Raw genomic sequence first — 72,089 nt, forward strand, 5'->3', positions numbered from 1 at the left:
TTTTTCTGTTAATAAAGCTTAAAATTTGTTGAATTTAGCTACACTATTTATTTAATAGTTGCTTTATGGGGAATATAATAAAATATTAAGAGCATAGTATCAGTGTTTTTCATATGGTAATTCTATTGTCCTAAAACTCTAGGACAGCTATTAAAAATGTTATAGGGTTTCTCAATTTTTCTAGTCAATCAACTCTTCTGACAAAGAATATTATATTGACAAACACTGCCAAACCATCTGAGATTATAAAATAAATACAGATTTTATGTTGAAACAATGTTCAGAAAATTTCAACAAAAATAGCATTACTATTTTTAAATCTAATGTGATCTCTATAAAGAACATTGTCATGTACTTTCTTTTTTTTTTTCAAGTAAGTATAAGCTTATTTTTATTTTATTTTATATTGGTGCAATGTAGCCATACATCTTAATGGGATAAAAGACGGTAGAGTCATACATGCACACATCACCCAATTAGCCCTTATCCAATTCCCAGTCCTGAAAATAGCAAAATCATAATGAGAAAAATAAAAGCCACCTTTGTTGTTTCAGTATGTGAAAGTATCACGATTGGAGAGATTTAAAGACAAAGAAAAATGGTCCTAAAAGCCATAAGAAAGACAGCCCATGTGCCATTTCTTCACAAACTTATTATGGAACATCTACCATATACAAGATCCTTTATTATGCAAATGAAATATCCAGACTTCCTGTTCTTGTGGAGCTTTTACTGTTTTAGGAAAGGCAGGTAACAGATATGCAAATAAATTTGTGTGTGTGTGTGTGTGTGTGTGTGTGTGTGGTAGGAAATAGAGGAAGAATGGACCAGGGTGATGGGACAGAAAATAGCTACAATGGGGAGATACTGTGAAATTTACTAGGGGATTTGGATAGGCCCTACTTAGATGACATTAGACAGTTAAATAAAGTGAAGGAGCCCCGCTCTCCAGATACCCTGAGAGCATTTGTGGACCGAGAACACTGGGTCTTTTCCTCAATTTATGAATTCAGGATTGGCAGGGAAAAGAGTTTCGGCATGTGCCGTTCAGAAACATAGGATTTTATTTAAGAAAGCAGAAAATATATACTCAAGAGAGAATGCAGAACATCTCAAGAGGGAAAGAGATCTGGAAAGTGTGGAAAGTGTAGGACTCTTTTCTTATAGAGAATTTTCCTCAGGGATGATCTAGAGGAGGTATGTGAAGATGATCTCAGTCCTGCAGCTGTGAGGCAATCTCTGGTGGTCTGGTGGTCTGGTCAACCTCAGGAAGCATAATCTCAGTCCGATAGTCTCATGGCAGTTTCTGATGGTCTGGTCATCTTTAGGGTCCTCAGCCTGATCAAGGTCTTCATTATTAGATTAAGAGATAAACTGGAAAGTGTTCCGAAATTATAGGGTTTTCAATATATTGTATCTGTCTTAATAACAATGCACAGGGGAGTTATAGTTTCTTTGAGTTAAATCTAGGTTCTACAGATTTTTCCAGAAATTTGGGAGAGAAAGTCCTGGGAAACGGATCTCTTTTGGGAAGTAATGTTTCAAGCATTTTAGCACCGGGTTCTTATATTAAAGTTATATTTTAATTTTACTTTGTTTCTGTCTCCTTTCTACCTACTTATTTCTTGTATCCTTCCTCAAGGGAAGAATATTTAAAGACCCCGAGGCGAGGACATTCTCAGAACATTTGAAGTTTGTCAGGCAAGGGCCAGCATGTTCCCATCAGTCTGATCTGGGACAAATATAAACTGGGGAAAGTGGTGGGAGCTGAGATCAGAAGCTTTTGGGGAACTGCCCAGAACAGTGTCTTCAAGGACACGGTAAAAAGTTTGACTTCTTCCTGACTAGTTGGAGAAGTCAAAAATTACCTATTTTAGAAGAAATAAAACATTAGGAAACATTAGACACAAATACATTAAAAAGTTTCTGAAAGCAGCAAGTGAAGAAAAAGCATAGAATTTCTGAGATAATTGCTTTTCTATTCTCTCTCTTCTTTTTAAAATTTGCTACTTATCCAAGGAGTAACTCTATAGTGAATTCAAACCTAGGCAATTTTAGTATAATAATGTTAGTTAATGAAGAAAATTATATCCAATACACAATTTATTTATAGTTTATGTAGTCATTAGTTCATATAAATTTACAAGAGAAAACATATCTGTATAGTCCATTCCTACCCAGGGAAACTCCTTAACTGTGTTAGAAAATTGCTTCTAGGATTAGGCTCATTTTACTAATCTAGGCAATAGATTTTGTACTCACCAAGGAATCTACAAGTAAAATCTCACAGCAGGTGCAGCTGCAGGTGGTGGTGAAGCTTTCCAAATAGCCACTGGATCTGCCAGTGCAGAAGAACTTATGTCATCTGGCAAATACTTCTAATGGAAAGGAATGGCTTTGGGGCAAGAAAAAAAAGAAAAAAAGGAAAAAAAGGTTCTCTTTAATGCAGAGATAGAAAATAATGCTATTTTGTGCTATTTTTCTTTCTCAAATTCAACAAATGAAGATTTTTTTATTTGCAAAGAGAATTAGGATGTTTCATAAAAAATCGAAGTATTATTTGTTGACATGCTGAAACAGATCTGCATAGAATTTGTAATTACTGGGTAATAGATACGTTAAGTGATTGAAATAATTGCCATAAATGTAACCGCATGTCTGTTGAATGTGTGTCACCTAATCTGAGATATTATGTGCCTTGCTTTCTCCAAAGATGTTAAACATCCTTTTCTGACTGATAGTTGGAGGGATCCGGCAAAGATAAACCAAAGGAGAGAAGTTCTTCAAAGTTTCAGACATGTAGAAGAAAGAAAATGTTTATTGTTGCCACTGGAGGAAGAAAAGAAATAAAAAAGAGTATATCCCTGACCACACATTCACTTTAACCAGTGGATTTTGATGTTTGTGAATCAAGGTAGTCAGATAAAGATTATGCAGATTTTTAAAAAAGAAGTACACTTGGGAGGATGTGCTGTAAACTTTTTCTTCTGTCCATGTTTTAGAATCATACATTTGGATTGTCATGGCCATTTAAAAACTGCTGGCGCTGTTCCATCTGTTTGCTCTTGAAGTACACAGACTCCATTATTAATTCAGATTTAAGAAGGGATGAGAGAATAATAGATTCCTCATCTCCTGCTGTTCCCTTGGCTATTTTCTCTAGCTCATCAAGTTCCATGTTAATCCAGGTACTCACAGTACCACGAGTTTTTTTTTTATTATTATTTGTACAAGCTATTGATGAAGCTATATCTATCAAATGTATTATCCTAATGAACCATTCTTTACTAATGTAGAAACACAAATTCTCACTGTGCTTATTAAATCTAAGATGTTGGAACACATTTTTGTGGGTGTTAGTATGACTGTGGTAAAATGGTTAAACATATAGGAATTAAAGAGTAAAATCTTCCTACACATAGTATCTTTTTTTTTTCTTTCAGAAGATAAAAAAATGCTATAGCTTCAGAATCCTGATGAAGAATATTTTAAATAAAAGTAATCTATACTGGAAACCTAACAATGGGAACGTGTTATGGTACTGGATATTGGGTGTTGATGTTGAGTCCTAAGAATTCACCAATTTATTGATAATAAATCATGGAATTAAAAACTCCCCATTGCACTCTTTATTTACCCAAAGAATTTATAAAATAAACCCAGAATATTCCTGGGTTTCAAAATTCAAAAAGGTAGATTCTAGAAGATATTTATTATTCATATTATAAAATTTTAAAAGAAGTTCAAATTGGGTGGATCAATTTTTACATATGATAGTGTAGTGTCATTTAACATACCACCTAGGAATAATGTTAGGATAGCTTTTCAGGTCTATAACATGAGGTTTATTAAACACTGTAAATTAAAATAGAAAATTAAAACAATAGTTCAATAAAGTTTAGTGTACACTTTGGAGTAAAATCAATTTTTAGTATGATTAAAGAAGCATAAGAAAGGTATCAGAAAAGAGACAAGAGAAGTAAAATATTCTGCAAAAAGAAAGAGCTCTTCAGTTTAGAAGGATATATTTTCTATGAGCAGATATATTGCCAGCTGGAAACACACAAAAGACATTTTGAATGTTACTGCATCGCAGGTGCTAGTGATTTTCTCTCTAAAAATTACCCCATATGTGCAAAGGTTTGTGGATACTTAATGCCCAAGGACACTTCTTAGAAAAGGAAGAAATAACATGTCTTACCTAAGGTAAATGTACTTATTTATTTATTTTTTTTACTTATTTAAAATAAACTCTTTTTCTAGCATAAAGGATTTTTAATGGTTTAAATTTGCTTTTTGGAATAAAAGTTAATTATATGATAACTTACTCATAATTTTCACAATATTCTTTTTATTTAAAATGCATTTCCAACAAAGCAAAGGATTAAATCTCTTGCTTAACCCAGAATGAGAGAAAACATCTGCTAATTATATGCGCAAGGAGGATTCAAGTTAGCTTTAGACTGTGACAATTCTCTGACCTTAACATGACTAAAAATATATGTATAAGTTGACTCTTTTCATATACTTTATTATTATAATAGAATATTGCATATATACAGAAGGATATAAATATATGATATAAAATATCATAAACTGCTCAATTAAAATATTACCAAAATTTTTGCAATTGTCTAAATTCTCTTATCTTAGAATAAACTTCCATTCTAACCCATCAGTGCTTCTGCAATCATTGATGTGAAGTTCAAATAAAAAAATTATATGAACAGAATAGAGACCCCAGAAACAGACCAAAATAGAAATGGTAACCTGATTAATAACTAGGGCAAGTGAAGCTTCCATGTAGAATATTCTAAAAAAATTTTAAACTTCATTCTTTCTTTACCATTTGCTGAATAGTTATGGAAAAACCACATGTTGAATATCATGCAAAGTTAGAATTGATTTATAATTCAATAAGAGATGATAAATTTCTCCATTTGTAGTATTGACATACATTTGTATTATAATTTGCCATCGTGTTTATCTTTAGTCTCTGAGATATCTAACATTTATTTTGAATTTTAAAAATCTGAGATATTTTCATGAATGTTTTCTATTTCTCAATATTTTATGTTAAGTCTTAGAAACTAAGTTGTAAGATGTATACTCCTAGGGAGATATAAGTAAAAATTAATTTTTTTCTAAAAAATTAATAGAATAAAATGACTGACTTTCCCCATTTTTTCTTTAGATTTTGATGCCCGACATAACTGTCACTATTTCCAAGACTTGGTGAAATATATATGTAGGTATGTGTTATATATGCATAATTTAAGTAATTATTTTCTCTTTATATTTTTTCACAATTTGTTTATTTTGTTTAAATTAAATACAAAATAAATTAAGAGGTCAACTTACAGCCTACTGCATAGAAGCAATAATTATTAACATTTGTCAAGTATTATTTTAGAGGTCTTTCTAAATAACTTTTATTTATCTTTCTCTATAACTTTTTAGATAGACTAGTAGACAAAAATAACAATTTAAAACATAGTAATTTTAAGTAAAACATACTATTATAAACAGAAAATGAATTGATATAAACCTGAGGAAAAACCTAAATTTTAGACAAAATTTGCCATAGACAAGAGAGGTTACTCTATAATTTACCTAATAAAAAGAAAAGTTGTAAAAAGTGGTAAAGTTGTAGTCATTGTGTCTGTTAAGGTAAACATTTCACTATTAGAGTACATTTATTTTTACTCTGCCAAATTAAGGAATGGAGTATTTAGACTTTTTTCCCCTTTCCTCACTACTGTTCTAGTGATTTTGTATTATATTTTTTTCTAAGAAATTAGAATTATTTTTGTTCTTTCTACTTATAGATATAAACCATTTCAGGAAAGCTTTCTTCTGCTATATGTCTAAACTTTCTTTTGTTCCACTGTTCTATTCTGCTCATGAGGAAATTGAGGATTAAATCTCCTTTGTTGTTTAAAACCACTGTGGTTTTATTTATATTATTTTCAATTGAAATTTATTTATATTTAATGTATAAAATTTGATGATTTGATAAATTTACACTTTGTAAAATAGTCACTAGGTCCCTTAAAATCTTGTAGTTACTATTTCCTTTCCTTATTTCTCCTGTGGTGAGAATATTGAAGATCTACATCTTTGTAAATATCAAGTATATGATATAATACTCTTCACTGTAATTCACATTGTTGTACATTAGATCTCCAGTCGTTAATCTTATGTAACTGATTTTTTAACTTTCTATTTGATATCTCCCCATATTTTTCTCTCCCCTCCCAGTCCCTGGTAATCACAATTCTACTTTGTTTCTAAGAGTTTGCTAATCTTAGCTTTCACATTGAGTGAGATCATGAAACATTTATTTTTCTGCATTTGGCTATTTCATTTAGCATAATATTTTGTAGGCTCATCCATGTTGCAAATGGTAGAGTTTTCTTTAAAAAAAAAACAACAAATATTGAGTGTGAGTGTAGTGAGTGTGTGTGTGTGTGTGTGTGTGTGTGTGTGTGTGTGTTTCCTAATCTGAAGATCTAAAATTCAAATTCTCCAAAATCCAATTTGAAGTAGTGGTGTAGTGGTAAATGTTTAACAAATTGCTCTCATCATGGGTAGTGAGAGTGACAAAAGAGGAGAGCTTATTTGCAGCATTTGACAATTTTTATAATATAAATAATTCTATCTTCTCAATATGAAGCCACCCACATGATGTCATCAAATGAGAAATTTGGAAGAATGGCACAGTAGCATTAGACAGCATTTATACTAGATAGATGCAATAGACATGAAAGTAGTAAAATATAAAGGTATAAGGTAATGAATCAATTATTTGTTATTTTTGCCTCTAATATAGTTTATAGTTAATTTATTTATAAGCTCATATATATTTTTTTAAATTATGTGTGTTCAACAACCAAGTTCCTTAAGTTTAACAATCAGATCTCATAAATTGGTACAAACTGACTCCATACTACCACTATATTCTCTCTTCTATTTATTTAGTGGTGTGTATGTGTGTGTGTGTGTGTGTGAGAGAGAGAGAGAGAGAGAGAGAGAGAGAGAGAGAGAGAGAGAGAGAGAGAGAGAGAGAGAGAATAAACGAGAGAACGAGAAAGAGGATCTTTCTATTTGGTCCAAGCTAGTTTTATGTTTTCCTGGCTTAAGTGATCATCCTCAGCTTCCCAAGTATGAGACTACAGCCTTGTATTGCTTAAGGTCTGTTTAATGATTCCAATTTCTTCATGACACTGTACTTGGCTTTAGTATAAATGTATTGTGTTTCAGTATAATATATAGTAAAGATCCTCAGGTTAAGACATATTTAACACACCTGACTTGAACCTGGCTCTGGCACCAGTCAAATTTGTGATCAAGGATGAATAATGTCATTGCACTGGCTCCTGTTTCTATCTGTTATATATGGAAGTTGAAGTTCTTTCTTGGCTTCAAAAATTGTAGCCACGCAAAACTTCTCCTTTTACAATTATTAAAACATTTTATTTGTCTCAGCTAGGGGAACTACTCTGGTTCTAGAAGAATGTGGAAGGCCGTGGGGCTTCATCTCATGTGCTTTGTATTCCATGACCTCCTTAAAAAGTTCCAATGAACACTTAATTTATAAAAAGTTTTCCTATTATAATATTTTGAGACCAAATATATTTGGTCAAAACAGCTAAACACTCAAATCTTATACTACAAAACCAATTTGGACTACCTCAATCAGTAGTTAAATTTAAAGTACTTAGAATTCTGCTTTAGTTGTCCATGGTGGTTTATACTAAACTAAATGAATGAAAGAACATTTCAAAACACATCTCTCTCCTGATCTTCATCAGACTTACAGAACAACCCTGCAACCGTTTTTAAGGATAACAAACTTGACTCATCTGTGGTACCTGTTTGTTTGTTTTTTTTTTTTTCACAATGGACTTCCAGTTCATTAGCCAACTGTATTACTACTATCTTAAGTTTTCTCAATTGTTTGTGCAAGATAAAGTCACTGTCTAATTCTGAAGTTCCAGACACATTTAAAGGTTTTTCAAATAGATGACAAACAAAATAAAAACCTGTCTTTTAAAGAAAATTTTGGTTCTGGTATCAGTATTACTGGATGAAAAATTTTACAATTATTCTGTACAACCTCAGTCCTTGCTTTTCTGTTTAGAAGGCATTCACACAGAAAGTGCAAATAAAGACTATGGGAGTTTTATTGGAGAGATGAAGGCACCATATGATAAAGCTGTGAAGATAGAATAAAAGGGTCCTGCTCCAGGGAAAAAATATCTGCAATGGGCTTTATCCAGAAATGGAAAGGAGTGGCCTGGAGCAATGGGGTTACATTCTAGACAGAGTCTGGAGTGGCCCATTTCCAGGAAAAGAAAGTGGGATGGAGTCTCCCACATGTTGGGTTTTAAAGTCCTTTTGGGCTGCTTCTATACAGGTGTTGCATCTGGGGTGATTGGCAGCCCTTTGCATGCGCCACCTTAGTGACCCTGCATTGTTCCCTTGATTCTTTTCCAGAGGGAAGGAGGTCAAAATGAGTAAGGCTTTGCAGGTAAACTTTCAGACCATCCCAGCCAACCTCATTTGCTAATGTCTAGCTAGTTACCTAATGTGGGAGTGGGAAAGGGAGAAACATTAACAGAAACTAAATCATATACTCTTATTCATTGTGAGTCATGTGTTAATACATTCTGTAAAGAAAAGTAAAATGTGGCAAGTGGCTAGAAAATGACTAGAAGGGTGATAGTTTGGTAGAATAAGTTCTCTCTAAAGAGGTAGAATGAGAGCAGAGACCCAAATGCAAAGAGAGGGGTCTGTCATTCAGACTATCTGAAAAAATTTTGTTTTAAGAGTAATAACCATAAGCGTAAGGTGTGCCCATGCTTGGCATGTTCGGAGAGTAGCTAAGTAGCCAGTTAGCTTGGACCAAAGTCAATGCAGAGGAGCTAAGTCGAGAATAAAAGAGATATGTCACAGCAATTTAGACCATGTTAAAAATAGCTAAGAACTTTGTTTTCTGAATTTAGGTCTTAAATAGTATTGCATCTTGATTCGATTTTTATGGTGCTAGGGATTGAAGCCAGGCACAGACTACCTCTGAACTATGCCCCTATTTTATTATTTACTTTGAAACAGGGTCTCACTACATTGTAAAGGGCTTCATAAATGATTAAAATCATTTTTTGTAAAGGGTCACTCTCATTGGTTAAAAAAAGTACTTTTGAGGGGAATAAATACTTTAAAGCAATAAGTATGAAGCAATTAGAGGGTTATTAAATGATTTGGCCAAGTAAGGGTGAGATCTTGAACCTTTGTGTGGGGAAGCAGTAATGATGCTGAGAAATGATCAGTTTCTAATTATATAATTAAAAAAATACCTATATATTAGGTTGCTGGGGGTGAACTTGATATAACTCTTGTGCTTTTTTTCATCAGATTTGATCCATCCATTCTAGACACTTTGCTATTCCATGGGGTTTCCAGAGCATTTGGCTGTTTCAAGCCCAAAGAATTTGAACTCTTTCTGAAACAGTGCTCTCCTTGTGAGATACATTGCTTGCTCCTTCTTGTTATTTATATTCTTTCCTAAATCTCTCTCAGAGAAACAACTTCCTTTTTTATCCTATCTAAAATGCTAGTCATCTTCATTCTTTATCTCTCATTCCAGTTTAACTTTCCAACACAGCACTTCATATCACTACTTCAAATATGTTATTTTAAAAAAATTATATGTGGCGGGTCTCCCCAATATAATGGCAACATGGTTTGTACACTACTTTTAAAATTGAATTCAGCCACTAAAACATATTGTTATTTCCAAATTTACAAAGTTTAAGTCATTCCATATTTCCTAAAGTACTGATTGCCATATGGCACTGATAAATATAATAGCCACATCCTGGTAAATATGGCCAACTCATCACTCAGTTTTTCCTATTATACTGATTCTATGTCTCAAGGAGGAAAAAATAAATCTTACAAAACATCACATTTTTTGTATAGTGTAACATTGAGATGATATCCTTCAGGTATATGTATTTTTGTATGTAGCTTTCTGCTCTCAGCCCAATTTGCTTGGATCTCTCCTTGCTATTCTATGCATGATGATGCACGAACAACAGCAGATGGACAGGAGTTAAATTATTACAATTGGTCTTGGCCTATGCATGAAGTGTACTGAGTACACTTGAAGAGTTAATATTGAAATATGTACTCTTTCGGCTTTTACACTAAGGGGATTTGAGGTGCACTTAGCTCAGTAGATTCCACTCACATAAACAACTTCTGTTGAAAATCTGCTTCTCTCCTGCTTGTTATTATTAAACAAACAGGCTTCCCTTTTCAAAATTGTAAAGTAGTTGAGGCATAGACATTTACTATCATTTCTTCTTGGTGGATTATTCTTTTTAATAAAAGGAAGTACCCTGCTTTGTCTCTTCTGATGTGTTTTAGCTTAAAGTCTGTTTTGTTGGATATCAGTGTTACTACCCCTGCCTGTTTTTGGTCTCTATTAGCATGATATATCTTTTTGCAACCTTTCATTTTCAGTCTATGAATGTCTTTAGCTTTAAGGTGAGTTTCTTGCAAACAGTATATATTTGGATTATGTTTTTTAATCCAAATTGCCAGTCTACATCTTTTACATTCAGAGTTATTATTAAAATATGATTTTTGTTTCCTGTCATTTTGTGTTCTATCTACTCTTTGACATAATGTTATTTCTTCTTTACTTAGATTCCCCACTGATCAACTTCATCTATTCTCTGGTTCTGGTGTCTGCTTCTTTTTTCTTCTTTACGGTTTCTTTAAGTATTTTCTATTGTTGTCTCCTTTTCATTCATTGACTCTTTCATTTCATTCTGGACCTCTTTCTGAGTCTTTCTTAGTGTCACCATTTCCTCTTTCATTCCCTGTATACTTGCTTTGAGGCCTTTCATCAATATTGAAGATCAGGATTTGAAATTCTTCTTGCATTTCTTGTAGGTCAGTATTCATGATTTCTATTATTTCTTCACTGTTCCTAGTTCTCATGTTTTCAGGGTTCTCAGGCTTGTTTTTCTGATGTTTTGGCATCTTGTCTTCTGTGGATATTATGTCCGATCCAATCTTAGTAGTAGGAATTAAGAGGTATCAGCAGGTAAATAGAGGAGTTTCTGTTCTCCACAGCTGGGGCTGGACTGACTTCTTCCCATTCACAATAGGAAGGTCTGTAGTGATCTTGGAGAGCCTACTAGTTGGGTCTAGTGTTAAGCATAGGTCTCCCCCACACGTTCCATTGATCAGAGCCTGAGTCTGTCTGAGCCTCTGTTATGTCCAACAGCAGACTTTACTCCCACCTCTCTGTGTTGTAACACAAAGTCTCAGACCCAGGAAGTTTTATTGGGACTGTGGGAGTCTCTGGGGGCACCAGGCTGGATGATTTCCCACAGAACCGCGACTTCTGTTATGGTGTTATTGAGCCCTGCTCTGGATCTCTGGAGGGTGTGGTAATCTCCACCACCACTACTCTTTCACTGGGTTGTACCACAAAGTTTCAGACCATGGGAGTTAATTGGGGCTGCGTGAGTCTCTGGGGCCACTGGGCTAGGTGTTTTTCCACGGAACTATGACTTCACTTACGTTGTTATTGAGAGCCGTTCTGGATCTCTGGAGGGTGTGATAATCTCAGCTGCCACTACGCCTTCACTTGGTTGCACCACAAAATCTCAGACCCAGGGATTTTATTATGGCTGAAGGATTCTCTGGGGGAATGGGGCTGGGCATTTTCCTGTGGGAACTGTGACTTCACTTATGCTGTTATTAAGAGCCACTTTGGATCTCTGAAGAGTATGGTAATCTCAGCCACCGCTACTCCTTCACTGGGTTGAACTGCAACATCTCAGACCCAGGGAGTTTATCACAGCTGTTTGAGTCCCTGGAGACACAGGGCTGGGAGTTATCCTGTGGGGACTGCAGTTTCACTTACATTTTAGTACATACTGGTCTGGATCTCTAGCGAGTGTGGTGAGCTTGGTGGCTGCTGGCAAGATGGCACCACCATGGTGCCCTTAGCCGTGAGGGGTGTGATTTTCTTTTCTGGTGTTGAGCTCCACTCTGGATTCTTGGAGGTCATGGTGTGCTCAGCAGCTGGAAGTTGTAGCTGGTGATTGTGCAGGAAGAATTGATGACTTACAACCCGTGGATCTGCAGCGACTCACTTCAGTTCCTTGTTTTCTTTTTTCTCTCCAGAGGGCAGATCTGTGAGGCAAGATGGTGTTGCTGTGGCGCCCTCCATTGCAAGGCGGGTGTGTTTCTTTTCTGCTTTCTGGACAGTCTCCTAATTTTCTTATTCTCTGTTCCTTGTATTTATCATTTTTATTCCTCTAATGATATTATTTGCTGGCTTTGTAGAATGCTGTTTTTGAGGCAATGTTGATTGGGTGTCAGCAGGACTTGTAAGTGCTATTTCTCTCTGTTGCCATCTTTCCTTCTCTGCTAAAACTTATTTTCCTTTCCTAATAAACATAACCTCTCTTTTTTGTGGTACTGGGATGAAACTCAGTGGATTTCTACTTTCAAGATACACTCCCAGACCTATTTTATAATTTATTTGGAAACAGTCTCTAAGTTGCTGAGAGCCTCACCAAGTAGCTGAGGCTGGCTTGAAACCTGATCCTCCTGTTTCAACCTCCCAAGTACTGGGATTACAAGCATATACCATCATGCCCAGAATAACCCCTCTTCTGGACTCTCACCAATATCGTATCTCATATTACTATTATATACATTTCAGTGTTTAGTGAATTAAGCAGAAAATAATCTAAATAAATGTGTTATACTAAGTCAATTAACCAGTAATTATTTCTAACTTCAACTATGTCGTAATGAGATGTCACATTCATTTTATTGAAAGTCATTTGTTCTCTGGTTTAGCTCTGATTTCAGGCAATGTTGTTTAGTTTTATACCATATAAATTTAACCTAGGGTTCATGCTTTAATAAAGAAAGAATAAGAAAAATAGAAGAGAATCAATCTACATTCGTGTTGCCTTCATTTATTTACTAAAATAATAATATGAAGAGATCTGATCTAAGTCCCCGTTAAGATTCTCTAGTCTGTCAACTATAATCTACAGCTTTCAGCAATTTAAAGTTAGTTATTGCACATCAGGTCATCCATTTAATTGTATTTAATGTTAATGTTTTTAAATTTAAAGAATCACATGTAGCTAGGAGTTACTTTATTGGACAGCACCAAAATAACAGGCAGAGGGATTGGACTAGGGAAGCTTGGAGAAATAGTATATAATTTCCAGGCCCACTATTTTTAGGATGTATAGATGGGAAGAGTGGGCCCTGCCCTGGGATTTTGACACCAGAGCTCACCATAAACACTGCTAAGTGTATGAAGATTTAGGACACTGTAATTCACTTAGATCTGATAACCTTCAGATAATTATTGTCAAAAGGAACTATAAGGTTGCCTGGAAAATGTTTATGGTATTTTCCTTAGAAAAGATATATAAATAATTTCCTGTTTTCTTTTTCTTTACTTGATTTTCTAAGAGATGTTTGATTGAAATAACAAGCAAATAAATGAATTAATTAGTACAAAACTCAGTAGCAATGTTTGTTTGTGATTATCATCTACTTTACTGATTTTTTTTATTACAGTCCTTCACCTATATTTAGTCTAGGGAATGGACTTGATAACATGATAATAAAAGCCAATCTGACAATAGTTTTGTGCTTAAAGTGAATAGATGAAGCAGACCTTTTCTAAGCACTTTATATAAATTTTATATAAATTATTTTTGTCCAGTGGAGTAGGTATTGTTATGCTCATTGTACAGATTAGAAAATACCTTATTCTTTTACCCATGACCTACATTTCAGAAAAGATATTCTAACTATGAAAGAAAAATAACATGTTATGGGTTGGAGCTTAAATGTCTACTAAAAGTCTATGTGCTAAAGGCTTAGACCTCTGCCTGTGACTACTGGAAGGTGGCAGGACTTTTAGTAGGTGGAGCAAAGTAGAAGGAAGAAGGGACCTTCTCTGCTTACTCTTGAAAAGGATATAGGATGCCATCCACTTCCTCTTTCTTTTTTTGTTCCTCACCATATTTTGCCTTACCATAAGTAATAGCAAAATAACTGAAGCTATAAACCAAAATAAATCTTTTATTCTATGCTAAGTATCTCTGATACCTTGTCATGCCAATGAAAAGCTAACATAAATCTCTTCATTTATACAACTGTATATTTTAAATATTATAAAATGATTCACTAAGGAAAGTTACTTACCAAAAGTGACATCCAAATATAAATCTATGATTTTGATTGAAAGTCCAATTTTCTAATTTATATTATAAACTTTTGTCAGGGAAGGGATACAACAAATATTGTTAATCCTCCTAGATATTTTAGGAAATATTAAGCCTAAAAACATCCAAGGCAAACACAAAAAGGGATACCTCAGTTAATCTTAGCCTAGTTAAAAATTATTGAATAAGGATTTCTATGAACTATGTAATTTTTTACTCAACATGTTTAAAACTGACTTTTTTCTGTTGCTTTTTTTTTTATAGAGAGAGGATTAAACCTGGACCATTCCACTTCTAAACTACATTCGATTTCAGGGCGTGGTGGCACATGCTTGTAATCCCCTCGCTTGGGAGGCTGAGACAGGAGGATCACAGAGGCTCAAAGCCAGCCTCAACTACTTAGTGAGGCTCTCAGCAACTTAGTGAGACCCTGTTTCCAAATAAAAATATAAAATAGGTCTGGGATTATAGCCCTGAGGTAGAAAGCCCCTGGGTTCCACCCCCAGCACCACCAAAAATAAATAAAGAAAAATAAACTACAATCCCAGCCCTTTTGAAATTTTATTTATTTATTTATGTTTTATTGGTGCACTGTAGTCATACATCTAAATGGGGTACATGATGGTAGAGGCATACATGCACACATTACTAATTTAGTCATTCCTCACTTCCCACCCTATTCCCTCACCCCTCTCTTCTCAAATTTGGCTTAGTGATTGACATTGATATGTTTATTAATGTACAACATGTGGGTTAGGAAATTTCCCTCTTCCCCTTTACATCATCTTCAGTTATGATACCTTATCTGGTCATCTATGCCCTTTTTATTCATTTTATTTTGAAACAAGACCTAAGTTATGGTATGCTAACCTTAAACCTGCAATTTTTTGCTATTAGGAATTAAACCCAGAGACATTCTACCTCTAAGCTACACCCTCAGCCTTATTTTATTTTTTATTTGAAGCAAAGTCTCCCCAAGTTGTAGGGGCCTCACCAAGTTACTTATGCTGGCCATTAATGCATGATTCTTCTGTCTCCACCCCCCAAGGACTGGCATTGCAAGCCTGTGTCACCATGCTCATCTTGCCATTTTATTATATTGCTTCCATATTGACTTTATTCATTAAGTTCTACTTTCTTCAATTTATATATGTACATGCAGAACTGGGTGTTGAACCCTGGGCCTCACACATGCTATGCAAGCACTTTACCTCTGAGCTACATTCCAACCCCTTATATTTTCCTTAGTTTATTAGTGTTGCAATGTGTCCATTATACATTTTGTAAAGATCCCAATAACCTTTACCTAAAATAATCAGAAATACTCTTTGAATTTGTTTATAATCCAGTAGAAATAGTGAACAAACTAGAAGCTTTTCCTTAAAAAATATTTTTATATTCAACCAAAATACATTTATATGTTTAAAATACATTATTTTCAGCAACTCATAATATTCACATGATGAAATACTTTGTTATATTGCTGTGGTCAAGTATTCTAATCAATAACTTCATAGACTTAATCTTCAAGGCAAATAATCTTCTACACTCACTACACTACTTAAAAAGGATGGATTTCACAAGCAAGACTCTAATGCTCTGTGGTAGTGTTTCTCAAAATTGCTGACTGTAAATATGTGTCCTCTGGGTTTACATTAGGCAATTATCCACGGAACTCAAATATCCTCAAGTAACTGGGTGAAATTGCCTTTTGATTAAGCATTTTCTAAAAAGGCAGAACAGCAGCAGTCTATTTAATTTTTAAATTATAATTACATTTAGTTCCTCAATTCTTTCACTGCATTATAATCAAATGTCTCTTTCCTGACACCAGTTAAAAGCATTTGTATTTTGAGCCTTGCTCTCAGAGCAAGAAGGTTTGGATTTGAGTCTCAAGCTTCCAGAATTAATCATTGTAAAATCATTGACAGGACACAGTTCCTTTATGCCTATTATCTGTCAAACACCATCCTCCATAATTGTCATGTCTTATTTTATATAATACATAATTAGCCAAGGTTACATGAATAGGTAATTTGCAGAACTGATATTCAAACTCATAAATTTAATCTTCAAGCATGTATGTTAACCTCCTGCTTCTTCTCTGCTGTTTCTTTTTTTTCTTTTTCCTCCTCTTTAGTGAACATTTCTTTTGTCTATCTCTTCATCATCCTTATTGGAAGTCAAATCATAAAATAATTTTTTCAATATATTAAACTTACAGGCCAGGTAAAGGATTATACATGAATCTCACTCTCAATACTTTTGGGAGAGCACAATTTGTTGTTAGGTACACTAGTTTTGAACTCTATCCAAATAACTTTATATATTTAAGAGCCATAGAAACTAAATAAGAGCTTTTCTTTCCTCTTAAAATTATCCCTAGAAATTGCTTCCGAATTCAGCAAATACAATATAGGAAACTGAGTTAAATTTGAATATTTACCATACCCATAAAAATTAGTGTCTATTTTCTGAAATACAAATATACATCCTCTATTTTACCTGGCATTAAGAGGAAACAATCTTTCTTGCAAGACTCAAAAGATTCTAAATGTGTATTTTAAAAGAGAAAAAAATAAACAGTCAACATGACTTTTTATTATTAATCAACGGCCAAGCACTGTGCTGTCTGGACACATCAGGAGCAGCATATGACCTGATGCAGCTCAAGACCTGATGATGTCTACCATGTCTGGGAGGACTGGACGACACTGGTACTATGAGGTTAGGAGCACCCACAGTCGTACTGGGCCTGACCTATCAGATTGGCATTAATAACCCAAATGCAGTCACTCTCCCAAGAGTGCAGGTAACAGAGGAACCTGGGCCTGCAAATTTAGATCACCACTTAATAAACTCATGATTAAAGTAGTGCCAGGTGTCTATGTTGTAAATGCATTTTATAGAATTCAAAAAAATATTAATATTTTAAATAAATGTTTTCTTGAATTAAATATGCATGTTCCCATTTTTGGCTCACATCTCATCTTAATTATTTGAGTCCTTCATCCAGAGCAATGATGGAGTATCCAGGCCAGCTCCCTTTTTTTCTGGACCTTTTAAAGAACTTTCCAGTTTCTTTTCTTGTAGTCAGGTCATTTTTACTGGCTGCAAATTTATAGTGTCTCTTGCCAGTCTGAAAACTTTCTGCCTCTGTGTAATCTGCTTCCTAATTCTTTTCCTATCCCCCCAGAAGTTTTATCCTGAGGCAGACATAATTTATTCTTCAATGCTTATTCAACAAGACTTTCCACAACCTTGCCAAAAAGCAAGCTTTTGCCAAATGGAATTCCTGAGTGGAGTTCTTTCAGAATCATGTTGTCCAACCAGAGGTGCAGCCAAAGAACTAGCTGGCTGCCCACATTAGCTGTCATACTTTTCAAACTCGCTGGCAGAAAGCCTAAAGCACAGTCTGCCAAAACCTCCACTTCCATTTTAACCAGAGCACAGGTCTTCAAGGACATTCTAGCAACTCTCCCAGCCACTTAGAAATGGCTCCTGCCTCTCTGCCAGTTTCCTGACTGAATGTGAGTTCCTGCTGCTCTGAAAGTTTGCTAAAGGGAAACATCTGCTTCTCTATGGGTTTGGTTCAGTTTCCATTAAGGCAGTGAGTTTTTTTCTTTTTTTCTTTTTATGAAATGTTAGCAATTTCAGCAACCATGTTTTTAGCAGCTTCCCATATTTCAGTCTTTAAATATAAACTTGTTTCTATTTCATGGAGTTTCTTGGGAGCATTGGAGATTGATCTTTTGGGGCTGGTACCATCAGTGTGATATTTTATTAGAATCTAGTATATTTTATCTTTATTTTTCTTTTGTTTAGTTTCTCTCCTCTCTTCTGAAAATAAATGCAAAACTTCACTTATTTTTTTTCCTAATTGTTTTCTACTCTCTTTTCTGTCACTAAAAATGGGACCTCCAGCCTCTGTGGGAAGTCTTCACATAATCATTTCCTTCTTTTCCCCTTAACTCTAGTATTCATTGTGTGTTTCTCTCTGGGCCCCTCCTTGCCCTCTCTCCCCATAGATAATACTTACATTGATACAGATAACTTTATGTATGAAAAATAATTATTTGAATTATTTTCATCATCAGATCGTCTCTACCTTTCTTGTCATATCTCCTTGCCCTTTCTACTGCTGTCATTGATCTAAAATCCTCTTTATTTCCCAATTTTTTCAAGCTTTTGCATAAAAGTGAAATCATATGGCTGACCCTTCACTTTCTGAAATTGGCTAATATCACTTAGCATAATAATCTCGAGTTTCATCCATTTTGCTGTAAAGGGCATCATTGTGAATTTTTATGAATAAGTAAAATTTCATTGTGTGTATATACCAAAACTTCATAATCCATTCATCTGCTGATGGGCACTTAGCTTTACCCACTTTTTAACTGGCTCTTCAGGCTGAAGTCCTGCTCACTGTTCAACCCAGTTTTCAGTCAGCAGTTAGAATATATGTTCTATAACAAACATTATCATGATACTCCTCTGTTTGAAATTTGATATCCAATGTCATTTGTTTGATTTTAGAGAGTTTTTTAAGCTGACCTCTATTCATCTCACTAACCATATCAATTGTCATTCTCACTTGTTTGTGTCAAATATGTTGAACTTCTAGTTGTTCAGGGCGCTTTCTTTTTGTGACTCTTCCTTATGTTGTTTCTGGAATTATCATCATGCCAAATACAGAAAATTTTGTATCGTACTCTTTTGTAGCCTTCTCCCTTCTGCTTTGTGCTCCTAGAAGGGTAGTTTTGAGAGCCAAGACTCTACCTTTCCTACTTTCTAGCTTCCATAGAGTTTAGGCAAAAGCTAGAGGGAGAAGAGCGACGTCCAAGTGTGTTTTCCCTCTGCTCCCTCTCTACAGCTTCCATGGGTCAGCTGCCCACTTGCTCATGAATTGAGGTCACAGCTCCTCTACAGAAGCCTTTTCTGTCTCCAGATTCCATCATCTCCCCACTCATACCACTTCAAGTCTATCAGAGTGTCCAGCACTATCCCTTGTGGTGCCCTTTGACCTTACTCAGACCATTGTCCCTTGATTAAGCTTTCTTTAAATCATCCAATTTTAATATTCCACCAGCTGGGATCCTGACATAGGTATTTGGACACAATAGTCTGCAGCACAAAGAAAGGTGAGAACAGAGATAACACATTTTTCTATTGTTGATTATAAAACATTTCAAGCAGATTTAGTTTCATTGGATTGGATCAGATTTTTGGGGATCAGAACAAAAGGTGTCAGTAAAAAGAGTAGCCACCCAGGACTGAGCCCCAAGTCCATCTAATACTGCACTTAACCGTGGTGGCTAGATGGTGAGGAATGGAGGTGGAAGAATTAGAATAGAGAATGAGAAATAAGGTTAAGTGACAACCCATGCAAGAAAACAAGAGACCACCACTTGCAATGAAGTATTCAAAACAACAAACCAAAAAAATAGCTCTGAAGTTATAATACATCCCAAGATAGTTACTATGCTTTCCAAATTGTCAAACCAGAATATTTTTTAACCAGCATATCTTTTGTATTACTTGGGATATATTTTGCTAAAAACCCATGCAGGGTTAGATACTTCCTAGCATTTGGAAGAAATTCCAGGCCAAAAAAAAAAAAAAAAAATTATAATAAACAGCATTAAAAAGCCATACTTCCTTTCTATTGCCAATAGTAAGGTCAATGGGTTTTCTCTATTCTGTCACCTCGTCAGCCATAGAGGATGAATAAAGATCCAATAAATTCTTAATCTTGAATTTGGTGGAAGTACATATCAGTGAAATACTAATAGGCTGATTTATACTATACTAATTTATACTAATCAGCCTATACTAATAGGCTGATATTTATATTTAATTGAAAGATATTCAGGAAATTATGATTTGGAAAGTAAGAGATGCAAAAATAATTTGAAATTTAATTAATAAAAAAGCAGACAATATTTATAACTCCATTGTATTCTTAGAAAATAGATCCTGTTTATGGCAGGCCATTTAATTTTTTAATTTTTATTTATGTATTTATTTTTTGTGGGTTTGGGGATGGAACCCAGAGGCATTTGACCTCCGAGCTACACTCCCTGCCCTCTTATTTATTCTTTATTTTGAAACAGGGTCTCACTAAGTTGCGGAGAGCCTCACTAAATAGCTGAGGCTGTCCACGAACTGCGATCCTCGGGTCTCAGCCTCCCGAATGCTGGGATTACAAGCGTGCGCCATCACGCCCAGCTAGGCCATTTATTTTTGCTAAGCTGTTTGATGAATTTGGGAGCTTGGACTTTGAGGGTCTCCATAGAAATGCAAAGAGACAGAGAAACAGGGACATGCAAAAAATTCGGAGACTTTTATGTAAATTAGCGTAACCTTTCTTTCACTCAAATACCTTTAATCAACCAGAGATCATAAAGAGCATGATCCCAGTGAATGTGCTTCTTGCTATGTGTATATGAACTTGCGAAAGACAGGAGTTTTATGTCCAGGTTAAAAGAAAGACCTTGAGTGGAAAAGAATGGAAACTATGGGGGCATAAGCTTCCAACAATCCTTAAAAGGTCATGGGATATATGATTTTAAATTTCACAAGCAATAGTACCAGCAAGTTATGATCAGTGTTTCACCTAAGTTTGTCTAGATTTGCTAGTGACAAGTATACCCTAGAGAATAATGGAGTAATATGTCATAAATAAATGAAATTTATCTGTACATTAAAAATGTTGGGAGAGGATAACACTTTTCTAGAAATATAACGGCTGGTAGATCCAATTTGGTTAGTTCTACTAATTTGTACTGAACATTCTGACAGGTAGGGTGTAGTGGCTGAGAACATAAATGGTTAGGTTCATCGCTACTTTCAGCACTTTCTAGTCACATAATTTAAGGCATGCTAGATTTGGCCCTATTTTAATTTTCTTATATTTGAAATAAAGACAATAATAGTGCCTCCTCTCTGGAATTGAGGAACATATTAAAAATTATTGTGTATAAAGCACCTAAGTTAGTGCTAAATTGGTGTCAGCTTCACAGCAAGTTCATAGTAAATATTAGCTATTATTGATGGTGATAAAAGCTAATTTAAATAGCTCTTCTGCTATGTAACCTGCACTTTATTAGGATATAATGTAAGTAAAAACTGAGAAATATATTCTCAGTAGGATAAAGTGCTGATATGATTTCAATGAATTAAAGGTAGAAACTTAAATCATATCTTAAAGCATATAAAGATGCTTACCAGAGTCAAAATTATCATAACATTGGAAAATCCCATGCCTTATCATGGTTAATATTTTGTGGGGGACCAGTGGCTGTCAATAGTACTATATATTAAAATGATCTGGAGATATTTTACAAATAGGCATATTAATTAGATAATGTGGGGTGATGCCTACATATGTCTATGGTCATAGCAACCAAGATTGAGAAGCAGTGTGGTTGAGTTAATTTCTGCAGTGATTTTGTGTTTAAGTTGGATTTTTTATTAGTTTTACCATGATAAGATAAATTATTATAATACAGTTGGACAAAATAGTAGAAGGTATATTTGTATATTGTCTATATGGCTAAAAATACCTGAAAAGAACAATCTAGAGGACAAAAGATTTACTTTGAATCATGATTTCAGAGATTCCGTTCATGGTCGGATGGCTACAAACCAAAAGTATGTCAATAAGGCATGGTAAAGAAAAACTGTTTAGCTAATGGTAGTGTGGAAAGAAAGGAAAGAGAGAGAAAGGCGGGGAGATCCAGGGATAGATATATCCTCAAGGCTCTACCCCAGTGACCTACTTCCTCCAGCCATGTTCCACCTGGGACTTTGCTTCATTGGAGACCATGTTTATAACACATGAACTTTCAGAGGGACATTCCAAAACCAAACCATAACAGATAATGTAAACTTTTAACCTTGCCTTTTGATTATATTTATATTTGAAAGCTAAAATAATTACAGAAGTATCTTTAGCTTAGATAAATGTAGAACTATGGCAAAGATGTGTTGCTTTAAGCAAAATATTTTTAGAAATATTCACTTAAAACCAAGAGCTTACAAGGCTGTTTTCTTTTATTAGTCTCTTGACTATGAGAGAGTTTTGTAGGACACGATGTTTTTCTGAAATAGTTACTTCTAGAATAAGTTTCTCCAATTTATTTTTAAATTAAGGAATTTATGATCATGGTATTCAGAATATACACCTCAATTACTGAAATGCGCTATATATATATTGCCTAAGATCTAATCAGCATATCATTGAGAAATATTTCATACATATTTTAAATTCTCATATTTTGCTGCATTTTAGCACCACAGATTGCATTTTTTATTCAATGACTGTCCTATCAAACCTAATACATATTTGTAAATCTTAATTCAAACTCAATGGGTATGGATCCATACAAGCTTAAACTGCAATTTCGCACAACTGTAGTTTTAAATTACAAATCGTGAGTGCATTTGATGTGCTCTGCTGTCTGGAAAGGAGCTTAGCGAGCTATATGTATAAAAGGTGGCACAAAACACACAGGGCAAGGAAAAATTTCACTGCCCTTTTGCTTTTCACTAACAATTACTCTTAATTCCACTTTTCTGTATCCCCATAATCACATCATTTTTACCCAAAAATAAAATATCTTCTTATATTTATTTTCTAAATCCCAGAAATGTATCATTATTCTAAATGTTTACAACTCCTAGGGGGCTGCCCTTTTGACAAATGCAGTAGAGAATGACGTCACTTAGATTTCGTACTAGCTTGGTAAGTATTATTCATAGTTTAATCAAGATAAAAGATTACACATGTATTTGTATTTTTTTTTTTACTGGATGGATATCATTTATTTCACAATATCCTCTTTACATATAAAATTTGTTTCCTTTAGTGATATATAGTTTCTTCTCATCCAACTTTTAATCTCCAACTTCGTTTTCTACAATTATCTGGCTCTCATTTTGTTGTCATTCACAGCAGAGCTGTTCCCCAAAATATAGATTGCATCATGACATACCATCCTCAAAAATCTGCAAAGGTGTTCCTTATTGGCGACAGAAGACAAGATGACTCCCAGAATGCCCTTCAAAACCTTGCAGGCTGGCCTTCTCAACGACAGTTCCTTCTTATTCACGACATTGCTCTTGTACTCTGCCCAATTCCTTTTCTTCTAAATGACCCCAGATCTCCGACTTTGATCATTATTTTCAATCATCTTCATGTGAACTTTACTAAAACTTTTATTAGATATTGCTATTTGGCCGGGCGTGGTGGTGCACGCTTGTAATCCCCCCCACGCTTGGGAGGCGGAGACAGGAGGATCGTGCTGGCTTAAGAGACGCTGTTTCCAAATAAAAATATAAAATAGGTCTGGGAGTCTAGCCCGGAGGTTGAAGGGCTTCCAGGAACCCCAGTACCACACACACACACACACACACACACACACACACACACACACACACACACACACACAAAGATACTGCTATTTGTAAATAAAAACTTTATTGGTCTTTTTGTTGGAGATTTCCTGTGTTCCTCCATTCCCTTGCACATTAGTCATGTCCAATTGCTTACTCCATTTGACCTGCTCTAGCTAATTTCATTTCCTTGTTCCCAGTATATTTTAAAGTTCTTCAGATAGAAATCCAGTCCTACTTTTCTCTGTATCTATAGAACCCAGTGTTGGTAGGTGAAGAATTCTCTGGAAATAATACTCTAGGGTAGTAATATCTCTTCCCCAGTTCCTGCTGCCTAATAATACTATTGTTGTTGGAAACATATATGCTACATAAAACCCAAATTTGGATATATTTATAGATAATATGAATATTTATATGTATATATTTGAATATTTGGATATGTATGTATATATATATATATATATATATATATATATATATATATAATTTGTCTTAAAATCAACTGAATTTTACTGAGTTAGAGTTCACAAAATTGTATGGTCTCAAAGCAGAACAATATAATGAAGCCCAAAGGTTAAAAAAAATGTATATATATATAATATATATATCACACATACATTGCAATGGCCTACAGTAAGGAAATAAACTATATCCCTGAATGGATTGATTAGTTTTTAACAACCTGGGAAATTTCAAAAGATTATAGATAATTATTCATTGGTCCCTGAACCAAAATTGTCAAATGCAATTTTTTATAGAAAAATTGGTCCCTGAAAATAGCCTAGACATAACATTATCATTTAAATGAACAGATTGGTCTGAGGGCACACTAAAACACAAATGGGAAATATAAATACTGACTGCAGCAAATAGGCCAAGCAGCTATATGGCAATAAAAATAAAATATCATTGGAATTAATAATACAAATTATTTAAGTATAGATTATTTGGCATAAGCAAATGCTATGTTTGCAATTCTTTTAAGGTTTATTTTATCAATATATATCTGCTTATTTTTAACTACACATAGCATGGTTGTTATAATAATATATAATTATTTAAACAAATTTAGTGTTGAGCAATCAAATAATGTTCATATTTGTTCCATGATAATAATACTGTCAAATTTCCATGAGATTATGTACTTTACCAAGAAATACCTAACATTATATAACAACATCCCAGAAGATTTGGTTCTTATTTTCACTAATTAGAAATCAACTTAGTCCAGGATTTGGTTGTAGGTAATAGAATATAACTGCAGCTGTTCTAAGCCAAAAATAACTTTTGGAGCTATTCTCACAAAAGTTAAATAAATGGGAACAAAAGAGAGTCTACCAGTCGTCCTTGCTCAGCACATAATCATACTGACAGGGACCTTATTTTCGCTCTATCTTTTAATCAGTCACTCAAGCTGCAAAGCCTCCAGTGAAGAGTCCAGGTGGCAGGGTCAAAGTCACCAGCCTGTCCCTGAACTATCAGAGCGCAAGAACAGGAAGGATTTGCTCTTTCTACTTTCAAAATGAGAGGCCAGTAGTCACCACCACCTTCCACAAAACCAGGCCCAGTGAACACTGGAAAGTAGAAATTGGGTGAAATGTTAGTCAGAAAGGCCATTAGAAGCATGAATATTGTAAATATGATGTAAAGATAACTATATCACTGAAGAGAGAGGGATTCATGGGGAGCTACAGCAAGTATATGAAAGATAATTTGCATTTTAACAAAAGTAGATTTTAACTTGATTTAAAAGGAAAGTCCTATTGGAAGGGATTTGCTGCTGTGAAATTAATCGAGTGAAGCCTGGCATAAAGAATAGATGAGCTGATGGACTTAGGTAGAAGTTAAAAGCATGAATTCTAACTGGAAAAATAAAAAGAAGATACAATCAAAGATATCATTTGTATGAGTACATTTATGTTTTGTTAAAAGCTGTAGAAGAAAGTAAGTGAAGAAGAACCACTTAAGTATTGTTGATGCTTTTATACTTGATAAACAGTGCTGGTACACTGAGAATCATTGATTCCATCAAATTCTTTAAAGAACCACCATAAAGAATTATTGGTATTATTATTGACAGCATGTTTTTCTTGAGACTAGATTTGAATGGTCCTTTAACCATAGCCAGCTTCTGTTTCTGAAGACCTTATAAACGTGTGTTCATATCTCCACTATAAACCATTTATTTTAGAGCTATTAGTAAAGAATTAACCTAACTCAGTTTTATATAGTATCTAGCACACAGCCTAAAATTTGGAATGGTATTTATTAGAAAGTGATACAATAGCTGAACATCCATGAAAAGAAGAAAGCAAGTATTTCTTAATGTCATATTATCATCCATTCCTATTCCCCAAAGTTTGATACTTATAACGGGAATAATAGAGTTAGCCACAAGGTAAGATTAATAAATGACCTGGAGTTGTTTTTTGATTAATCCTCACCCTCTTATTTTTTACCAAGCAGTTTTTGTGCTTGTTGTATGCCAGTCATTGTGTATCTCAAGGATGAGGTCTCTTGATTCTACAGTCTAATCTTAATGTATCATTGTCTGAATTCCAAATGAGATATACTGAGGTTGACTTTCTTGATGACATAGCCAGGAAGTCAGATTTAAACAGGTCATGAGTGATTCTTTTTCTTTTTCTTTTTTTTAAATGTGTGTATTTTAGTCATACATCTTAATGGAGTACAAGATAGTAGAGGCAAGTATGAACTCATTTAGCCTTTGCCCAATTCCCACCTCATTCCCTCCCCCTCACTCCTTCTCATGTTACTGATTGACTTTGATATGTTTATGGATGCAGGTCATGTACATTAGTGAATTTTCCTCTTGACCCCTCCAATTCCCTTCAATTAGTTCACCTTATTTGCTCATTTATAGTTTCTTAAAATAGAAAGACTTGAGAATCAGAGTCTTGGTTAAAAGTAGGTATTATTACAACAAAAACAATCAACAATTCTCACAGAAAGATGAGGCAAGGAAGGTCATCAGAGAGGAGAATTTACATGGTCTATCAAGGATTTTGGAATTCAGGGTTTCTTAAACAGAGAAACTGAAAATAAAATGTAATTTATTTTACCAGTAAACCAAAGTAAACTGATTTCTTTAGAATTTTGCTCTAGAATATAATACAAAACTTAATTACAACTATAAGATTTTATAAGTATATAAGCTGTGTATACACACATCTATTTATCATCTATCTATCTAGATATATCTATATTCATAGTATGAAAAATAAGAAACAGAAAAACTAAGAACAAAAGCTTTTCATAGATTTTTACATATAAAATTTAGATAATTCATCCCAACTATATGTATTCAGAGGTGTCCCTGTGCTGACACATGCCTCTGTCATGGGGTACTTTCAGAAGGGAGTTATATGCAGCAAATTCTCCCTTTTTTTTCTATGCCAGAGAGAAAAGCAAACTGATACTAAATCAATTGTATGATTTCCAACAAGAAGGAAATGCAAAGACCTCATCATGGAAGAATGGTCTATGATTAAAACACACTTATGTGAAGCTGCAGGTTGATGTCCAGAATGTTATTGAATAATGGCAATTTCTGTAAAGCAAAACCAATTGTATGTATACCTTTGAAAGGATTCACCAGTTAATGTCTGTCTGGCTAGGAATGCAAGGTATATAAAAATGTTATTTCTATTCTTCATATGGGAAATGTCTTTTACAATAAGAAGGAAGTTTCTTTTATGATTATAATCTACTGTCATTTTCAAGGTAATTGCATGTCCTTCAACATATTGCCCAAAATTTGCATTATTAAGAATTTAAATTTAATATGCATATATTATATATAGGTATGATGTAGAAAAGTAGAATATTAGCTGGACATGGTGGCACATGATTGTAACACTACTTGGAAGGCTGATACAGTAAAATCACAGGTTCAAAGCCAGCCTGGGCAATTTATGTAGGTTCTCAGCAAACGAGTGAGAACCTATTTTCAAATAAGAAATAAAATCTGAGTTGGAGTTTAGCTTGAAAGTAGAATGCCTCTTGGTTTAATCCCCAGAAAAAAAAAACAAAAACAAAATCAAACCAAACCAAACCAAACAAAACAAAAATGTAGAAAACTCAGAAGTTAAAAAAATTATGAATATGAACCTTGAACAACTATATAAACTAACTAAAACTTTTTTGTTATTGCTAAATGTTATTTAATAAGTTGGTGTGTAGCTGGGCGTGGTGGCACACGCTTGTAATCCCCGCGCTTGGGAGGCTGAGACAGGAGGATCGCACGGGTTCGAAGCCAGCCTCAGTTACTTAGTGAGGCCTTCAGCAATTTAGTGAGACCCTGTTTCCAAATAAAATATAAAAAAGGTCTGGGAGTATAGTCTGGAGGTAGAAAGCCTCTGGGTTCCACCCCCAGTACCACACACACACAAAAAAAGTAGGTGTGTAAAATGAATACAAATAGGCACAGATTAGGATAAGTAGGATAAATGACAGTGAAATACTAAGAAATAATCTTAGGCAGGATCAGGATATACATTTTTATATTAATACGGTTTTGCTAATCATCTTAAAAGAAAGATTTGAATTATAAAAATTTTAGTGATTATATGTACGAAGTAATTATTAAAATTATATATTTTGAGTTTTAGTATATATGTATATATACTACATATATAAGGAATTTTACTAATAAAATACATATATATATATATATATATATATATATAGCCTTTAATAGAGATATGTATATGCCTCCCAGTTATGTTCTCTTTAAAAAATTCAAATGAAACGAATATTCTAGTGCAGGTTTTTGGTGGCAAACACCTATAATTCTAGTACTTGAGAGTCTAAGACAGTTTTGTGTCCAGCCTCAACAACTGAGTGAGACTGTTTTAAAAAAAAATAGGACTGGGAGATGTAACTGTGAGATAGGAAGCCGTAGGTCCAATTCCCAGGAAATTAATAAAAAAATAATAACAATAATATAATAAATAAAAATATTTTAGGAATAGTATTAGATAGCTTCATCAAGAGGACTTCGAATCAGTACCTCATTTAATTTGCTTATGCTCAGAATGTAGAATCCTTTACAAAATCCTACAAAATTGTCTCCAATTTTGATAAAAGTAACAGAACAGTGTCAAATAAATAAAAGTGATTTTATAGACAAGCATGGAAAATCATTGTCCTTATACAAAGCTATTTTTCATCTTGTGTTTAAGTTGCTTACTTTTGTCCGGTGAAAGGTAGTTCAAGAGCAATAACTGGATTTGAGGAGATTATCTCTAAAAGAAAACCAGAGTTTGAAAACTAAGGTAACTATCTGAATAGAGAAATCATGCTGGGAATTCAGCTGTGTGATTTTTAGCCATTTCAGAAAAAAAGTGAAAAATACTAATTTCTGGTTCCTTTCCTAATACTTAACAATTGAGAGCTTATTATAAAGTGATTGTCATTGTGTTGATAATTTATTCAAGTATCAAGTGCATAATAAGTGTTGAAATGTCCATGTGCCGTATGAAAGTTTTGCTGTTTTATTTTTATGATTTCATAATAAAGCATTGAGCCACCATCAATGATTAAAAGAAAAGATGGATCTGCTCACATTACTTTCCAACATAAAATAGGCCATTTTAATATAGCAGTTTTATAATCTACTCTCTAAAGGGATATAGATTTATTTTTTAAAATTCTTTTCAACTCAAATATAGAGAAATGTTGTTAACTTACATAGAAAATCAATTGAGCAGGAAGCAGAGAAGGAAAACAAGTTTGACACATGGACGTAGCACGTCCACACTGTAGGAGGAAGCTTTCCCTCGCCTCTTCAGCGTTCTGTTAGCTCCCTTCCCATCAGCACAGGTGCGATGCTACAGCACATCTAAATGTGTCTGCAGTTCCCTGCACCTGTGGATCACCATCAGGCCAATAACAAAAATGCCTTCCTCACAGTTTTGCATAAAGACGTTGCAATTTATTCAGACTTAATGAGGTAAAAGAGAGAAGCCTCTGGGACTGTCTGTTCCTAAAAACTGGACTTTTTCTTTCACTTCAACAATTAAATTCTTTTGTTAGCAATATATAAGAATAGTGAAATTTTATGACCCAGGGGTTCTTTTATTATGGGTAATAATGACTTGTGTTTTATGCACAGGGTGAGTAGTGGCAAAATTGATTGAAGATATTGTGTTTTAATCACAGTGCTTGCCACTTCATTTCTGTGAGACCCAGATGCAAAAAATTTTTAAAAAAGAAAAAAAAAATTTCTCCCTTGGTGTTGGGAAGAATGCTTTGGTTAAAACGTGGTTGAATAAATTTCATTAGTATGCAAGAGAATGGAATCGGAGTAAAACTCAGAGATTATAGTTGAGACACAGTGGCACCAGAATAGTGTAAAAGATCACCAGACACATAAGATAAAATACATTATTTTAAGAACAAGGTTATTTCTCTAAATCATCACTACAAATAATCCAATGTGACACTCTGTTCTGGTAAAAATTAAAAGTTTAGATTCCTATTATCTTACCAAGAAGATTTGCAAACATTAAAGACAATACCAAGATATTATTTTCTGGATCATGGATTTCTCTTATAGAAGGCTTCTCAATTATAAAATTCACTGTAACATATACTTGTCTGTAAAAAAAAACAAAGAAAATAGTTATACCTACATTAAAAGTTACATAAGGATGATGCATCATATATTTTTTCTATCATAATATTTTTAATCATACTTAATAAATGTCATGATTGATCTGAAACTGTAGGGAAAAGGGATAGTGCACATTACCCCTTGTGCACATAATGCACATTATGTATGTATGTATTTTTATATTAAAATATACATACTCACTACATATTTTATTTTATATACACATACACAATTATTTAACATGTATGAAATTAATATTTATGAATTTTGTATATAAATATAGAGAGATACATAAACAACCACATGCACACATATATTTATATATAAATATTCAAAATCAGTTTTATTACTAGATTATTGGAAATTTTTTCCTCCTATTTCAATTCAACAGAAGTTTTACTGTGTTATTTTTCGTGTCAACCCCTTTTATTCATCTAACCTAGATGGATATTCGCTGTTCTCTTGGCAATCTTATGACTCAATGTGTGTTTTTAAATGATAGCCAAGACAGAATTCAGGTATGCTTATATATTGCTTTAAATGCATGTTTTTTCATATTAGATTGCAAACAGCTTCAGAGCACAAATCATAATCTAATTTTCCGGCACTATTCAAAGCGATTTTTATGTATTAGCACTTTATTTCCTAATGCACTATATGTTTTGATTCCAGAGCCATGCAAGCGGGAGCAACATTCACCCATTTGACAAATGCTTAGTGTTTCCAAAATGCTCCATGAATATTTAGGATTAATTATACTATGCATTCATTAAGCACGAAATAAGCAGCTACTACCTATTGGGCACTGTAACCCCTGGTAATTATGATCTGTCCTATAAACCATTGAAAAAGCAGAGAAATTCAAGAGAGCAAAATGCATGATTGTTGATTATTCAGGTAAGTTTTTCTAAAGGGACTGCATTTTGAGTTACAAAATTAATGGTATATAAAGTTGAATTAAGTAAAATTTATAGGAACATGACAAAATACCCTAAGTAGAAATAAATGTAGCTTTTTTTGAGTAAATTTGACCTAGTCTTTTGTTTAATTCATCCTACAAAATGAGCACTACAACACAGTAGCTCCACATAAAGCCTCTGTCCTACAATTTTGCATCATTGAAAACCTATATTAGTTTGTGCCATGCATATGTAAATGTCTTCTCTTTGGGATCTCAGTATATGGCCCTTTTCACCTTCAGAAGGTGTGCCTTATCAGTACAGAGCTAGTATGTCACTCACAATGTAGGATGCTGTATCTCTCTGGTTGTTAATATCTAATGCAAAGTTTCTGCACTCTGTGTCCTAACAACATTTCATTTACTCCACTTTCATGGAGCCATTCTTTCCAAGGTCACCATAGAGTAGCATTTTCGGAGTCCTGCTATTATTCTTACTCCACACATGTCCAGATAAGCATTTTGAGAAGCAGTAGGCATTGTTTATTATCGGTAAACTGGCTGCAATCCAGAAACTTTCCTTGTCATCAGATCAAAAGAATGGCAAAAAATGAAAATCAAATGATACTTCTAACAAGCTATTGTAACCTGAATTAAAAATCAGTACACTGGCACAGTGCTCATTTAACTAAAACTATTACTTTAATTGTTAAATAAAACACTAGTAAATCCTATGAAATGCAATTGCTCTTCTACTTTCCTTCTTATTGCAAACTGTATGGATGGTATATGTGGGTAATAGTTTTGTGATCCCTAGTAGTTGATAATCCACATGAATATATGCAGATACATGAAACAAATCCACTCAAAATAATTTTATGACTGAGTAATAATTTTCTCTTTATTTTTAATATTCTTAGTCATAATTACTTATATCTTTAAAAATATCAACTGCTTATTTTAACCTATAGGCACCATGAGGTAGAGAGCTCCATCTCATTTTTTAATTCAGTGCTGGATATTGATAATAACTACTGATAATTGCTATCATTTTTCAAAACTATTTTCTAGCCACTCTTCTAAGAAAGATTTATATATTAGAACTTTGTTTTTAAGGCATATTTTATGGCCATACTTCCAAAAGTGGCCTACAGATTCAATGCAACCACTTTGGAAAACTATATGAAGGATCCTCAGAAGAATGGGAATGAATCATGTGATCCAGCAATACAACCTCTGGTCTCTAGCCAAAAGAATAGAAACCAAACTACCAAACCAATGCATGTGTATCTATGTTCATAGCTGCACAATTCACAATTGTCAAACAATGGGACCAGCAAAGATATCTATCAACAGATGAACAGATTACAAAATTATGGGATATATACACAATGGAATTTTACTCAGCCATAAAAAAATACAATTACATAATTTACAGGAAAATGGATGGAAATGGAGAACATTATGCTAAGTGAGATTAGTCAGTCACAAACACACAGAAATTGGATGCTCTCCCTGATATGTGAAAGCTAGGGAGAAAATAGGATAATATATATATATATATATATATATATATATATATATATATATATATATATTTTTAGTATAGCCCAGAGGTAGAAGGCTTTCCAGGAACCCCAGTACCACCCCCCAAAAGAAAGTTAATATAAGGTGACATTCATTCTCAAAATATGAAAATATGAATCTTAAAACATATTAATATTTGGTTCTCACCAGATTGTTATGGGGAAAGCATAAATACAGAGATAAAAGAGAGAATGTCTTGAGATTATTAGACTAATCTCTTCTGGTTTTCTTGTTATCTAAGTATAAATTTCTAGAATTATAAACCAAAGATGTTTTATTCAATTTTTCTAATTTAAAATATAAAGTAAAACTATGAACTTGATGGAATTGTTATTCTCATGCTGTAAAGAAGAAACTGAAACCCAAAAAAAGTAAAATTAAGTAATTTTTCCAAGGTTATAGAACGGCAAGCATTAGTCAGTAATCAATTTGAGACAGTCAGACTCCATAGCTTATACTGATGTAGTCAAGAGAAGTTTCATAAATTATTGTTGAATTAGTGCATTAGTCAAAAAAGACAGCAATGTATCAAAAGTCTAATTACTTTGTAAGCTGTTGCCAACATGTTCATCTAGCTGAAAGCAATCCTCCCAAGAAGCTGAGGAAAGCCAATAGATCCAGGTCATCCTAGATGCATAACCATTTTTGAAACTCAAATCCTGACACAGCAGAGATAGTAGTGCTATAAAGGTAGAGACACTTAGAAATCCTCAGACTTATTATTTTGCCTCCCATAGGCACCTGATGCTTACTTAAGCTTTGCCTGGGGGAGATGTAGGAAGGTACTGATGTGTCTCATACCTGTCAGTCATTACCAGTCAGTACTTAATGGAGTAAAATAACAAAGTTGCATAAGACAGTTTTGTAAGATGGTGTTTTCAGACTAAATGTACATAAACACACACATACAAACACACACACACACACACACACACACACACACACACACACACACAGGTTCGAAGCCAGTCTCAGCTACTTAGTGAGGCTCTCAGCAACTTAGTGAGACCCTGTTTCCAAATAAAGTAGGTCTGGGAGTATAGCCCAGAGGTAGGAAGCCTCTGGGTTCCACCCTAGTACCACACACACACACACACACACACACACACACACACACACTCACAGAATATTAAGAAATATATGCAAGATATTTCTACAAATAAGCCAAATAAACCACTTTACAGTTAATCCTTATTCATAGAAATGAAAATTAAAATCTATAAAAAGATTACATAGATTAAAAATTGTTCATAGAAAGAAATATGAATTCACTAAAATATCACTCAGTATAAAACACCATTATTTTAGAAGAAAAAGGTTAATGGTGTTCAATGCTGAAATAAACCTATATTTAGCCTATAATGAAACATTTTAAAAATAGTTATGTACCGAGACAGATAGAAAGATAAATAAATAGATGATGAAAGAAAATCAAATTTGTGGTCTCCCACATGCTAGGAAAGTATGCTATCACTGAGCTATACCACCAGCTAAGGAACTTTTTTTATTTATTTATTTTTTATTGGTGCATTATAGTCATACATCTTAATGGAATACAGGATGGTAGAGGCATACATGCACACATCACTCAATTAGCCCTTCATCAATCCCCCCATTCCCTTCCCTTTCTCCCTCCCCTCTACTCCATTGTACCTTGTACCTTCTTATCTTCTTGTTTTCTTTTCCTCTTGGTTCTGCCCTTCCTCTGCTCCATCTCATCCTTCCAACTCATCCCTCCTTCTTTACTTTTCTCCTTTATTTCTTCTTCCTCTTTCCTCAGTGTCATTACTGGCTATAAGATTCTTATTCACATACACTCACAATTTTATATTTTAAAAATACTTTTATTTGTTAATATGATATGTTAAATTAAGGAGGAAAATTAAGTAAATATTTGGTAAGTGACTCAATTTAATTATTTTTATTATCTTTTCAATACCCCCCTTTTGTATTTATTTATTTATTTTTGGTACTGGAGATGTAACCCAATGGCTTTCTTCCTCTGGGCTACACTCTCAGACATATTTTTTATTTTATTTGGAAACAGGGTCTCATTAAGTTGCTGAGAGCCTCACTAAGTAGCTGAGGCTGGCTTCGAATCTGTGTGATCCTCCAGTCTCAGCCTCCCAAGTTCTGGGATCACAAGCATGAACTACCACATCTGACCCCCCCTTTTGTATTTAAGTATATATACATAAGGGGATTTAAAATGGCGATTGCGGGAGGCAGCACATCTCAGTAGCTAAAACAAAGTTCAACTATCGAGAAGGCAATGTCTAGTCAAGCAAAATAAATACAGCTTACAAACCAAAACAAAAACAGGAACCACAATGGAAGTAATTCAATAACTCTGGACTGCAAGATCCACTGCAAAAAGCCCAAGCAGGTGACTGAACTGCTGCAGGCTGACTGTTGGAGCCACTGCGGGCTGCGGACCTTGGGCCCAAACCTCAAGCACCAGTGCGGTAGCCACAAGAAATCCAGATAAATAATCCAAGTGCTTGCAAGTAGACACAGACCTCCAACATCTTAAGTGGCAAGCAGCACCCAAGCCAAAATCCCGTGTACTCACCAAAGGTGGCACCCACAGCAGCACAGCCCTCCAGAGACCCAGAGGAAGACCAGGTAACCTTGTGTGGCCAGAAAAACCTTGGGATCCAGCGGCACAGTGAGCCTTCCAGTGACTCGAACCAAGACAGCCAGGTAATCATGTGCGCACAGAGAAGGGACCTGGCGGGCTAGTCCAGTTAGAACTTCCAGAGACACAGAAAGGTGCTCAAGGCACAATACCTGCACAAAGTCACAGGGGGGCGTGCCAAGTATATATTAGACACCCTCTGCACAAAGCTGTCAGAGGCAAGAGAGGGAATCACACAGAGACTGGACATATAAATATTATATGGGCCCAGCCCATATTTGTAAATTAGTAGGACTTGTTTGTTTGTTTGTTTGTTTGTTGTTTATTTGGTTCTGTTTTGGTTTTTACTTCTCTTTCTTTTATTTGGGTTTTTGTTGTTTTGGTTGTTTCTTTTGCTTTGTTGTCTCACACTGTTGCAAGTTCTTTTAATTTTATTTTTGTCCTTTATTTTTTCTTCTCCTCTCTTTCTTATTCTTTTTCATTTGCTTGTCTTCAAAGTATAATTGTTAGCTTTTGTATCTTTTGTTCTTTTATTCATGTTTGTTTGCTCCTCCCATTTCTTTTACAAACTTCCTCCCTCTAGCCTATCTACTCTCTTCTCTCAAAACTTTATTTTTCCTTACTGTATCTCCATGTTTAATATTAAAGTAATTTCTTATCTCCATACTTAAATACTCTACTAATTACAAGAGTCCCACTATCTAACCTTCTATCATTCTCATCCAGATACTAACTTATTATATTTAAATTTTTACTCAACCTAATTATATCCTCTACTTTACACAAATACTGTACCCATCACCCCAGCTCCTTTCCCATTGGAAATAGCACTGCCTACCTTCTGATAGCTCTAAATTCTTACTACTAAGATTGGATTACACATAATACCCACAAACAATGGTAAGACATCAGTAAAACAGGCCTAAGAACCTTGAAAATACAAGAACTAGGAACACTGAAGAGACAATGGAAATCACAAATACTGACCTACAAGAAATGCAAGAAGGGGAATTCTGAATCCTGATCTACAATATGATGAAAGGCTTTTTAAAAAAAGTCTACAAAAAATGAAAAACAAAATAGAAACATTAAGAAAGAATCATAAAGAGGTTTGGAATAAAATGAGTCAATAAATAAAATGACAGGAATAGAAAGAAATTCTGAAAGATTAGATGAAATGGAAAGTAGATGATCACTGTTAGAATACAATTCATTTGTCCGGTGGCACACACTTGTAATCCCTGTGCTTGGGAGGCAGAGACAGGAGGATCACACAGGTTCGAAGCCAGCCATGCTGGCTTAAGAGGCCCTGTTTCCAAATAAAAAGTATAAAATAGGTCTGGAAGTGTAGCCCGGAGGTAGAAGGGCTTCCAGGAACCCCAGTACCACCAAAAAAAAAAAAAAAAGAAAGAAATTTCTGAAATTAAATGAAAATAGAAAAAGAACTTACCAAAATTTATGGGAGACTTTGAAGGCAGTGTTAAGAGGAAAGTTTATAGCATTGAGTGCCCACATAAGAACAGAGAATTGCCAAGTAAACAAACTAATGACATGTATCAAGGACCTAGAAAGATTGCAAAAGTGTAATCCCAAAGCCAGTAGAAGGCAGGAAATTATTAAAATCAGAGCAGAAATAAATGATATAGAGAACAAACAAACAAACAAACAAAAACAATTCAAAGAATCAACAAAACAAAAAGCTGGGTCTTTGAAAAGATTAATAAGATTGACAACCCCCTGGCCAACCTAACCAAAAGAAAAAGATAATCAACTCAAATTATTAAAAAAAGAAATGAAAAAGGAGACATAACCACAGACAGTGAAGAAATTCAAAGGATTATCAGGAACTATTTTGAAAATTTATACTCCAATAGATTGGGAAACATGGAAGAAATCAATACATTTCTAAGCGCATATAACCTACCTAAATTGAACCAAGAGGACAAAGCAAGTCTAAACCAAACAATAGAAAGCAAAGAAATAGAAACAGCAATAAAAATTCTGCCATTAAAGAAAAGCCTAGGCTCTGATGTGTTTCCAGCTGAATTCTTAGAACCTTCAGTGAAGAATTAATCCCAACTTCACAAATTTTTCCAGGAAACTGAGATAGAATTCTCCCAAATTCCTTCTATGAGGCCAGTATCACATTAATCCCTAAATCAAATAAAGATACTTGAAGAAAGGAAAATTACACACCAATATCCTTAATGAACATAGATACAAAAATTCTAAACAAAATACTAGCTATACACATTCAAAACCATATCAAGAGAATTGTACACCACGACCAAGTCAATTTCATCCCAGAAAAGCAAGGCTGCTTCAACATATGCAAATCAATACACATTATTCACCACATAAATAGAACTGAGAACAAAAACCACATGATCATATCAATAGTTGCTGAAAAAGTATTAGACAAAATTCAACACCAATTTATGTTAAAAACACTGCAGAAAATTAGAATAGAAGAAATGTATTTCAACATAATTAAAGCAATGTACAATAAGCCCAAAGCCAACATCAAATTAAATAGGGAAAATCTGCAAGAATTTCCTCTAAAAATCAGGAACAAGACAAGGATACCCATTATCACCACTCCTTTTCAATATAGTCCTCAATACTCTTGCTATAGCAATAAGACAAGAGAAGGAAATCAAAGAAATTCAAAAAGGAAGAGAAGAATTAAAACTATCCATATTTGCAGATGACATGATCCTTTATCTAGAAGATCCAATGAACTAAAAAAAATGACTAGTGGAGCTGATTAATCAATTTAGCAAAGTAGCGGGATACAAAATCAATCTAAAAAATCACTTGCTTTTCTTTATGCCAACAATGAATCCACAATGAAAGAAATAAAGAAATCATTTATATTCACTATAACCTCAAAATCAAAATAAAATACCTAGGAATAAACCTAACCAAAAAAATGAAAAGATCTCTACAATGAAAATTGACACATTAAATAAAGAAATTGAAGAAGACCTTGGAAAATGGAAAGATCTCCCATGCTCGTGGATAGGCAGAATAAATATCATCAAAATGGCCATTCTGCCAAAAGTGATCTATGGATTCAATGCAATTCCTATTATAGTACCAACCACATTTTTCATAGACCTAAAAAAATCAGTCATGAATTTTGTATGGAGAAATAAAAGACCCAGGATAGCCAAAGCAATCCTCAGCAATAAAAACCATGTAGGATGCATCACAATTTCAGACTTCAAATTGTAGTATAGAGCAATAATAGTTAAAACAGCATGGTATTGGTACAGCAATAGGCAGACTGACCAGTGCAATAGAGTAGAAGAAACAGAAACAAATCCACACACATATAGTCAATTGATCTTTGACAAAGTGGCCAAACTTATATGCTGGAGAAAAGACATCCTTTTCAAAAAATGGTGCTGGGAGGACTGGCTATCCTTTGTATAAAGATGAAACTAAATCCTTACCTCTCACCATACACAGGATTCAACTCAAGATGGATCAAAGACTTAGAAATTAGACCAGAGACAATGAAGTTATTAGAGGAGGGCATAGACTCAACTCCAACATATAGGTACAGGCAGTAACTTTCTCAACAAGACCTCCAAAGCACAGGAAATTAAAGCAAGAATTAACAGGTGGGATGGCATCAAACTAAAAAGTTTCTTCTCATCAAAGGAAACCATCAAGAACCTAAAGAGAAAGACTACAGAGTGGAAGAAGAACTTTACCAGCCACCACTCTGATAGAGGTTTGTTATCCAGAATATAAAAAGAACTCAAAGACTCTACACTAGCAAAAAAAATAACCCAGTCAAGAAATGGGAAACTGAACTGAATAGAAATTTCACAGAAGAGATACAAATGGCCAATAGATACATGAAAAGATGTTCAACATCAGTAACCATCAGGGAGATGCAAATCAAAATGATGCTGAGATTCTATCTAACCCCAATCAGAGTGGCAAGCATAAAGAAATCAAGTAACAACAAATGCTGGCAAGGATGTGAGGAAAGAGGAACTCCTTTACACTGTTGGTGGGAGAGCAAACTATTTAGAAAACTGGGAATAGATCCACCATATGATCTGGCTATCCCTCTCATGACTATTTGCCCAAAAGGATTAAAATCAGAGAACTACAGTAACATATGCATACCCATGTTCATAGCAGCACAATACATAATAGCCAAAATATGGAATCAACCTAGGTATCCATCAACAAATGAGTGGATTACAAAATTATGAGAAAGACACACAATGGAATTTTATTCAGCTATAAAGAAGAACAAAATCATGTCATTTACAAGAAGACTGAAAGACCTGGAGAACATTATGTTAAGTGAGATCAGCCAAGCACAGTAAGAGAAGGAACTTATATTTTCTCTAATATGCTCAATCTAAGGCATATTAGGGATACCAGAGGGAATCCAGACAATGGAGGAGAAGAAGGTAAGCATAGGCAAGGAAGAAGGCTGAGGTTGAATAATGAAGAAGCTATATCCGAATTTGTGTAAAAGTACAAATATAGCATGCTTAACCTGTACATTCATTGTTGAGAGGGGGGCAAGGGGAAGTAGTGAGGGAGGGTACCAAACATAGTCTGAATGTATACCATTTTTAATATGTTCCACATAAAAAATAAATTATATAAAATAAAATAAAATAAATGTATTTATATACATTAAAAAGATAATGAAAATATTTTTCTTATTACAAAATGCCAAATAAAATATTGAATGAATAATAAAATCAGCAAGTCATCATTGGAAATGACCGCTAGTAACTGAATATTTAAAAACATTATTTACATAGAATGCAAGTATTTTTCACAAAAATTATTTACTGCTTACAAAAAGTGTTAATTTCATGGTGGAGAACACTAATCATTGGCACCTTAACTCAGTGACTAAAATGACTGTCATCAGCATTGATACAAGTCAACATGATGTCATTCCTGATGATTTAAGACAATTCCCACATGTGTCAGAAGTATGCAGACTGAATCTATGCATGAGAAAATATCACACAAACTCCAAGAAAGCATTACATAGACTAAAGGGCTCGTACTATTTTTAAAAATTCAAGGTAAAAGACAAGTTAAAATAAAGAACTGTTTCAGAAAAAAGGAACATAAAACTTAAATCAATGCCTGATCCTGGATCATATTCTGGAAACCAACAAATTTTTTTTTTTTTTCATGTGTGTGTGGTACTGGGGTGGAACCCAGAGGCTTTCTACTTCTGAGCTATACTCCCAGACCTTTTTTTTATATTTTATTTGGAAACAGGGTCTCACTAAGTTGCTGAGAGCCTCACTAAGCAGCTGAGGCTGGCTTCGAACCCGTGCGATCCTCCTGTGTCAGCCTCCCAAGCGTGGGGATTACAAGCGTGTGCCACCACGCCCGGCCAACAAAAATTTATTAAAAGACAACTTTTAAAGCAATTGAAAATGGGCTGTAGAAAACAAAACTATATTTTATTAATGTTAAATTTTCATATTACAATCATATTATGGTATGCAAAACATGTAAAATTTTCATGATTTTTTATTATTCTTACAACTGTTCTGTAAGCTGATATTATAATACAATAAAAATCATTGCAAATTGGCATTTGATAAACTTGTTTTCCTAAGAAAAATGATTGTTAAAATTCAAAACTATTTCCTCTGAGAATCTGAAAACATTTTCTTTAAAATTTGAGGCATATTGCATAGTTATTGTCTTTAAAAGCAGCTACCACAATTTTAAAACAACTTAAAAAAATTTATTTTCCTAATCATAAAAGCATCTAGTTGAGATCCTTAAAAAGTCAAGTCTCAGAAAACAGCACATTTTAATAAGTTGTAGCTCCATGCAAAATAAGTTTCTTAACAAAAATGTTTTAGTAAATGGAATTCTTTAAATTTGAGAATTATTATATTGTTAACTTTTCATAAATAGAATTAAAAAAATAAATATATTTTTAAAAGTAACTCCATTTTAATTTTTATAGTTTGTATGAATTTAAAACTTACAGTCTTTATTCATAAATCCCATTTTTTATTGGATTTTTTATTTGAAGAGAGGTTGTAGTTTTATGAAATAAACCTTTTAAAAAGTATAAATAAAAATGAATTCTTTCTTTACATAGAATAGTAAAAAAAATTCATTCAAACTTTTAAATTTCAACATGTGAACATAAAATATATCAAATTTTGGTGGGTGATCTTGAGATATAAAAAGCATAGCTTTCTAATTTAAGCACTAAAAGGAATCTCATTTTTTTGGAGGTAGCCAAAGTTATTTAAGTCTTTTTATATTCATCACTGACGCCAAAGGAGTCTCTCCATGTGAAGCAAAATAGATAAAAAAAAGGTATCTGTTTCATGAAAGAAAAGGCAAAAATAGATTCAGTCTATAGAGAAAGCTTGTGGGAAAAGGTCCAGTGTTAAATAGAATAAAATAGATTTCCATGAGAGGTTTGGAAGAGAAAAAAAATCAGACTTACTACTATTTTTATGTCATTATCTACTAGTATTAAGGCCTGCATAGTACCTCAGCCTTGATATTAATACATCATTTCAAATAGTTCTGTGTAAGTAATCAAAATAGAAAAATTAAAACATGAGATTTTATCAGGTCTGGTCTTATGAGCATGCAACTTCTGTAGTTGCACAGAACTCTAGTCTTAGGGCCTGTGGTTGGTTTCTTACTCTGATTTCTCAGTTTTGATTTTTAATGCATTATGAAAAACAGACATAGATATGTATTTTGTGCTATACTGCACAAATTACAAAGCTGATCCAAATTTCTTTCCTTTTCTCCCTTAGCACCTATTGTACCTCATGTTTTCAACCTTATTATCATGGACAGATTAGTTTATTATATATTATTTATTTTTCACCCCATAAACTTTTTTTTTGGGTGGCACTAGCAATTAGGAACATTTTACATCTGAGCTAAACCACCAGCCATATATATATATTTTTTTTTTTTTTTGCAAAAGGGTTTGATAAATTTACTGTACTCTGGCCTCCAACTTGTGATCCTCCTGTAGTAGCCTCTCAAGGACAAGATGATGCCAAAGCAACCAGCTGCCAATAATAATTTTAAAATGTTCTTTTTCTTAGATCTTGGTACTGATTTGTTTGTTTCTTCTAACTTAGTGTCTTCTTAGGGGAGGAAAGTCGCTTCCTTGAATAAAGGAAGAAAACCAGGTGTGATTTTTTTTTTTTTTTTCTGGTGATACTGGGGTTCCTGGAAACCCTTCTACCTCTGGGCTACACTCCCAGACCTTTGAACCAGTGCGATCCTCTGGTCTCCGCCTCCTAAGCGCAGGGATTACAAACTTGCACCACCATGCCTTGCCCAGCAACCAGGTGTGATCTTGACAATGGAATGCTTTGCTTTAAAGAAGGAAGCCTGTCTGGGAGGAAATTCAGAGAGGAAAATATCTACAACAATAACTGCAATATAGCTCATTATATTTCCATGTCATTAGAGATGACTATGGTCAAAGGGGTATTAAATCTTTATGTAGCTTTAAAATCATTACAGTGGTTACTTCAAACTTATTTATTTTAAATGGAGAATATTGCTTAAAAATGTATAATAACTGCAACCTGGGAATTTCTGGTCTAATTTTTATTTTTGATCCTTGGAATCAAACTCAATGATATTTTTCCTCTGAGCCATACATCCAGCCCTTTTTATTTGTTCATTTTGATACAGGGTCTCATTAAATTGCTGAAGGTCTTGCTAAATTGCCAACATTGGCCTGGAACTTGCAATTTTGTCTCAGCCTCCAAACACTAGTATTAACAGGCATGGACCATCACCCCTGCCTTGTTTGTCAAACTTAATACAAAGTATATTATATAAATTTTTTTTAAGTTTGTGCCTGTGCACAATCATAATTGAATTGTCTTCCTAGGAAGATGTGTGGTGAAGCCCGTTCTCTATAGAGACAAGCATTTAGCATGTTCTTGAATTAATTAAATGTAATACTTAGATCATTCCAAAATAACAGATATAACAAGGGTATCTGTGTCATTTCCTCTCTAGACTTTTATTTTATTAAATATTCTGAACTACATCCCAGCCCTATTTTTATTCTTTATTTTGAAACAGGGTCTTACTGAGTTGCAAAGGGCCTAAGTGGTAGCTGAAGTTGTCCTCAAACTGTGATCCTACTGTCTCAGCCTACCAAACACTGGGATTACAAGCATGTGCCGCCACCCTTGGACATTCTCTAGAATTTTCTGACACTTAACAATCAAAACATTTTTAGTGCTAAAAAATAATAATTGCATTTTAAAATGTTGAATTTCGCTACCGATTATTTTCATTTTTCACTTGCTAGTTCAGTGTTACAGTGTACTTTTATATCCACCCAACATAGAAAACAATTTCTTATAGAGAAGCAGGCAAAATGATAAATCTATTAAAGATTAATCAAAGATATGTTAGCTATATATAGGTTTGTCTATGGATCAGTTGATAAGTCTATCTTATTACATGTTTAATTTAATGTAAAAACTAGAGGATGCTTTAGAGATTCTGAAAGGGATGCACCCTCATAATGAAATGTATTAGATGTTAGAATAATAGCACACAAAGGTGAAATGCAGTGGGAGCTTTTTGTTTAGGTGACCTGGACCATTTATCCAAAGCCCCAGTGGGCCCAAGAAATGTAGGAAGAACTAGCCACCAAACGCATATGGACCATCTGGTTATCTATAAATTATTTGTTCACATAGATTGGGCTACATATGTGATATTCTTTTTGCAGTTTACATGACTAGACAGTTTGTGAAAAAGTGTTAATATAATTATGGTTTGTAATTATGTGGGAGAACATGGACTGAAGAAAACTTCAAACTTTCTTTGAGGCATCAACATTTCCAAAACAATGACAAAGAGAATGTCTTTTACCACCAGAAACAGATCCATCAGCCAGAAGAAAAATTGACTTTGTCGAGATATGGTTTTTAAAGAAAAAGTAATATGTTTTATACAAATGGCAAGCTTGCAGTGTGGCTAATTTATTCATTATCCACCCTAGAAAAATAATTAAGTCATGCTTTCTTTCCTGGTGCTTCATTACAGTGTAGCACCCCCACCCCTACTTTTTTTTTGGAGCCGTCAGTAAGAATGCTTATTAAAATAAATTAGCTGCAAAACTTTTAACTCTGTCTCAAAGAAAAACTAATCCACTTTTCTAGTAGAAGCAACATTGATTAAATAAACCCAGTTCCATGCAGAGCAGATTAATTCCTTTAGCCACACTTCCCAACCTTAAATGATATTGTATCTGTATTAGTTTGAGCAGTGTGTAATAAGCTGTAAATGTATAATTGGCATTAACCTTTTCTAATATGTCTTTCTTATCATATCTTGTGGGTGAGAGTACTGACTTTAATAAAACAGATGTGAATGCTAGAAATGTGTATATTTGATATTTAAATCATGTATATGGTATATATTTGTTTAACACAGTAATTTTTCAACACTTCATATTAATTAACTTTACCATAAAAGAACTTAAAATATCTAAAATTATATTGTGGATTATATTTAAGTCAACTTCCTCAAAAATGTCCAACTAGTAACATTAACAATTTTGTAAAATTTATAGAAGTATGTATCTGTAATGTTGAAATTGAATTGGGGGTTGCAAAGGAGGCAAACACCAGCCAGGTTATTAAAGGACTCTAATAAACCGGCACCTTCGGGTGAGGTCTGCCAACTGTGGGGAAAGGGAGCCAATGACCAAGCAGCAGAGTCCTGCGGTCGCAGAGTTACCGTGGGCAGAGCCGCAGCAGAGAGGAAGTGAGGGTATTTATGTAGCAGGGGTCTTGAGGTGGAGCTAGCAGCATGGGGATGCCAATCCCCTAGCAACATCGGGAGTCTTGCTACATCTGGAGTCTGGCTCACAATGTCTGAAGTTGGCCTCGGGATGTCTGGATCCTTGCAACATCTGGAGTCTTGCTGCATCTGGAGTCGTGTAGCATCTGGAGTCTAGCGACATCTCCACTTCTGGCTTCCAAGGTCCCGCCTTCTGTCCCCACTGTGGGGTCCCATGGGATCAGGGAGAGACCTGACCTATCAGTATCTTCTTTTTGAAACTTGATATTTGTTCGCTCCTCATTCTAATGGCATCAATAGATATCCAAAATTTTATTTCCATTTTCTTATAATGTTAAAAGAGAAATATGGTAAATTATTTTCAAACATAATTATCTTCAATCACTCCAAAAGATAAAATACACTTCTCCCCAGTCTGAACTTTGATTTATCCTGTAACTTTCTCAAACCAATACATTGAGGGTTAAGTGGGCACTATATAATTTCAGGCCAAGGAAACTTTAATTCTTTAGAAACATAGCCTCCATGTTAAGACTACTGAATGCCTTAGTCCCAGACTCATATACACAGAGAGCGAGAGAAGCCTACATTTGAATCCTTCAGCTGGGCTACTCTTGGCAGCCAGGGAAGCCAATTTGTGAGTGGGGTCATCCTGCCAGACTCAGATGAATTTTCAGCTAAAGGCGATTATGTTTGTGACCCCAGACAATAAGAGAAAACCCAGCCATGAATAGCCAATGAAAAGAATTGTGAGAGGTAATCTAACTCTTCTACTTATGCCACTAATTTGGGGTATAATATTTTATGGAAATGCTGCTGTGTCCCTTATCCCTCCAGCTAGTTACTGGATGCTAATCTCATCCTTGACTCTTTTTCAGAAAAAAAGAATTCAAATGGAAAGCACAGGGGAGTATAAGAGGTTTATTTATGGAAGTGGGGACACCATGTAAAACAAGGCCACAATAAAGGGGGCTTCATTCAGGAGAAAAAGGATCTGGAATAGGCTGCCTTTATGACACGGAAACCAGCTTGGGGCTCTTCACATGGGAAGCCTTATATTTTCCCCTGGATGTCTCCTTCCTCATACATATTTATTTTGGTGTGATCAATTATCCTTCGTACACCACACCTTAATGTGTCTGTACTGTTTTTACCATGTTGGAAACTTTCCTTTGAGTTTTTAAAATAAAACCCTGCAAGCCAGGTGTGGTGGCACATGCTTGTAATCCCAGCATTGGGGAGGTTGAGACTGGAGGAAAGCAGTTTGCAGACAGCCTCAGCTACTTAGTGAGGCCCTCTGCAACTCAGTGAGACCCTGTTTTAAATTAAAGAATTAAAAAATAGGGCAGGGGGTGTAGCTCGGAAGTTGAATGCCCCTGGGTTCCATCCCCAGCCCTGAAAAAAAAAGAAAGAAAGAAAGAAAGAAAGAAAACAGAAAAGAACCTGCAGGAGTTTAGCCTTCTGATATCTCTGCAGCTTTAGAACTCTAACTGCAGCTAAGTGGGTGATTCCATTTTCATTCATGAAGGCCTTAAATTTCCCTTAGGTCCCTCAGGTCTATCCCAATCTTGCCCATTTGTTCTTTTTTTTTTTCTAGCTACCTAATAAATAGATAACTTGTAAGGCAATTTTTGTATAAAAATGCAATAAAAAAGAAATGCATTCTTTTGCTGTCATTCATAATATAAAGTTGAACAGACTTTAAGATTTCTACTTTGCAAATGTATTCTCGATCTCACTTTTTCCTCTCTCAACACTGCTCTTTGGATCTTAACCTTTTGGTCTATCTCTAAATTTTACTAATGAGCTTCCTAATTAACTTAATAGCAAGATATCAGGCATTAAATATTTTTCTCAGAATATATAAATATTATAGGTTCTACTTCCAATGTTCATTGAATTAATCACAAAGAGATATTTGAAGGAGAAAATGTGTTTCACAGAAAGGATCAATGAGCAATGTAATGTTACATGTGTTCATTTGTTAAAACATACAAATGGTTCAAAGTTGTATATTTAGTGGATGTTCAATGCTATTCCTTACTCTGATTTTACACTGATAGGCCTATTTGCAATTTTAACCATTGTATCTTATTATGTAAAGTTTTTTGTTTACTTACTATATTTTGTGATAGCCACCCTCCACAGTATGACATGTCTAGCTATCTTTAACATGTCTTTATTCTCATCTCTTTCTACTCCCTATTTTTATATTTTATTTCTGGTCTGAGTAGCCTAAACAAAAGACTATTGTTTCTTTGCTTTTACTTCACTTTCTTCTTTCTAGAATGTGCATTCTTTCCTGCTTTATCTTTCTTTTTTCAATTGGTGTATTGCAGTCCTACATTTTAATGGAGTATAAGATAGTGGAGGCATACATGCACACATCACTCATTGAGCCCTTCTTCAATTCCCCGCCTCACTGCCTCTCCCCTCCCTTCTTCTCGTGTTTGGCTTACTGATTGACTTTGATATGTTTATGAATGTACATCATGTACACTAGACAAATTATTTTTCTATTTTTTACTAGTGCTTCAGAATTGAGTTCAAACTTTGCTTCTAGCTTCTCTGACACCAGTACCTCCTCCTTAGTGAGTTTCTCTACCACAGTGCTTTTATCTCAGGGTGTCAAAATTATGTGCTCACTTTTCGGTCTCCCGTATGGTTAAAAGAAAAAAAAAATGACATTAGAATCATATGGCAATGTAGATGCCATGGATTGAATGTGTCCCCCCCAAAGTTTATGAGTTGACAATTGGATCCCCAAGCAGCATAGCAGTATTAAGAAGTAGAGCCATCTACTGTGTCCTCATAGATGGTTTAATTTCATCATTCTGAGAGTGGATTTTCAAAAAAGGATGAATTGTATTTTTGAATCTTCTCTCTCTCTCACTTCATCCATCATGCAATACATCAGAAGGTCCTCATCAGATCTTAAGATGCTGATTCCTTAAATTTAGTTTTTTCAGCCTCCAGATCTATGAACCAACAAGTTTCTGTTCATTTTGAATTGACCGGTTGATCTTCTGCTATAGCAGCACAAAACAAAGAGAGCAGGATAATATATATATATATATATATATATATATATATATATATATATATATATATATGTATGTATTTTTTTTTTGGTGGTACTGGGGTTCCTGGAAACCCTTCTACCTCAGGGCTACACTCCCAGACCTATTTTTTTGTAATATATTTTTATTTGAAAACAGGGTCTCTTAAGCCAGCATACCTGGCTTCGAACCTGCACGATCCTCCTGTCTCCACCTCCCAAGCATGGGGATTACAAGCATGCGCCACCACGCCCGGCTAATAATAATTTATTTTAACAATGATTTTAAATCATAATTTTAATAACTTTCATTTTGTCTTTCTGGTTTCACACAGATTTTCAATAAACTTTAAATTTTAGAATATATTTTTATTGTTGAAAAATCTGGAAATGTTGTACAGGTAATTTCTGTAAAGCTACACTTGGTAAGATAAGAAGCTAATAACTTCTTACTTAGCCTGGTGCATTTTTCACAGTTAATAAAGTAATGTTATTAGTATTCATTCATTCACTCATTGGTACTGGGGATTAAACTCAGGGGCACTCTACCTCTGAGATATACCCATGGATCTATTTTAATTTTATTTTTTAATAATAATTTATTTTAATAATAATTTAAAATCATAATTTTAATAATTTTTATTTTGTCTTTCTAGTTCCACACATATTTTCATAAAGCTTTAAATTTTAGAATATATTTATATTTTTGAAAAATCTGGAAATGTTGTACACATAATTTCTGTATATCTACACTTGGTAAGATAAGAAGTTAATAACTATTTACTTAGCCTGGTGCATTTTTCATAGTTAATGAAGTAATGTTATTAGAATTAATTAATTAATTCATTCATTCATTCATTGGTACTGGGGATTAAACTCAGGGGCACTCTACCTCTGAGATATACTCCTGGACCTATTTTAATTTTTATTTTGAGACAGTTGCTCAAAATAAACGTTTACAGTTGCTCAACCTCTCTAAGTGGCTGAGGTTGATCTGGCACTTTCAATGCTGCTGTCTTAGTCTCCCAACTACTCAGATAACATGCATGTGCCACCATGGTTGGCTGTCACATTATTATAAAATAATATTTTTTAAAAAAAATTGGTTTGTATTAGTGCTACCACTTGAGTATGTCCTATTGAAAATCCAGGCATTGCCTGTATGATAGGACTGAGAGGTGAGAAATGATTAGTTCCTGAGGGCTACTCTCATATTGCTTGAAGTGCCTTTGTGTGAGGCACAAAGGAAGCCACCTTTGCACAGTTTCATTTCTCTTCCCTTTCCTGTCCTGTGAGGGCACATCGTTCCCTTGTTCTTGAAGACGAGGCAATGAGAGGTCATCTTAGAATCAAACAGTAGTCTTGACCAGCACCTTGCTCTTGGACTTCCCAGCATTCAGAACTGGGAAAAATAAGTTCCAGTCTCAGATATTCTTTTTTAGTGGCACAAAAGGGCCAAAGACTGCTTTTAAACAGTCTCTTTTCTGTTCCAGAATTTCACAACACTAGTAGTTGTCTTGTCTCTCTAGGCTCCTCTTAATTTTAATAGTTTTCAAATCTTCTTTGTTTTTAAATACCTTGATAATTTTGAGATTAGGCATTTTGTAGGCTCTCTCTTAAATTTTTTTCATGTTTTTCTCATGATTAGATGCTTTAGTTTTTTTTTTTTTAATTTTTAAAAAGGCCTATCCTCCTTCTATTTGAGGACAGAGTATTTTCATGTATTTTTGGAATATTTATTCTGAACAGATTTATTTTTATTTAATCATATTTTTTCAATTTGTTTTGCTATTCATTTTATAACTTAAATTATAATTCAGTTTGACTTTATTATGTCACTCAAATTATTTCTGCTTTATTGTTGGTTCTTGTGCCTCTTTGACATATTTTTATTTTTCTTGTTGAGCATCTCTTTGCTTCCTTTCTTTGTGCTATATTAGATGTTCCAGTCATGTATAATTCCTGCTTCAACCTTAGAAATCATATTTTTTTTTTCAGAATGGTCAATGACATTTATTCTCCTCACATGGCTAGTAAATAACATAGTTTGATTTTTTAAATTTTACCTTATTTTCATGTGACAATATTTATAAACATTTTCAAACTACTTAGAATGTATTACAGTAAGTATTAAATTCTTTACCTTAAAGTCATGTACAAGAAAATAACAGTCTAAGAATGATGAATTAAATTTCAAGTGTATGTGAGGTTGGCGATGTATGTTCATGGAATTATGTATCAGTCCACAGTTTACTGGAGCTAGAAATCTGGAGAGGCAAGATCTCTTACCACTAGTTATTGTCTTTGTCATTACTCTTCCTGTCACCCTAAGTTTTCTCTGAGTGATGACTAACATCTTTTAGTTGCTCTAGCACTGTTCCCTTACAGAGATCTACTTTACATGCCTTAGAGTCACATCATAATGTTTTTAAGGCTGCTTCTCAAAATGTCTCACACTTCAACTACAAACTAGAATGTAAACTGAGACTTCAGGTAGTTTTGAAGCTACTCAAACTGTGAAATGTCTTACATTTTGGAAAGTGTAACCCACTTATCATGGTCCTATTTATACATTCTTGAAGTAATTGGTAACATTTTGCTTATTAATCTGTCATTTTCCCCAGCAATGACAACAAAATGCTAAAAGGTAGTCCTTGAGACTCTTGCTGCAGCAATCAGACAAGAGAAGGAAATCAAAGGAATTCACATAGGAAGAGAGGAATTAAAATTATCCTTATTCGCAGATGACATGATCCTTTATCTGGAAGACCCAAAGAACTCAACCAAAAGACTTCTGGACCTGATTGACAAATTCAGCAAAGTCGCAGGTTACAAAATCAACCTAAAGAAATCAGTGGCTTTTCTTTATGCCAACAACGAATCCACAATGAAAGAAATAAAAACAACAATTCCATTCACTATAACCTCAAAACCAATAAAATACCTAGGAATAAACCTAACCCAAGATGTAAAAGACCTCTACAACAAAAACTATAAAACATTAAAGAAAGAAATTGAAGAAGACCTTGGAAGATGGAAAGATCTCCCGTGCTCATGGATAGGCAGAATAAATATCATCAAAATGGCCATTCTGCCAAAACTGATCTATAGGTTCAATGCAATTCCCATTAAAATACCAGTGACATTCTTCAGAGACCTAGAAAAATCAATCATGAATTTCATATGGAGAAAGAAAAGACCTAGAATAGCCAAAGCAATTCTCAATAACAAGAAACACGCAGGAGGCATTACAATCCCAGACTTCAAACTATACTATAGAGCAATAGTAGTAAAAACAGCATGGTACTGGCACAAAAACAGATATACTGACCAGTGGATTAGAATAGAAGATACAGAAACAAACCCACACATCTTTAGTCAATTAATCTTTGACAAAGGGGCCAAACACATACGCTGGAGAAAAGACAGCCTTTTCAACAAGTGGTGCTGGGAGAACTGGCTAACCATTTGTAAAAAGATGAATCTAAACCCCTATATCTCACCAAACACAGAAATCATATTTCTCTAGGAATTCTAGCTCATTTTATTAAAGAATGATATTAAAAACTAATATATGGCTGTAAGCATGCTTATTATTTCTAGAATATAATTGAGACTCTTAATTAATAGTGCAAGAAAATATATTGTATATATTAACATATATGTATAAATAAATAAATAAATAAATAAATTTATTTATTTATTTATTTATTTATTTATTTATTTATTTATTATTTACTTGGTGGTACTTGGGTTCCTGGAAGCCCTTCTACCTCTGGGCTACAGTCCCAGACCTATTTTATATTTTTATTTGGAAACAGGGTCTCTTAAGCCAGTGAGGCCGGCTTCGAACCTGCGTGATCCTCCTGTCTCTGCCTCCCAAGCATGTAGATTACAAGCGTGCACCACCATGCCCAGCCCATATATTTATAGATATTCAGATGTATGTCCATCTGTGTCTATGTCAAGATGAATATGAAGTCAAACTTATTTTCCCAACTCTAAACCATTACCATATTAAAAATTCCAGACTTTTTTCATTGCTTATATGCAATTTCTCATTTCAATAATGGTAAAACCAAATTTCTATCCTTCACCAATCTATCTATGTATTTGTTAAATTTCAGTACCTGGGTATATTGTTTTAAAAATATTAATATATATATGCAAAAAACTTTATCAACTAGACTACAATTCATACGTACTGTTCATTTGGTAGGTAGATATTTGAGCAAGTGACTAATGCTTAAAGTTAAAGAAAAAAATTTCTAGTGTAGCATCCTACTCAACATTCAATCATATCTAAATGTTGAATAAGCAGGAAAGCATTTTATGTATATAAAACAGGTATATAAAACAGCAAAAACTTTGGCATAACAATTGAAGCTTTCTAGATTTTTCTCTAACCAAAAAGCAATGCTGTGTGTTGGAGAAGCAACATTGGTTTAAGATCTTGAGTATAGAGTCAAGTTTAAAAGCAGATAATATTTGCATGGTTAAAAAATAAAAATACAATAGTGCTAATTGGGCTTAATCATAAAATATTCTAATGGTTACTTAACATATATAACATTATTATGTGTGGCTAACTAAGTTTATTTTGAAGAAACATGCTTTATTCACTTATCTGAAATTACTTTTACCAAATGTCAGTCTGTTTATCACTGCTTAATTTAATTTTGCAACAAAATCAATATGTTAGCAAAATAAGTTTAGAATTTCAACAGAAGGGATAATTGTGAACTTCTTCCTACAAATTTTCACCTTAGCCATTCAACCATTCATCCCAGACTTACTCACTACCATATCTATTTCATTTTGAGATAAATAATGCTTTGGAAGCAACGTACAAAAAAGTTGGCAAGCTGAATAAAGAGAAAAAGTCAAAAGGATGAGAAGTATCAACTTCCTTTTACTGATATCAGAATATCACAGAATAACATAAAGTAAAAAAAGTGATATTAAAAACTGGCCCCACAGTTTGATCTTGACATTGGAAAATATTCAAAGAAAGAATGATGGAAAAAAACCTCAGTTTTTTCAAGTAAAAATTGCTCATTTAAATAATGTAATTACCCAATTATTTAATTTAAATAAGGCCAAGCTTCTAAATATTAATAATTGAAGATAAGAATTCTTAAAATATTTTTGTTCACTGTTAAATATTATCTCATTCAAATTTTGAATTTTTATATCTGTATTATTATTACAAATTGTGATACATTGTCTAGGATATGAATCTAGAAAAATAAGTAATTCTAATGCAACATGTAACCAATGTTAAATCAGCTGTACATGATGATTAGACGGGAAATGCTTTATAAGTCTGAAACAGGTGTATATACAATACAAAAGCTTTGGAGAAAAATTAGCAATAAACTGAGATACATTAACTTGTATAAATAAATAAATACTTTGCAACCAAGTTTATATGAAAAAATTTTAGAGTTACAAATATCAAAGTTATTTTCTTATAAATTTGGAAAAATATTCTTAATTAGTATCTGAACTATTTTAGAAAAGTTGACAATTCATATCATTTATAGGTACTTTCTATTGGAGTTCTACAAATTTGAGACTATGCCTTGTACATATTTTCATCTTAGTTAACATGGGATATGATAAAAATTCAATTGAGTCATATGGTGCTTGAAGGTAAAAATAAATTCTTAGAAATATGTTACTGGAATATTTTCCTAGTGTGAGAACCACAGAGAGTACTTATATGAACTGAGATGGTTTTGATATCACAAGGCAATAAAACCATATGGAAAGGCTTTATTTATTTATTTATTTATTTATTTATTTATTTATTTATTATTTTAAGGACATGAGATTTAAACCCAGGGGCATTTTACCTCTAAGCAACACCTTCAGTCCTTCTTATTTTTAATTTTTTTGGATTCATTGTAATTTTACATCATATTGTGGTACAGAGTGTTAGAAAAATACATGCATACACTCTTGTTTTGCTCCCCACTGGGTCCCGCCTCATTCCACAAGTCTTTGAGATTGGAATTGACAATACTGTATGCATTCAGAGTATTACTTTATTATTTCATTATGTATAACTTTTTCCTCCCTCCTTCTCTGTATATCACTCCCCTGGAGGTGGCTTATCTACCTCATGTTGACCTCATTGCTAAATTTCTCTCTAGTTTCCACATATAAGAGAGAATATATATATATATATATATATATATATATATATATATATTCTTTGAAACTAGGTGTACTCAGCTTAATATTTTTGAGTTTTGCCCATTTTCCTGAAAATGGTGTAATTTTGGTTTTTTTTGGCTGAGTAAAATTTTACTGTATATATTTGCCAAATTTCTGTGATCCATCAATCCATCCACTGATGGAAATATAGGCTTGCTCCATAATTTGGCGATTGTAGATTGTGCTGCTATGAACATGGACATGCATGTATATAGTATTCTGAACTTATGGGAATGGCTTTTATATATATATGTAGCTTTTCACCAGTTGAAATACCATTATGCAGCACATGATTATATTTGCTATTTTATAGAAATATAACCTGAAACACTTTGGGTCTCAAGCATTTGCAAAGGGAATGTGCAATATAGATTCCCAGAAGAACCAAGTTTTCATGGTAAACTCACCCTTTGATCTACCAGCCCAAATGTTGAAAATAAGTGAATCTTCTTACTCTGCTTTATTACAAATAAAAGAAATAGACATGCTTCCAAAGAATAGTAACTAAAATCTAAACAATGCAATGAAGATGCACCCATTATTGTATAGACACGTTTTGATATAAAATTTTATTATCTTTCCTTTAATATATCATTGCCATACCTCTGTCCCTCCTTAATTTGTTTTTGTTGTTAAATATACTTCAGTGAGTATTAACAAAAACTCTTGCAAGTGAATTTTACATTAGAAATATATCTTAGCAATAATCACATTAAGTTTTCACCTTTTATAATTGAAAGACAAGAGGGCAAATAATTTGTGTAAAGTAAGGTCACATAGAGGTTTGGAAGCAGGCTAAGTACAGAATTTGGCCTTAGAAACTTCTACTATAAAGATTTTAAAAATTGATGTTTTAAAAAAAGGTAGATAAATCTTTACTATATGACATGCAGTAGAGCACCTAGCAATGTAGAGAGGGCTCTTTCCCTCATTAAATATACAATTTGCCACAGATAAGGCCAAGTACCATGTTTCAAATATTCAGAAATCATTAATCATTGTTCAATAAATTATGTTCTGTTTTTTTACTTTGCTAAATGTATCTTTATGACCAATAGTAGCCCTGGTTTTAATCTGGAATTATAGGATGGCTCTTCAAAGTATCCCCCCAAAATATAATCTGTGTAAGGTCAAGTCAACCCCTGGCTCAAGCCCTCAACTCCTGGCCTTTCTACACACTATTTTTATACATCATCTCTTCTCTCCACCTCTCTTATGCCCACATTAAACTATTTCTATCTTGCATTTTTGTGAATATACCAAACCACATTTCTGAGCTCCATGTATACCTAGAAGTCTTCAAGAGAACAGACTTATGGTGATTTGAGCAGGCAATCCCACTGTTTAGATCCTTAGAATGAGGTCAAAAGACAAGAAAATGGCAAACAATAGGTATTTACTTGATCCCATGGATTCTTCAAACTGGGAGAAGAGGGATGCACAGAGAAAGCCTAGAGTTGAGTTGAGTTCTATAAATTTATGCCAGTACGAGCCAAGGCAGTAGTGGATAGAGAAAATAGCTGTCAAATAAATCATTACCTAAAAGCAAAAACATACATACTAGAAAATAAAAAGAGATCTTGGCATGTTGGGCACTCAGATTGAAATTTGATAAAGAATTTTTAAGAGCTGTAATAGTCAAGCTTTATTATAAAGCAGAGAAATCATATAGCTGGCAGGGATCAAGTGTTCCACCATTGGCTAGGGTTGTCACTCAGTGGTAGAGTACTTTCCTAGCATGAACAATACTGGGGATTCAATCTTCAACACACTAACAAGCAAAAAATAAAAATAAAAAATTAAAGAAAAAGAAGAAGAAAAACAAAAACATAAAACCAAACAAATAGCAGCAACAACAACAACAAAAGCAAAAACAAAACATTATGCCAAGGTGGTGGTGGTGTGCATATAGGCCAGCTACTCAGAAGACCAAGGTAGAATAATGGCTTGTACCCAACATTTCAGGTCCAACTAGGTACCAGTTGTTTCTAACCTGTGTCATAAAAAGCAGATATGTTATTACCAAATATTAATATTCTACTGGAATGTTCAGGAATAATTTCAAAACTGTTTATCATTGTGATGGTTAAATTTTGTATGTGCACTTGGCTAAACTATGGTATTCAGTTGATTGGTGGAACACTAATCTGTAAGTAACATTTACAGTTTAAGTATATTACACTTGATAATGTCAATGGGTCCCTTCCAATCAACTGAAGGCTTTAAGACCAATGTTTCCATTTCCCAGAAAAGGAATTCTGCCTCAGAATTGAAGCTTCCAATTCTGACTGAACTTTTAGCCTGATGGCATAACTTACACATTTCCAACTAAAGATTGTCACATCAACACTTGCCTAAGTAAGCTTATGGCTGGCCAGTCATATTTCAGATTTTCTGGTCCTTGTTGTTCATTTGTCTCTTTTCTCAGTACTTGGGATAGAATCAATGATCCTGCCATGATGAATGCATTTCCAAATTTTTTAGAAAATTAATGATTGTGTTTAAAAGGAAGATGACAATTATAACCACAAGGAGTAAGCAACAAGGTAACAAGAAAACAAAAAATATGACAGTATTGCTTTCCAGAGCATATCATATAGAACAGAGAGGAAAAAGAACTTCAGAATTCCCATGTTCATTTAGAATGCAAAACAAAACCCTAAAATTTTGGAAATCCTATACTAAAAGTTAGCATAAAAAACATGTCTAGCAGATACAGTTTTATCCAGAGTTTTATGACAAAGTATTATTGAATGTTTTTGTTTGATATAAAAATCTTAGATAATTTTTACAACATTTTATAAATTTGACAATATTTCTAAATTATGTCTATAATTGAAAAGTATAGAATAAATGTAGTGGGAAATCCCCACTGCTTATAGAAAAAATATAAAAAGCAGTGGAATCTATGATAGGAATCTATGAATATATGAGAAAATGACATAGACATGACTTTAAATAAGACCTAGTTCTTGAACATAGTGACTACATTGACTATCTTTTTTTGTGGTACTGGGGGTGGAACCCAGGAGCTTTTCTACCTCCAGGCTATACTTCCAGACCTATTTTATACTTTATTTGGAAACAGGGTCTCACTTAGTTGCTGAGAGACTCACTAAGTAGCTGAGGCTGGATTCGAATCTGTGCAATCCTCCTGCCTCAGCCTCCCAAGTGCTTGGATTACAAGTGTGCACCACCATGCCCAGCTACATTGAGTTTTTTATATCTACATTGATACAGGTATGTATGTGTACACATGTGAAAACAGGTAGCTATAAATATTTCCTCAATGAAAAATTATTAGAAATAAAAGATTTATATAAATGTATATATTTATAATATGTATATTAATAATTTATTATATAAATGAAGACTGTAATCTATATATTCATTATATAAATGAAGTCTGTAATATATACACATGTACATAATATATGCATATATATTACAGCCTTCATTATTACTAGGAACACATATGTAAATATATTCAAAAGATTAAAAAAACTCAAACAAAAAACTGCTAGAGCTGATTAATAAATTCAGCAAAGTAGCAGGATACAAAGTCAACCTAAAAATCAATAGCTTTTTATATACCAAGCATGAATCCACAGAGTAAGAAATACAGAAAATAATTCTATTTATAATAAACTCAAAAACCAATAAAATACCTATAAATAAACCTAACCAAGGAGGTAAAAAATCTCTACAATAAAAATGATAAAGCACTAAATATATAAAACCATCAAGTGTCTAAAGAGAAAGCACAAGGAATGGGAGAGGACCTTTGCCAGAAATTTCTCAGAGAACTAATACCTAGAATTGCAGAGGATCTTGGAAGTTGAAAAGATATCCCTTGCTCTTGAAAAGGCAGAATAAATATTATCAAAATGTCCATTCTTCCAAAAGTGATCTACAGAGTCAATGCAATCTCTATTAAAATATCAATGTCATTCTTCACAGACCTAGAAAGTCAGTCATAAATTTTATATGGAGAAACAGAGAACCAGCATACCCAAAGCAAGTCTCAGCAATAAGAACCATGCAGGAGGCATCACAATTCCTGACTTCAAATTATACTACAGAGCTACAGTGATAATAAAAAAATGATATTGGCACAAAACAAACAGATCAATGGAACAGAACAGAAGATACATAAACAACTTCATACATTTATAACCAACTGATTTTCAACAAAGCCAAATGCTGGAGAAAAGACAGCCTTTTCAACAAGTGATGTTGGGAAAACTGGTTACACCTTTGTAGAAAAATGGAACTAAATTCTTACCTCTTACCCTGCAAAAGAGTCAACTTGAGATGGATCAAAGACTTAGCAGTCAGAGAAGAGACTGTGAAGCTACTAGACGAGGGCATATATTCAACACTTCAACATTTAGGTATGGGTAGAAACTTTCTCAACATGTTCTCCATTTTTAGAAAATTAAAGCAAGAATTAATAAGTGGAATGGCATTAAACTAAAAAGATTTTGCACATCAAAGGAAACTGTCAAGTGTTTGAGGAATAGGAGAGGATATTTGCCAGATATTCCTCAAACAGAGGACTAATATCTAGAATATACAAAGAACTTAAATACTTTACACTAAAAATAACCTAATCAAGAAATGAGCAACTGAATTGACTAGGCATTTCAAAAAAGAAGTGATGCCAATGGCCAATAGATACATGAAACACGTGTAACACGATTAGCAATCAGAGAGATGCAAATCAAATTTTACTGAGATTCCATCTAATCCCAGTCAGAATGGCAATCATCAATAAATCAAATAACAATAATGTTGATAAGGATGTGGTGAAATAGGAAACTCTTCTACACTGTTGATGGTTATGCAAAGCAGTTTAGATACTGTGGAGATTCCTTAGAAAATCTGGAATGGATCCAATATCTGATCCAGCTATAGCACTCCTAGGTATCTTTCCAAAGGGTTTGAAACCGGAGAACTACGATAATAGATACATATGCATGTTCATAACAGCACAATTCACAATAGCCACATTATGGAACCAACCTAGATAGTCATAAATAGGTGAATGGTTTACAAAATTATGGAAAATACCCACAATGGATATCTACTAAGAAAAACAAAAGAAGAACAAAATTATGTCATCTTTAGAAAATTGGAAGGACCTTGAGATCATTATATTAAATGAGATTAGCCCATTATAGAAAGTAAAAGGTCATATGTTTTATCTAATATGTACAAGCGAGGAAGGAATTGGGACACAAGAGGAACTACAGATAATGGAGGAGCCGGCAAAGGAGACTAAGGGAAGGGGCGAAGGAAGACGGGTTTATTAATGGAAATGCCACCATCCACTATATGTACATACATAAATATATCACCACCAATCCCTGTAATATGTTTTGGGAAGGGGAGAAATGGGGAGATCGGAGGGGGGTCTACCAAGTGATGTGTGCATGCATATCACTATCAACATGATTTACATTATGATGTGAGTCTATAATGCAACAAAAAAGCACATAATAAAAAATTCTATCTTGAAAATCCATATTCAAAATACAAAATAAAAAATGAAAATTTTGTGGAGTATAGCTTCATGGTACAGTGCTTCTGGCTTCTTCAATCCCCAGTACCATATATACGCAAAATTAAAAAAAAAAAAAATCAAAGGGGTGGGGTATAGTTCCATGGTAGAGTGTTCCTGGGTTCAATTCTTAGTAACACACACACACACACACACACACACACACCTCTTTCTTGGCCCACCATGGGACTCTTTCAAAGTCTCAGAATATATCAATCCTAGGTATACATTAATTTCTTGTTACTATTTTCATCTATTATCATTTCTTTAAAGTATGAAGTGTCTTGATGTTTCATTTCTTTCATTGATTGCTGACAACAGTGAGTATTAATATATATTTTCAATGTTCTATGATGCTGCATTTTACATAAAACTATTACTAAAACATCAAACAAGACAAACTTTAAATTTTACTTATTCCCCATTTAACAGCAGTATATTTGGGGGATCCATTTTTATCTAGGTCATGCCATGCAAAAATTATACTCTTAAATTATTCAATTTAACTTGATATGTATTCTTAACAATCAAACCCAGATCTTACTATAGATATACTAATTTATTTTTAGCTGACCACATATAAGATATGCTAAACATTTCACCTGAAATAAAATGTAAACTTGAGGAAACAAAGTGTACGTGAAAATACAAAACTGCAGAGGACAAATTGCACAATGATTTCTAATGTCCAACATGTTTAATAATAAAAGATAGTTAATATTTGAACTCACTAAATTCTTAATTTAATGCTTCTGCGTGTCTTGATATTGTTAACTTTGATAAGATTTTAACTACTAAATTGACATCATCAAAACAAAATATTGGAGAAAGGAGCCAACTTTAGCTTACAAGGTAGGACACACAGGACTCATTTCTCAAAGGTAGAGCAGAAATTATCCCCATGAAACTAGGTGGAGTTAAATTTATGGTTAAATTTATAGAACTTTTACTTATTAAAATTAATTACATGAGAATCATCAGAAATAAGAAAAGTTATATTTCAAACAGATTCAATAACATACTAATTAAAAGACATTAACTATTAAATAGTCTGTAAGCCTGGGCTGGGTTCCAGAACTGACACTGTTTATTTTGAAAAACTTGCTCTCTCAAAACAAAAGTACAGTTCTTGTGCTAGAAGGGGAAAGTAAACACTGCGTAACAAATTGAAGAAGTCTATTGCAAATACTTATCTCTGTTTAAATTCTTTGTTGCTTTGATTTAATTGACTGATTGTGGAACAGAAATAGCGATCTTAATCTTAATTCCCAGGTGATAGTTATGGTTTAAGATAAGATTAGGACAAAATAAAGTTTTATTTGAGTGACACAAAGATAGTCTCATTCATAAGTATGAATGGCTAAGTATGGTGGCATACGTTTGTAAGCCCAGGACTTGGGAGGCTGAGACAGGAGGATCATAAGTTCATGGCTAGCCTCAGCTACTTAGGGAGGCCCTCTGCAACTTAGTGAGATCCTGCTTAAAGTAAAAAATACGGCTAGGGTTGTAGCACAGAAGTAGCATGCCTCTGGGTTCCATCTCCACTACCAAAACATAAACAACAAAAAGTGATATTTAACTGAGACCAAACTGCATATCTAGAAAGCAATAATTCTGTCAAATAAGCATCCGGTGTAGACACATTGGAATAAGAAAAAAACTTTGTTTACTACACATATTATATAAAGGGATGTATTATAAAATAATAAGCAAAGAAAGTGTAATAAATGAAGGAATGACATTTAATGTACTGTATTGTTGTAGGCTATTTTAAGAATTTGGCTTTTTTCTGAGTAAGATGAAAAATTAGTGAAGGTGGCTTTTTTTTATCATAGGTGGCTTTTTTTCTGACATGCACAAAATGCTACATATTATAATGATGTCCTTGATAAAGTCAAAGATAGAGGGAAGGCTGGATATGGTGGTGAACACCTATAATCCCAGTACTGGGGAGGCTAAGACAGGAAAATTGCAGGTTCTAGGATAGCCTCAGGAATGTAGATTCTTAGCAACCTCAAAATAAATAAATAAATAAATAAATAAATAAATAAATAAATAAATAAATAGGGTGTGTAGCTTGGTGGTAGAATGCCCCTGGGTTCAATCTCCCATACCACACCACACACACACACACACACACACACACACACACACACACACACACACAGATTTCAGTTTAGAAGCTACTGAAATAATTTAATGCCAGAATAGAAGAAATATGAGTATTTTAAAGATGAGGCTAACAGAATATGCTGATGGGTTGCATGCAGAGAATCAAGAATAACTCCACAATTTCGTTCTGAGCAATTGAAATGAAAGAATTGTTCTTCACTGTAAAGAGAATGGCTGCAATTGTCACTGATAATTATGAATTCAAATTGTTTAACAAGCCTATTTTATATCAGGATGTATTGGGAAGGGCAGACACTGGCTTCTGGTGATGCTAGAGTAACTGATGTGATAATAAACTTACCTTCTAATGCCAACTGTATAAAAGTGAACAAAACTCGTAGGGTCCGTTTTCAGGCACTGGACAAAGGTATCAGGCACTGGACAAAGGTATCGCAGAGCTGTGATCTATGATGAGAGACCAATAGCACTGTGATCATTATATTCACTTAAACTTTCTGCCTGAGGATATTTTTTGAATCACAGCCTAATGAGATGACAATCTTGCTCCGCTAAGGAGGCTGAGTCAGAGTCAGGGAAACGGGTTAAAATTTGTAAAAACAGGTTGCTGATGGATGGAAAGGAGTGCAGAAAGGAGTCATGGAAATAGGAAAATGATTTCTGGATAGGATTCCTTGCCTGAGAAACAAACTACTCCTGTATAAGGTGTTTCTCTTGACATCTAACAGAAAGCAATTGCCAGAGGGCTGAGATATAAATGGAAATGCAAGATATTATGATATATTAAAAGTGATAGAATTTCTTTCTTGCCAATGAAAATTGGTCCTAGTTACCCTGTTTAAGACTTACTTGAGATTCTAAAGCTGTGTCATTGAAGTGAGTCACTGCCCTTGATTAAAGATGCAAGAGAGAATTAAAAAGAAGGGAAAAAACTGGTATTCTTACGCAAACAATAACTCTCAGTTTCACTCAAGATTCTTGTCAGAGCAAAAATCAATACTCCTTAAAGGAAGACAACACAATTCAGACACCCTACAAAGTATAATTCACAATGTCAAGTATAAAATTCTTAACATGTAAAAGGCAGAAAAATATAATATATTATAAATTATAAAGCCACTCAAATAGAATTTAGATGACATCACTGACTAGCACTAAAGGATAAAGACTTAATAACAGTCACTATAAACATGGTCAGTGATTAAAAGGAGATGATCAACATAATGAGAAAATATTTGGGAAACCTTAGAAAAAGATGAAAACTGTACACATGTATGTATGTATATATGTATGTATTTGTATAGTACTATGGATTAAATCCAGAGATATTCTATCTCCAAACTATACCCTCAACCTCATTTTTTTTAGGTTTGCTGAGAATTTCAGTAAGTTTCAGAAGCTGTTTTTCCTCATACCTGAGATCCTCCTATCTCAGCTTTCCAAATACTGGGATTATAGTCATGTGACACCCCTAGCTAAAAATTCTAAAACTACAAAATATTTACTAGCCTGGTGATTAGCTCAGTGGAAGAGCACTTCCTAGTATATAGAAGATTCTGGGTTTGATCATGAGTACCAAAATGAAAAAAAAAAAGAAAAACACTAGAAGGGATTAATAAATAATTGTATATTGCACAGTGAAAGGTCGGTTAAATTAATGATATTAGTTAAATAATATCTAATTCAACGTAAGAGAAATATTGAGAAACTGACAGAGTATCATTGACTTGTGAGGCCAATAATTCCAAGTCTTCTGAGGAAACTCCATACTGATCTCCAAAGTGTCTGCATTAATTTGCAATCACACCAACAATGCACCAGAGTTCCTATACCTCCACATCCTTTTCAGCATTTATTAGTTTATCTTTTTGATAATTGTCTTTCAAATTGGGGTCAGGTGAAGTCTCAGTGTGGTTTTGATTTGCATCTCAATGAATCTAAGATGTTGAACACTTTTTCATATATATATAATATATATATACACATATATATTATATATATATGCCATTCATATTACTTCTTTTGTGAAGTGTCTATTTAGTTCACTTGCCCAATTTTATTTGGGTTATCTGTTAAACTTTGTGAGTTCTTTGTATATTCTAGATATTAACTTTCTATCCCTATTAGAGGAGTATTTGGAAAAGATTGCTCACCTCTCTTTTAAAGTTCTTGATGGTTTTCTTGGCTACCCAGAAGCTTTTTAATTTAATGCCATTCCAATTATTAATATTTTTTTCAGTACTGGGGGTTGAACTCAGAGACATTCTACCTCCAAGCTATACCTCCAGCCAATATTTTAATTTTTAGTTGTTTGTTTTGAAACAGTTTCTCTCCAGATTGCTGAGAGTCCTGCCATTTGCTGTGACTGTCTTCTAACCTTTAGTGTGTCTCAGCCCCCCAAGTATTGGGATTCCAGGCCTAAGTCACTATGTCTGATTCTAACCCTCATTTAATTCTTGTGCTTTGAGAGTCTTATTGGGGAAGTTTTTACTACTTCATATATGTTGAAGCATTGATCCTATGTCCTTCTTTAATCTATTGACACTTCATTTGTGGCCTAACATATGATAAACCTAGAAAATGTCCCTCTGCATTTATGTAGAAGGTACATATTGTTATGATAGTGTTCTATACAAATCTGCTAGACCTTTTTGGTTTATTGAATTAAGTCCTCTAGAGAAAATTCTATCTTATTTTCTGTGTGACTATCAAATCTAATATGAAGTATTTAAGTCTCCAACTATTACTGTGGAACTATCAATTCTACCCTATAATCCTGAAATTTTTTGCTTTGTATATTTTTATGGTCTATTAATAAATACATAGATGCTTATAATTTTTACAACTCTTTCTTGTATATATTTGTATGTATGTATATATTTATCACATGCAATTTTATAATCATAAAATTTTAAAATATAAATTGTATTTTGTTGCCTAGCATTGTGGCACATACTTGTAATCCCCTAACTTGGGAGGCGGAGACAGGAGGATTGCGCAGGTTTAAAGCCAGCTGTGCTGGCTTAAGAGACCCTGTTTCCAAATAAAAAAAAAACATAAAATCGGTGTGGGGGTGGAGCCCGGAGGTAGAAGGGCTTTCAGGAACCCCAGTACCACCAAAAAAAAAAAAAAAAAAAATTGTATTTTGTTATATAATAGTATACCCAATGGCACTGTCTTGGTCATTATTTGTATGGAATATTTTAAATACAGGTGCCTAAAATTTAGAAAACATTTAAGTCAACCAGATTTATTCAAAATAAAAATTTACTAATTTTGTTACTTTTTATTGAGGTGCTGAGGATGGAACCCACAGGCATTCTACCTTGAAGCCACACCTCCAACCCTTTTCTTTTATTCTTTATTTTAAAACAGAGTCTCACTGAGTTGCAAAGGACCTCAATAAATAGCTAAAGCTGTACAAAAACCATGATCCTCCTGTCTCAGCCTCTCAAGTGCTGGGATTACAAGCATGAGCTACCATGACTGGTTCAATTTTATTACTTTTGAACAAAATAATACCTATTTTATTATAATTATGGTCTAAATATATAAATACATAGAATTTGTGTTTAAGGCATTATTATATGACTGCACTTTAAATTATATATAAAAATATTTAACTGCAGTATATATTAAAATACTATCTTTAAATTATTTAAAATCAAGTACAATTTTAATGTACTAAGGAAAAATAATTCCGTGGGTACTTTGGTAACAATAATTTTTAATGTTGTGTAATTTCTTATTTACATAGCATTAGATATAACTCTTCCATTTCACTAAAATCTACTTATGCTCAAACACAATTTGATGTGTTCTATATGCTGCCCCAGTTGTTCCTGCCAATATGATGCTTGTGGCCTCAGAGGTAAGAAACAAGCAGGTCAATTTGGGTGTCAATGTTTTTCAATTAACTAAGCTGCAGAACTGAACTTATCTCCATGGGATTCAGCTATTTACACCCATACAGATTCAGAAAGAGGAGCTTTGTTGGAATTTATTCACTGCCTGAATCAAAGTGAGACTAAAATGAAAAAGAGTTTTTTCAAACCTAATGACTGTGGCCTTTACTTCAAACTGCCAATCCCATGACTATAATTTAAAGCATAAAATGTTGTCTAGTGAGTATTCTTCTCTCACACGACTGTCCTCAGCTCCGATGTACTACCGCCTGAGCTATTTATCATACAATTGATGGAGTTTGATTTCTCCACTGTGCTTTTACTGAGGATTACAAACAGTTAGCTAAACAGTTTTTCTGCTGACAAAAGTTTATTGTTAACCTAGCTCATGACTTAAAGAAAATGATTGCTTGGAAAATTTTATATTCTAAGGCTTATTTGAACCACACTTCAAAAACAAAGCAATAATGTTTAAATAGATGAAATGTGCAATTTCCCTATAGTAGCATTTAGCTAGACTGTTTTATTATTTTTTTTTTCGGGTCTGGGGATGGAACCCAGGGGCATTTGATCTCCAAGCTACAGCCCCTGTCCTATTTTTTATTCTTTATTTTGAAACAGGATCTCACTGAGTTGCAGTGGGCCTCACTAAGTAGCTGAGGCTGTCTGCGAACTGCGATCCTTCGGTCTCAGCCTCCCAAATGCTGAGATTACAAGTGTGCGCCACTACGCTCAGCTAGCTAGACTGTTTTATAATCTTTCCGTCTATCACTGATGAATTTTTTTTATCTATTAAAAAGTTTCTTATGGTAAAAAATTTGATAGAGAAACCCCAATAATCATGTAAATAATTGTCATCTATACATAACAGAGGGTTTTTCTCCCACCTTTCAAAATAATTGGGTAAGGTTCACTGAGTTAGGTACTTTTCTTATTAGACAAAAGCTAATGTTTGCACCTGAGCTCTGTTCAAAAATTTTAGAGTATAAATTTCTATGTGCTTGTATAAAAATAAGTGAAACACTCCAGAGAAAAATGCAAGTGACAATTTGATGAGGAGTGAGACAAATCTTATAATTAACACCATGTCATTACTAGTATGGTTAATAAGAAACCTCATACAACATTAAGAGTGAAATAAATGTTAATGATTTTTATGTTTTATGGCAATATTTTTCTGTTGTTTCTATCTATTGACAAGTTTTACTGTGTCCTTGATCATATTCATCCTTGAATAAAGGATATGTCATCTCCTTTATTAAGTGTTTCATAATCAAATGAATTATAGTTTTCTGAACCAACAATTTGCAGTATTTTCTTGTACTGGATATGGAATAGGAGTAGCCTTCAAGGCTTAAAGAATCCCTCCTGTGCTGCCTCAAAACAGACTGCTCCCTTCACAGATGGCCCTGCAAGTGTCCTTGTGTCTGCCTCTGAGAATCAAATCAGATCTCACAGTTTTTTCTACAACGTTACAGTAGGCTATTTCTTCACACTTAAGTTATATGACTGTGGATACTGTTCTTACACTCCAAAGTGAATATTTTGTACTGCCATTTCCCAAAATTGGCCATTTATTTTAAGGATGGGTTTTGCCTACTACTTCTTTTTGAAATACATGGTTTTACCATGTAGTTTTTATCAGTCCCGTAGCTTTCTTATGGAAGATTTTGGAATTTAGTTTGTTTTTCTTATTGATTTTGAAAGTTTTTAGTAGAAAGAGGAAGGATAATTTTATTTTATCTCTGCTACAGCTATACAGCAAGTCAATATTTTAAAACAAAATGAGTCATAAATGACTACAGTATAGGGTAATATTTACATAGTTAATCAAATGTTTAACATGAGCATAATTGCACATGTATGAAAAATGGCTATAAACATTGCCTTTGGATTTTGGTATACATTTTTAGTACTTTCTTCCTATTAAAATGATCTATTTTATTCAGTTTATATTTCTACTTATGTTGAATTATCTAAATCCTGCTGAAATCCTGAGCATCCCATTTTTAATGATATGTCATTATCATGTAATACAGACTTTATTTGTAATATATTTTTATCAAATATTTTTTTGTCAAATTAATTTTATTTATTTTTTTACTGAGGCATTCGTTTTTCTAAAGAAGAAATAACAAAGAATTTATAGTAGAGAAAGAGAAATTAGACTTTTAAAGCACCAACTTTCTGCTTGTGTCAGAAAGTTGTGTTGTGTTGTGACTTGAATGAGAAAAATAACACTGGCTTCTTAGGACTATTATGACAGCTAAATATTATAATGTCTATAAAATGACCACAACATGTTTGATAGAGAGTATTCATTATTAAAATAACCATTACCTAAGCATTTTGCTTCCCTAAAAATAACACCCTATGGATGTCATAGTGTTATAGGAAGTCAATGTTGAACTTGCAAAAATGGTCGAGTTATTCTAAAATTTACTTCATTTGTTTGGAAAAATATATTCCAGAACGTAGTCTACAGTCAAGAAATGATTTTGGTTTTGATTTCCTTTTGCAGTCATCTTACTGTATCATCATTTTTCCCATGAAACATGATTGGACCTATTGAAAGCTTGCCAAGATCAAATGCAAGCTTTCTTGTTTATTGATTTTGGTCTTATTGCCCTATGTATTACTCAAATGCAAAAATAATAAGTTATCATAATTAAGATTACTCAAAAACAACTAGCAACAACTTTTTACTTGTATTTTTCTTTGTGCTTTTGACTGATAGGGTAATAAATACAAATTGTTTTATCTAAGAACAATGTCTTGTATTTAAAGAGTATTTAACTGCTTATGGAGTAAGCTGTTTATTCTTCACAACTGAAGTAACTGATATTTTTCTCTTTTTTAAAAGGAGTCATTTAAAGATGTAGTTATATATCTTTCTGTCTCCAAATTTGTTTATTCAGCAAACAGTTATGAGGGCACTTAATTTATGTCAGAAATAATTCTAAGTGCTACCATAACCATTTAAAAATGAGAGTAAATGTTTTCCCTTTGATGTTTATAATTTAGAAAGACATAAAATAAAATTTAAATATGTTGCTTACATACTATATAGGATGGTTGTATGGAAAAGACACATCATGAGATCTGGTGGCTTTTTTTTTTTAATACTGGGTATTTTTCACTTTTATTCCATTCACCAGAGAAAACTCTTGTTCTAAGTATAACCATTTACAGATTGCTATAATGATAAAACATACTAGCATAAGACTGCATAGGTTGAAATGAGAGCCACAAACTATAATGTCCAATCATTTAAAAGTTTTGTATTGGTGCATTATATTCATATATCATAATGTGGTTAAAAAATTGTGTAGACATACATGCACACATTACCCAGTTAGCCCCTACCTGATCCCCACCCCAATCCCTCCCCATCCCTCCTTCCCACTCTTGGCTTAGTGGTTGACTTTGATATGTTTAAGTACGTCCTGTGCTTTAGAGAGTTTCCCTCTTCCCCCTCCCATCCCCTCAGTTAGGTTGTCTTATTTGCTCCTCTATAGGATCTCCTTTTTCATCTAGAGTTCCTCCTATGACCCATTTCTCCTTAGCTTTCACATAATAGGGAAAGCATCCACTTTCTTATTTTTGTGACTGACTAATCTCACTTAGCATAAGGTCCTCCAGTTCCATTCATTTTCCTGTAAATTATGTAATTTTTTTGGTTTTATTTTTTTGGCTGAGTAAAATTCCATTGTGGACATATTCCACAGTCATGTAATTCATTCATCTGTTGATGGACATCTTGGTTGGTTCCATAGTTTGACAATTGTGAATTGTGCAGCTATCAACATAGATACACATGCATTAGTTTAGTAGTTTGGTTTTCTTTCTTTTGGGTAGATACCCAGAATTGGTATTTCTGGATCAAATAGTAAATTTATTACCATTTTTCTGAGGATTCTTCATACTGTTTTCCAAAGTTCAGCAAATAAAACTGTCAAGAACCTTAATCGAGAGCCAACATAATGGGAGAAGATTTTTGTCACCTATTCCTCCGATAGAGGACTAATATCTAGAATATACAGAGAACTCAAGAAACTCAACATTAAAAAAAAATAATAATCCAATAAAAAATAGGCAAGTGAACTAAATAGACATTTCATGAAAGAAGAAATTCAAATGCCCAATAAATGCATGAAAAAATGCTCAACATCATTGGCAATCAAGAGATGCATATCAAAACTACCCGAGTTTTCACCTACCTAACTCCAACTAGAATGGCAATCATTCAAAACACAAACAACAGCAAATGCTGGCAAGAATGTGGAGAAATGGAAACTCTAAAACATTGTTGGTGGGATTGCAAATTGGTGCAACCACTTTGGAAAACAGTATAATGTCCAATTTTGTTCTATCACCCTTCAAGCATTCTACAGGTATCTCTTTAGATCACTAGAGATTATTAAAATACCTTTTGTGCTGTATTAAGAGCTTAAATGAAAAGAGAATTTAATAGACTTTATTGAAATTAAAGTAATTTTAAATTCATTAAATTTTCAAAGAATTCTTTTATTTCTTGCAGAAGTTTAGAATCTATACAAATATGCACATCTCAGTTAAACATGTAAAAAATTTTTGGAAAATTGAACATATTGTATATTTAAAAAGATATCATGATTAGATAAAGTCATTAAATCTATCAATTTAATTATCTTACAAAGCTCTTAAAACTAAGATTCCAAAATAAAATATGTGCTAGAAATAAATCTAGATGTTTTAAAAACATATTTAAGTTATTTCCTATTGGTCAGCTTTAAACTATGTATTCTAAATTTTAGTATGGTTTTCTGCCTGTATTAGTTTTCTTCTGGCTCTAGGAAAAATTAATTAAATATTATTTTTATTTAAAATGCATTTTTATATGTTTAAGTCTTGCTCAAGGGGTGTTTTCATATATCATATAAATTTGAAAGCTATATGTAGATGATGTTGAACATTTCTCATATAAACATCATAAGAAATGGTCATATTCCTAATAAACCATAACTTTGATAAATGTCAGTTTCCAAAGCCAAATAACCACAGTAGAAAAGAGAGATATCTTGTTGCTTGTCATCCCATCATTGAAAAATATAACATTCTAAGTTTACATAGAGATCCACTGTGTATGTCTACTTGCAATTTTAAAATATTTTACATAATACTTAATTCCTAGCACTGTTACCCTCTTTTACTCTACTTTTCTCATTTATAACATTTGATGATTTCAATATCCATGTAGATTTTTTCTAAAATTCTTATCTCTTCAGTTTTATTAATTTTTCTGCTCCAATAACTTCAACTTTATTGTTAATTTATACACAATGAACTTTCCCTGACTGAAATTTATCATAACAATGCTGAGTGCCAACACTTCATATTTTAAATTATAACTTCCTAACCATCATCGCCTATCCTTTTATCTCATTTTTCTCATACCTTAAGCCTTAAAAGCCTTCAACATCATCAGAAGCCATAATTCATAATTTCAATACCTTGCCAATACTGATGGACTTCACATACTCACATCTTATTTCATGCAGATTCAATTGTATATTCAATCATTAAATTTATTTACTTCAATATATTTTCTTTTTTCTTTCCCTTCTGTTGTATTATCTTATACATGGGATATACAACAACCCTGGATTATCTACCTTTCTGACTCCCTTACTAGCGTAGTTGACTACAGCTTGAAAACATAGACAAGTATATTATTTGGTATAATTCAATTTCTGAACTAGGAAATAAAATGGGCCAAACATTCTTGCATTATTCTCCCAGTAAATTAATCTTCTAATTATCTAAATGAAAAAAAAATTGTTAATCTCTCTCTCCTTAAACTTCCAACACTTCCATTTTTACTGTCATCTGATTTAATTATTCCCTTGATGGTGAAAACAATGGATACACAAATTTGAAAGCTCTCC

The sequence above is a fragment of the Muscardinus avellanarius genome (genome assembly GCF_963383645.1).
Source record: "Muscardinus avellanarius genome assembly, chromosome: 3".
NCBI lineage: Eukaryota > Metazoa > Chordata > Mammalia > Rodentia > Gliridae > Muscardinus > Muscardinus avellanarius.